This window comes from Lepisosteus platostomus, unplaced genomic scaffold (genome assembly GCF_059453375.1).
Source record: "Lepisosteus platostomus isolate fLepPlt1 unplaced genomic scaffold, fLepPlt1.hap1 Scaffold_29_H1, whole genome shotgun sequence".
In the NCBI taxonomy this organism is placed as follows: domain Eukaryota; kingdom Metazoa; phylum Chordata; class Actinopteri; order Semionotiformes; family Lepisosteidae; genus Lepisosteus; species Lepisosteus platostomus.
This window is the reverse complement of record NW_028291657.1, coordinates 1,636,158-1,708,246: the sequence shown is the minus strand read 5'-3', so window position 1 is coordinate 1,708,246 and position 72,089 is coordinate 1,636,158. Positions and strand designations below refer to the sequence as shown.

Here is a 72,089-nt window from a genome sequence, read left to right as displayed (position 1 = left end):
TTCAAACACAGCACGATGTAGCCAATGTAGGGGAGAAGATCACAGAGAGCTCTTCTCAGATTGCTCAGAGTCAGCCCCAGGACCCTTTCCTGACTGAAGCAGACAAAGTTGTCAAACAGGTAGGTAGAAATGAGTAAGGAACAGAGAGTATGGTTATTCTTGCATTGTTTTGTTCGTCTGTCAAAGAAAAGAGTGCTTCTGACTTTTGTCAATGTTCATCTTTATTTTAGGAGAAGAACAAACGGTGGTATCACACTTTGCTCAAGTGTATGATGCCATGTGTGTACAGCAGACATCACCAAAGGAACAGGAGACACCTGAGTAGAGAACAAGAATATGAAAAGACTGATGAAAAAAAGCACCAGGAGAAATCCATTGAATATGCACAATCTCGTCCAGTATTTCAATGAAAAGTTTCAGTGTTGTTTTTAGTGTCGTCGTATTGCATACATTTAAAACAATGTGTCTTGTTTAATGAACAATTTCATTTACTTTAGTAAAAAGTGTTGTTTACTGTAGTCCTACACTCCACAGACATTCACAACAGCGACATATCATAAACACTTGAATTACTTATCTAGTCTCTCGAAACAAAATTTCGAGAAAAAACACATTGCCCAACGTTAGAAAGCACCTTGCATTACATTGCTTGAAAAACAATTTTATTTCGAAGGAATTATGGATCGGGAATTCTTCGAGGAAGTCGTGGTCACACAGCATGCCGCCCCATATATCAGGGAGCACATTGGATCAAGGCACCGTCTCTTTCAAGACAACGATCCGAAACACAAAGCAGCAAGGGCGAGGCTTACAGAAGAACGAGTGAACTGGGTGAAAACTCCAGCCGAATCTCCAGATTTAAATCCAAGAGAGATGGTATGGCATTCGCTGAAAGACTATGTTTGGAAAACTGCTAAACCCAGCACAAAGCAAGAACTGATACTGATACAATGTCTTTTGATACTGATACTGTATGAGTAGGGCTGTTTCGCCACTCCTTTTTTTTTGTTGCATGCAGCAGTACTTCTTATGGTAGTACTTAAGTACAGTACAGTAGGTACTTACATTAGTACTTCTCGCGTTAAAAAAGTTAGGTGTTAGCATAAACTATTAGTAATAAATAATATTAAACTTAGCACTGTAATAAATTATGCTAATATTAAATTCGATTCTGCTCTGAGAATGTAGGGGGAAGAAAAATGCCAGTGGTCTTTTCACTGATGAACTTGTGCCTGATGAACACCACTGCGTCACACCACACAGCTGCGAGTGCACCTCACTGTGCCCGGCCACCACTGCATCACACAACTGCCAGCGCACCTCACCGTACCAGGCCACCACTGCGTCACACAGCTGCAAGCACACCTCACCGTGCCAGGCCACCACTGCGTCACACCACGCAGCTGGCAGCGCACCTCACCGTTCCAGGCCACCAATGCGTCACCCAGCTACCAGCGAAACTCACCCTGCCCGGCCACAACTGCATCACACCACACAGCTGCAAGTGCACCTCACCGTACCCGCCACCTCTTCATCATACAGCTGCCAGCGCACCTGACCATGCAAGGCCACCACTGCGTCACACAGATGCCAGCGCACCTCACCGTGCCCGGCCACCACTGCGTCACACCACACAGATCCCAGCGCACCTCACAGTGCTAGACCACCACTGCGTCACACAGCTGCCATCGCACCTCACCATGCCAGATAACCACTGCGTCACACAACACAGCTGCAAGCGTACTTCACCGTGCCAGGCCACCACTGCGTCACACAGCTGCCAGCGCACCTCACCATACCAGGCCACCACTGCGTCACACCACACAGCTGCCAGCGCACCTCACCGTGCCAAGCCACCACTGCGTCACACAGCTGCCAGCACAACTCACCGTACCAGACCACAACTGCGTCACACAGCTGCCAGCGCACCTCACCGTACCAGACCACAACTGCGTCACACAGCTGCCAGCGCACCTCACCGTGCCCAGCCACCACTGCATCACACAGCTGCCACCACTGCGTCAGACCACACACGAAGTAGGTCATCGGGCCAACAGTATACAAACATTACAGCTCAAGTGCTTTTGTATCTGAACGCTTTTAGGTAAGTAATTTAGCAGCTGCGGTATTAATAATGATTTTAATGGCAAATTCAATTGCAGGTAAAATAAAAATGGCGGATAACTTTCTTTCTAGCTTCGTGAAGCGGTCGCGCCATATTATACATATATACCATAATAAGAAACATAATATGTACAGTAGAATTTTTCACTTTAAGCTGGCATTATCCAGAACCGGGTCAGGGCCCGGACCCGGACCGTGCAGTGTGGTCCGTCGGCCTTCTAAAGATGTTTAGGAGATCGAGGCGCCCTTGGATTTGATTAGAAACTTGCATAATTTCTTAACTTGACCCCATTATCTTAAAAAAAACGGCCAGGCCCAGACCAAAGCATGAAGGCTGAGAGGATCAGGGGACTCTCATTTTTGGTCACAGCGTACAGTAGTAGATCAGTAACCTCTGTTTATCGTGATAACCTTTAATTATTTTCCAGTACTTTTTCAATGATAAAACACATTGTTTCGCCAGTTTTGCTAAAGATACGGTTTTAGTGTTTACGCGTAAATTTGTAAGCCGTAGGTTTAAATCTCGTGGTCTTACTTTCTGCATTTTCATCGTAAGGGAAGACGCTAGTTTGCGATTTACGCGCTGAACATTGTAAGCAGAGGAGCCTTAAGGCACAGCCTCGCCTTAACACCATCGTTTGCATTGTCATTGTCATCCAGAAAAGCAGTCGTAAGAAAATGAATCTGTGGCGGCTCCGAACATTAAAAAAACTATATCTAGACTGCAAATACATCCCAATCTTACTATCAACACGTTTAAAGAGCCCTCTCCTTTCCACCGGTATACAAGCTAAGAGAGAAATATTGGAAATCCCATCTGAAGTAGCCCTCGTCTCACCTTCGGAGCTGTGAGCGATGGGGATCATAATTAAAAGGGGTACAGTTACTTTGAAAATGTGTATGTGATACTTAAATTTAAATAAAATAAAAAGATAAATTATATAACACATACTGTGCTATCTACGTCCATGTGTTTAAGACGTATGAATCGGTTTTAAAACAGGCACACCCCTTCTCACAAATCCGACTGGAGTCTCAGTCCGTCATCGCGATGAAATAGGAGCTCAGATGTAGGCTAAGTGATTGCAATTTACTTATTTAAAAGAACCACTTCAAATCAAAAGGGAGACATTTTGTAATGGTAGTTATCGTATTATACAGTATACGTAATTGTAGATATACAGTACATAAAGGGTATGAATAGGTGTGAGCTTTTACTGTATATTTAATATTTTATCTGACCCATTTGTAGAAACCGCCTACTCAGATTTAGTTAAGTGGTCTGCCACCATAAAGACAGAAAAATATAATGACACCCTGTTACATTAACTGTAAAATAAACGCCGTAACTGCGGCCATATGAAAATTTGGATAAAGATTATACAAACATCCTAAGGAGCTCTATGACATATGAGCGTCGAAATAATGGTTGGTGACCTGACGTAACATTGCTCCCTGAATTACGTGATCTGTATATACCCAAATACAGATATATCACATAGGGAGATGCAGTCAAACATTGCATTGCTATCGTCGTGGTGAACGATTTCTCCGCTGTTTAAAACTTGTTTGGTAAGTGTCATCAAATATGCTTGTCAATTTGTAGCGAAATCGATATACTGTATCATAATCCTTCAGCTATCTATAATGTAGTGAAACGGCTAATTAATATTGATAAATTCCCTTATTCACAGTGACTTTTGCTCAAACCCCTGTTGCATAATGGGTTAATTTTATATAAAAAACATTTATATCATAGATACAGTGCCTTGCGAAAGTATTCGGCCCCCTTGAACTTTTCAACCTTTTGCCACATTTCAGGCTTCAAACATAAAGATATAAATTTTTTATTTTATGTGAAGAATCACCAACAAGTGGGACACAATTGTGAAGTGGAACGAAATCTATTGGATTTTTGAAACTTTTTTAACTAATAAAAAAATGAAAAGTGGGGCGTGCAAAATTATTCGGCCCCCTTGCGTTAATACTTTGTAGAGCCACCTTTTGCTGCGATTACAGCTGCAAGTCCCTTGGGGTATGTCTCTATCAGTTTTGCACATCGAGAGACTGAAATTCTTGCCCATTCTTCCTTGCAAAACAGCTCGAGCTCAGTGAGGTTGGATGGAGAGCGTTTGTGAACAGCAGTTTTCAGCTCTTTCCACAGATTCTCGATTGGATTCAGGTCTGGACTTTGACTTGGCCATTCAAACACCTGGATACGTTTATTTGTGAACCATTCCTTTGTAGATTTTGCTGTATGTTTGGGATCATTGTCTTGTTGGAAGATAAATCTCCGTCCCAGTTTCAGGTCTTTTGCAGACTCCAACAGGTTTTCATCCAGAATGGTCCTGTATTTGGCTGCATCCATCTTCCCCTCAATTTTAACCATCTTCCCTGTCCCTGCTGAAGAAAAGCAGGCCCAAACCATGATGCTGCCACCACCATGTTTGACAGTGGGGATGGTGTGTTGAGGGTGATGAGCTGTGTTGCTTTTACGCCAAACATATCGTTTTGCATTGTGGCCAAAAAGTTCGATTTTGGTTTCATCTGACCAGAGCACCTTCTTCCACATGTTTGGGGTGTCTCCCAGGTGGCTTGTGGCAAACTTTAGACGAGACTTTTTATGGATATCTTTGAGAAATGGCTTTCTTCTTGCCACTCTTCCATAAAGGCCAGATTTGTGCAGTGTAAGACTGATTGTTGTCCTATGGACAGACTCTCCCACCTCAGCTGTAGTTCTCTGCAGTTCATCCAGAGTGATCATGGGCCTCTTGGCTGCATCTCTGATCAGTCTTCTCCTTGTCTGAGCTGAAAGTTTAGAGGGACGGCCAGGTCTTGGTAGATTTGCAGTGGTCTGATACTCCTTCCATTTCAAGATGATCACTTGCACAGTGCTCCTTGGGATGTTTGAAGCTTGGGAAATCTTTTTGTATCCAAATCCGGCTTTAAACTTCTCCACAACAGTATTACGGACCTGCCTGGTGTGTTCCTTGGTCTTCATGATGCTCTCTGCGCTTTCAACAGAACCTTGAGACTATCACAGAGCTGTTGCATTTATACAGAGACTTGATTACACACAGGTGGATTCTATTTATCACCATCAGTCATTTAGGACAACATTGGATCATTCAGAGATCCTCGCTGAACTTCTGGAGTGAGTTTGCTGCACTGAAAGTAAAGGGGCCGAATAATTTTGCACGCCCCACTTTTCATTTTTTTATTAGTTAAAAAAGTTTCAAAAATCCAATAGATTTCGTTCCACTTCACAATTGTGTCCCACTTGTTGGTGATTCTTCACATAAAATAAAAAATGTATATCTTTATGTTTGAAGCCTGAAATGTGGCAAAAGGTTGAAAAGTTCAAGGGGGCCGAATACTTTCGCAAGGCACTGTATAATACAAGCTTTGAAATGAAATAGTACATTTCCAGGTTTCAGTTAAACATTTTTAAAAAAGCTCATGACTTTAAGCATTCTGAACATTGAGAATGTTATTTGGGAAACAAATGTTTATTATAATGTTTATGTTTAGGATCTGTCTCCTACTGAGTCAGCATGCAGCATTCAACACCATTAGGTTTAATATTAAAACGTTGTGTATTTCCTGAATTGTTTTTTTTATTCTTTTCTATTAGACCATACTAGACTGTGCAGGATATCATTTATTTGCCATTTTTGCCTTTTCCTGATACCTGGGAAACAAAGCTCATATCTCATTTGCCAATGGAGCCCAGTCCTAAGCCTGGTGCTCTGTCCCCCTCCCCGAAGGACACAGACTCGAATCAACCCGCGCCCTTAAGGCGACAGGATCTGATCTCCACGTACTGCCCGCCTACCAAGATAAAACTTCTGAAGGACACCTTCCAAGAGAAACTGATGCAGGAAAAGGAGAAAAAAATGATCGCCATGTACAATCGGCGACAGGAGGCAGCTCTACAGAAGATGAGAAAATGTTTCCAATATGTCAAATACGTTGCGGAGAAGAAGACGGGGAACAGCTATCGCTTCCAAGCCCAACAGGGCCCCGAGAAGAACATTGTGGGGTATGATCGGTCTTACCCCCTGAAGCCTATGGGTAACAGGAAAGTCTCCGGCCCTGGTGAGGTTCGGGCTGTGGACCGCCCGGAAGCACAGAGTGATTCCTTGTTTGCCCCCACCCCGCCTCAGGATGGTCATGAGAGGCCCTGCGAGAGGCCGGGCAGGAGGGGCTCAAGAGTACGCAAACCTAAGGACAGGACTGTCCTCCCCATGGTGGCGACCCCTCCAGGGCAATGCCCTTCTCATGCCAATGGGAAGGAGCACTTTCAGTTGCAAGAGGAGCTACGAAAAGTGGCCGAGGCAGAGGCCGCGCTGAAGGAGGAGCATCGCCGGAGGGAGGCCAGTCTGCAGGATGAGATGCGCCGGAAGGAGGCCATGATGAAGGACGAGATTCGCCAGAGGGAGGCCATGATGCAGGCGAAGCTCTTCAGAGCTCAGGAGGAACTGAGGATGGTTTAGAGAGAGATGGAAGACTCCAGAGAGGTGGCCGGAAGGGAAAATAGAGGACTCCTGACCCGAAGGAAGACACTCCAGGCGAGGCAGAGCGAGCTTCGCCCCAGAGGACCGTGGGCCAACCACCGTTCTAAGGCCGTGCCTCTTCTGACCTGCAGAATGGAGAAGAAAAAAGCCTTCACTCCAAGGAAAGCCCTTCCTATCAGAGGAGGCAACCTTGATTATGGTTCTCCAATGGAAGACGGCGGATGCGCAGAATCGCACTTTCCCTCTGCGCTTTCCCATCAGGAGAGACGTCAAGTGAGCCCTTGCAGCCGTGGGCTAGAAGACGTCCCCTGTGGAAGGAGAAAGTATCTCAAGAAAGCAAGGCTCCCTGAAAGCGACGTGTCAGCGGCACAGGCCGCGCAAGCCCACTTCAGAAATAACACCTCATGTCTGGATGAACAAACTCTGTCAGTGGAAAACAGATATTTGTCCCCTACAAGTCTGATCTGCCCTACCGCTGAGCAATTTCCATATGAGAATGGCCAGAGTGGAAACCCTCAGCTGGTGCCCTGTGAACTGTGTCACAGGAAGTTTGCTGTAGAGAGGCTGGAGAAACACAGCAAGATCTGCAAAAAGCTTCAGAATTCAAAGAGGAAGGTTTTTGACTCTTTCAAGCACAGGGCCAAGGGAACAGAACTGGAGACATACATCCATAAGAAGAAGCAAAGGCACATTTGCCAGACAGAATAAATGGGTTTTAGTGACTTCTGAATTCTGTTGTAAAAATCTACATGAGATATCAAGCAAATAGCACTCACAGGAAACAAAACCATAACTAAATTGTACTCTCTACCCAATGACCTGAAAGGTAGCCCCAGAAAGCTAAGTTATTACTGTATTGATATTTTCTTGCCTTGTGAATGGTTTGTGACCAGACTGTGTACGCAGTGCTAGTTTGGAGTTTTTCTGGAAGCTGTTTTATTGGTTTCATTTCCTGTTCCCAGCTGAGAAAGAACAACTGGAGGCAGAAGCACAAGGATTTCATTCGGAGCATCAAACAGGCCAGGGAGGTGCAGCAGGTGATCACGCAAGGAGGGAAGGTTGTGAACCTGCCCCAGCCCCCCGCGAATCCAAACCCCGACTACGTGCCCTGCCCTCACTGCGGCCGACGCTTTTCCCCCAGGCCGGCACAGAGGCACATCCCCAAGTGTCAGCACATCAGGAGCCGCCCTCCTCCTCCTCCTCGCAGATGAAAACTGATGTGAAGAAGAGTAAAAGAGTCATGATCTTGGCTCACGAGTCACGTCCTGCTTTTTCTTTATAGAAATATATTTAGCACAGTTCATCCGTATGATGATAAAAAAATGTTACCTTGTTTTAATAAAATGATTTTTTTTTTGGTGGACTGGTGTTTGCGTAGCTGTGGTTATTTCAGTTTTTCTCTTATCATTCATACACCTTGACCTCCTAAAAATAATTTTTCAACCTGGAACGTACAATTAGCAGGCAATAGAACAGGTCACATTGGCCTTGGAACCATCAAAAAGTAGTATTCACACATTCTCTGCATCAATTTTCCTTAAAAACAACTGAAAAAGCATGGTAAAGAATGATTGATTTTTTTAATGAAAGTTATTTGATTTAATTTATTTAATTTTCATAATATTTGAAATATGTTGGAATTAATGTGACTCAATATTATCTGCAGCTCTTACACTCCAGGCACCTGATAAAGTGGAACGCAGTGTCTTTGCCTTACATGGCGCTCAGCTCTTCCTCAATCCCAGCAGAAGCAGCAGCCTCCGGGTCCTGCCTCATGCACAGCTTAAAATGCAACACCGAGTAATACAACAAACAACAGGGAAAACCATTCACGATCAGACACATCCGTTGATTGCTGGCTCTCAGTAAAGGGACATTGCTGTGGTCCACGCATGAATCTGTTTTCTAAGTGCCTTATCCAATACAGTGTTGAGGCCAGTTTTCCCAGAAGCCAATTAAAGGGGAACACACAATAACTTGTAAAACCTCCAATTTACATCACAAAATAGACTACATTTCAAGGTTAAAGAATTACCATGTTCTGCGATTCAGAACGAGGCAGCAAAACTTCCTGTAATCTGATGTGGCCCTATGACATTGTAAAGGAGCAGGCTTGTGAATACATCTCGTTCAATCCAATGGAAATATAACTCTCAACTTTTTTACGTTTTTGCCAATAAATAATACTACATTGTTAACTCTGCATAAAGAACCTTGGAATGGAACGTTTTTTGCAGTGAAATGTTTGCTGCATAACCTATACCCTTTCTCTCCTACATCACATTGCATTAGTCATTACAGTGATTAGTGAGCAGGAAGGGCTGCATCACATCGCAATTTGTGTGGAACTTGAATGCGAATTTGTTACAACATGGCGTAACTTACAGTACTTTCACAAAATTCATGATTTTGTGCTCAATTTTGAGTTTGTAAAGTTTTTCTATAATGTCAATGATTTTATTTTGTGACTGAAATTAAATACTTTTGTGTCTGCAAAATTGGGACTGTAGTTCCACCTTAACCTACTAGTACTGTATGTCTTTGGACTGTGGGAAGAAACTGGAGCACCTGGAAGAAATCCACACAAATGAAGGGAGAACATACAATTCCATCCAGACTGCACCCCAGGAATTGAACCCAGGACCCCAGCTCTGTGAACCACAGTGCCACCTCATTGCTATAGTCACTATAATTAATGTCAAAACTCATTTGCAAATGAGCAGCCTGGGATCCAAAAGGATCAAGACAAGGATCCAAACAAAGCACTATCCCAAAGCTTGGCTTTGTACAGTATATCATACAGGGCTTGATGCAGAAGGCAGATAATCTAAGTCCATGCAATAATTGCTAAGGGAAAGTGACTTTGTGTTTTTGGAGGGAAGTCACTCAACATGGAGCTGTGTTAGTGAAATGATTGTTCTGATGTACGGCTGATGTCCAAACACTGAAAACATGATTGTGTATGCAATCACACTCCCGAGCTCCATTGGGTATGGTTAAAATAACTTTTTATAGTTCATCACATTCAAAGTGTGTGTACTTGATGAAAGTGTAACACGCATTTGGAGGCGTTATTCAGGATTTTCTTTCATTCAACTATTTCAAGACCCATTATTTTCAGATGTTGTAGTATACGTGAATAATGAAAGGCCTTCATATTACACAATGAAGGAATGACTTTGCAGGTGTGAAGAATAAAAGATTAATTCAGCTCACTTTGGGGAGTTTCACAATGGCCCTCCTTATAGAAATGTGGGTTTGATTAAAGGAGTGAAGAAAAAGCACTGAATAATATTTGCTTCTGTAAACGTAATCATCTCAAAATATGGTTGAAGAAATGAAAGAAATTGAAGAAGGTTAAACATAATCCAAAACGTATAAGGTCAATTTAAGTACAACCAGAATTCTAGTGTTTATGCAATGCATCTGTGGGTTGATATGAAATACGGCCGTACTTAAACTAAACGAGGTTATCGAGAGCATATTCCGAGTACGGCTGTGGCCAGTTGTACTGTGAACTGCGAGGACCGTATCTTATCCTGAACTGGCTGTGCGAATACCGTCCTCTGCTGGCAGAAGGAATAGATTACAACGGCACTGTATTGGCGATTAGTCCTATTGCTAGAATATTGAAACAACAAGGAGTCCGCGGAGTCAAGCAATGCTGAATAAACAAGTACCTGAAATTCAATAGGATTTTGTGTATTGATTACAAATAGGTGTGGAATTCTCATGTACAGTGGTATTCATGGATTCCTTACACAAGCAGCCGTTGTTATGATACTTTCGTAATCTGAATGTTATCTACTTAAAACTGTAATTATTGAATAGATTAATGTCTTTAAAATGCTTCATTAACTGGGCAGTTTCCATGTTTGGAAATGTTTTTATTTTGATTGCTGATTGCTAGATACTGTATGTTTAATAGGCATGCTGTTAATATTTTCTACAAGAGCCAAATAAGACAGTTATGCTGTAGTGAGTTCTATATAAGTTATATAACATAAGTTATATTTTGTTCTGAGGTCAATTTGAATCTCATACTAAATTACTGGTGTCCTTTTATCTGAGAAACACTACCTGATTGATCACCTGATGCCTAGAAATTAGCATGCACAGTAGCCCAGCGTTTAGCATTGCTAGCTCACAGTGCTGAGGCCCTGGGTACACTTCTGGACCTGGGGTGCTATCTGTATGGAGCTTGTATGTTCTCCCCATGTTTGCATGAGTTTGCTTTGGGTGCTCCGGCTTCCTCCCACAGTTCAAAGAACTACTGGTAGGTTAATTGGCTTCTGGGATAATTGGTGAGTGTCTGTGTCTTCCCTGCATTGGACTACCATCCAGTCCCAGGTATCACCTGCTTATTACTTTCTGAGGCTCTGGCTCCCCCGTGCCCCGCGACCCCCTGACCCCCTGACCCTGAATTGGATGAAGCGGTTAGAAAATGGGTGGTTTCTGTTATGCTCTGGTCATGCTCTGCCATAGCAACAACTTGTAAAAAATGCAGATTCTAGGATTTAACTCAAAGAAGGAGCTCAGAGCGCTGTGTTGGCATCACTGTACAGGTGTCCGGTTTGTTTTAGAACATGTGCTAAAATCTTATTTACTAACTTCTAGACTTTTTACCCCCCATATCAGTCTGCAGGTGCACAGTGGTCTGTGGACACCCTCCTTGCTCTGTCGTAAAACAGGAAATAAAAAGCAACCGGTTTTGACTTTAATGCACTGAGACTGTGGAACTCACAGAACTCTCTTGTCAGAAAGGCAGCTTCTAACAGCTTTTAAGTGAAGACTAAGAACACTTTTCTATTTTATTAAAATAGATTATATATGTTTTGTTTAAATATATGTTATAAATGTTAAAATGACAGCTCGTATAAGCTTGTATTTTTACCTTTCGATCATTTTTATAATTGCTTTGAGTTGCTTTTACCATGATCAACAGTACAAAATATGAGGTGTTGAACTTGTCTAAAGTTTTAAAGCGCTTTATGATGTAAAGTGTGATGACAGTCCTTGGCGGTCTATGTAACAATTCTTCTTGAAGTAGGTCATCGGGCCAACAGTATATAAACATTACAGCTCAAGTGCTTTTGTATCTGAACGCTTTTAGATAAGTAATTTAGCAGCTGCGGTATTAATAATGATTTTAATGGCAAATTCAATTGCAGGTAAAATAAAAATGGCGGATAACTTTCTTTCTAGCTTCGTGAAGAGGTCGCGCCATATTATACATATATACCATAATAAGAAACATAATATGTACAGTAGAATTTTTCACTTTAAGCTGGCATTATCCAGAACCGGGTCAGGGCCCGGACCCGGACCGTGCAGTGTGGTCCGTCGGCCTTCTAAAGATGTTTAGGAGATCGAGGCGCCCTTGGATTTGATTAGAAACTTGCATAATTTCTTAACTTGACCCCATTATCTTAAAAAAAAAACGGCCAGGCCCAGACCAAAGCATGAAGGCTGCGAGGATCGGGGTACTCTCATTTTTGGTCACAGCATACAGTAGTAGATCAGTAACCTCTGTTTATCGTGATAACCTTTAATTATTTTCCAGTACTTTTTCAAATGATAAAACACATTGTCTCGCCAGTTTTGCTAAACATACGGTTTTAGTGTTTACGCATAAATTTGTAAGCCGTAGGCTTAAATCTCGTGTTCTCATTTTCTGCATTTTCATCGTATGGGAAGGCGCTCGTTTGCGATTTACGCGCTGAACATTGTAAGCAGAGGAGCCTTAAGGCACAGCCTTCCTTAACACCATCGTTTGCATTGTCATTGTCATCCAGAAAAGCAGTCGTAAGAAAATGAATCTGTGGCGGCTCCGAACATTAAAAAAACTATATCTAGACTGCAAATACATCCCAATCTTACTATCAACACGTTTTAAGAGCCCTCTCCTTTCCACCGGTATACAAGCTAAGAGAAATATTGGAAATCCCATCTGAAGTAGCCCTCGTGTCACCTTCGGAGCTGTGAGCGATGGGGATCATAATTAAAAGGGGTACAGTTACTTTGAAAATGTGTATGTGATACTTAAATTTAAATAAAATAAAAAGATAAATTATATAACACAGACTGCTATCTACGTCCATGTGTTTAAGACGTATGAATCGGTTTTAAAACAGGCACACCCCTTTACTTCTCACAAATCCAACTGGAGTCTCAGTCCGTCGTCGCGATGAATTAGGAGCTCAGATGTAGGCTAAGTGATTGCAATTTACTTATTTAAAAGAACCACTTCAAATCAAAAGGGAGACATTTTGTAATGGTAGTTATCGTATTATACAGTATACGTAATTGTAGATATACAGTACATAAAGGGTATGAATAGGTGTGAGCTTTTACTGTATATTTAATATTTTATCTGACCCATTTGTAGAAACCGCCTACTCAGATTTAGTTAAGTGGTCTGCCACCATAAAGACAGAAAAATATAATGACACCCTGTTACATTAACTGTAAAATAAACGCCGTAACTGCGGCCATATGAAAATTTGGATAAAGATTATACAAACATCCTAAGGAGCTGTATGACATATGAGCGTCGTAATAATGGTTGGTGACCTGATGTAACAGTGCTCCCTGAATTACGTGATCTGTATATACACAAATACAGATATATCACATAGGGAGATGCAGTCAAACATTGCATTGCTATCGTCGTGGTGAACGATTTCTCCGCTGTTTAAAACTTGTTTGGTAAGTGTCATCAAATATGCTTGTCAATTTGTAGCGAAATCGATATACTGTATCATAATCCTTCAGCTATCTATAATGTAGTGAAACGGCTAATTAATATTGATAAATTCCCTTATTCACAGTGACTTTTGCTCAAACCCCTGTTGCATAATGGATTAATTTTATATAAAAAAAACATTTATATCATAGATATAATACAAGCTTTGAAATGAAATAGTACATTTCCAAGTTTCAGTTAAACATTTTTAAAAAAGCTCGTGACTTTAAGCATTCTGAACATTGAGAATGTTATTTGGGAAACAAATGTTTATTATAATGTTTATGTTTAGGATCTGTCTCCTACTGAGTCAGCATGCAGCATTCAACACCATTAGGTTTAATATGAAAAAGTTGTGTATTTCCTGAATTGTTTTTTTTATTCTTTTCTATTAGACCATACTAGACTGTGCAGCATATAATTTATTTGCCATTTTTGCCTTTTCCAGATACCTGGGAAACAAAGCTCATATCTCATTTGCCAATGGAGCCCAGTCCTAAGCCTGGTGCTCTGTCCCCCTCCCCGAAGGACACAGACTCGAATCGACCCGCGCCCTTAAGGCAAAAGGATCTGATCTCCACGTACTGCCCGCCTCCCAAGATACAGCTTCTGAAGGACACCTTCCAAGAGAAACTGATGCAGGAAAAGGAGAAAAAAATGATCGCCATATACAATCGGCGGCAGGAGGCAGCTCTACAGAAGATGAGAAAATCTTTCCAATATGTCAAATACGCTGCGGAGAAGAAGACGGGGAACAGCTATCACTTCCAAGCCCAACAGGGCCCCGAGAAGAACATTGTGGGGTATGATCGGTCTTACCCCCTGAAGCCTATGGGTAACAGGAAAGTCTCTGACCCTGGTGAGGTTCGGGCTGTGGACCGCCCGGAAGCACAGAGTGATTCCTTTTTTGCCCCCACCCCGCCTCAGGATGGTCATGAGAGGCCCTGCGAGAGGCTGGGCAGGAGGGGCTCAAGAGTATGCAAACCTAAGGACAGGACTGTCCTCCCCATGGTGGCGACCCCTCCAGGGCAATGCCCTTCTCATGCCAATGGGAAGGAGCACTTTCATTTGCAAGAGGAGCTACGATAAGTGGCCGAGGCAGAGGCCGCGCTGAAGGAGGAGCATCGCCGGAGGGAGGTCAGTCTGCAGGATGAGATGTGCCGGAAGGAGGCCATGATGAAGGATGAGATTCGCCAGAAGGAGGCCATGATGCAGGCGAAGCTCTTCAGAGCTCAGGAGGAGCTGAGGATGGTTCAGAGAGAGATGGAAGACTCCAGAGAGGTGGCCGGAAGGGAAAATAGAGGACTCCTGACCCGAAGGAAGACACTCCAGGCGAGGCAGAGCGAGCTTCGCCCCAGAGGACCGTGGGCCAACCACCGCTCTAAGGCCGTGCCTCTTCTGACCTGCAGAATGGAGAAGCAAAAAGCCTTCACTCCAAGGAAAGCCCTTCCTTTCAAAGGAGACAACCTTGATTATGGTTCTCCAATGGAAGACGGCGGATGCGCAGAATCGCACTTTCCCTCTGCGCTTTCCCATCAGGAGAGACGTCAAGTGAGCCCTTGCAGCCGTGGGCTAGAAGACGTCCCCTGTGGAAGGAGAAAGTACCTCAAGAAAGCAAGGCTCCCTGAAAGTGACGTGTCAGCGGCACAGGCCGCGCAGGCCCACTTCAGAAATAACACCGCATGTCTGGATGAACAAACTCTGTCAGTGGAAAACAGATATTTGTCCCCTACAAGTCTGATGTGCCCTATCGCTGAGCAATTTCCATATGAGAATAGCCAGAGTGGAAACCCTCAGCTGGTGCCCTGTGAACTGTGTCACAGGAAGTTTGCTGTAGAGAGGTTGGAGAAACACAGCAAGATCTTCAAGAAGCTTCAGAATTCAAAGAGGAAGGTTTTTGACTCTTTCAAGCACAGGGCCAAGGGAACAGAACTGGAGACATACATCCATAAGAAGAAGGTTAAACCGCCAATCGTGGTAAGGGCTATCCTTAAACTCTTTCCAAGCTTCCCTTGTTTTCTCCTAGAGTCAGACTTAGCTTATAAATCAATGTAAACAATAAATAAGTGTTTTGTGAAGTACTCCTCTGAAAAACTGCCGCAAAGGCACATTTGCCAGACAGAATAAATGGGTCTTAGTGACTTCTGAATTCTGTTGTAAAAATTTACATGAGATATCAAGCAAATAGCACTCACGGGAAAAAAACCATAACTAAATTGTACTCTCTACCCAATGACCTGAAAGGTAGCCCCAGAAAGCTAAGTTATTACTGTATTGATATTTTCTTGTCTTGTGAATGGTTTGTGACCAGACTGTACGCAGTGGTAGTCTGGACTTTTTCTGGAAGCTGTTTTATTGGTTTCATTTCCTGTTCCCAGCTGAGAAAGATCAACTGGAGGCAGATGTCACGACCACCAGCCAGCTGAGATCAACACGTAAGCGAGCCAATCAGCACCAGCAGCGGATTACTACTAACAAGCGCCGCCGCACGAGTTATCACACCTGCAATTGCTCTACCGTGCGGCACGCCGGGTTATTTATACCTTTCTTACCTGATTCCCGTTGTTCGGTATTGAGTTCTCTACTTGTTGCTCAGCCTAGCGTTCTTACCCCTCTTTTGCCTTCCTGGAATTCTGCCTGCACCTTTTGCCTTCGGACTTCGGATCTCGTCTCGCCCCTTGGATTGTTTGCCATCATTGGCTGTTTTGGATTTGACGCTGTAGCTCTCTTTTCGACCACGATTCTGTCTCACGTTTTGGATTGTTCGCCATCAGTGCCTTTACCGGATCTCGACCTACCTTCGCCTTCGGACTACGACTCAGCTCCTGGATTTGCTCGGTACGTTTACTTACCTCCCTGCGACTCCTGCATCTGCATCGGATCCTTTTCACCTCTACAGAGCAGCGTTACAGAATACCGAGCCTGATTATGGATCCCGCAGACGCACAGACCCTTCGTTCCCTTCTCCCGCAGCATTCCCAAACCATCGCCCAGCTTCAATCTTCTCTCCAACTGCTCACTAACCAGGTCGCCTGGCTTTTTTCTTCCCCTGTTTCGCCGGCTCCCGCACCGATTCCTGCAACGCCTTTTTTACAAACACCTGCTCCAACACCTGCGGCCCCGCCCACCACTCCCTCAACTTTACCATTTGTACTCCCGGAGAAGTATGACGGCAATCCTGCAGGCTGCAGGGGCTTTATTGCCCAGTGCTCCCTGGCTTTTCAGCTGCAGCCTGAGCGTTTTTCTACTTCTCGAGAGAGGATCGGATTCGCACTTTCCTTGCTCACAGGCAAAGCATTGGATTGGGCTGCAGTATTGCTTGCTAGAGGAGATCAGCTGTTCTCTGACTTTCAGCTTTTTGCTGACCGTCTCCAGGCGCGTTTTTCTCAAAGCAACCCGGATTTGACTTGCCTTCGGCTTTCCTCTCTTCGCCAGGGCGACAGACCACTGCAAGATTATGTGGCTGAATTCCAAGCCCTCGCCACGGAGTCTGCCTGGAACCCTGAAGCTTTGGTTTGCCTCTTCACTAAGGGTCTCTCGGAGGATCTAAAGGACCACCTGGTGCTCATGTCTTTACCCACCTGGTCTCTAGAGGCGGCTATCGCTGCGGTAGTTGAATTGGACACTCGCATTCGGCTGCGGAGAGCGGAGAGACACCCAGGAAGCAGACCTGTGCGCCCCATGGGTCCTCCCCTCGTGGCGCCCACCCTGCCACATGCACCCCTGTCCTTGGAGGAAAAGGAAAGGCGCCGTCAGGAGGGGCTGTGTCTGTACTGCTCTGCGTCGGGTCACCTGCTCGCTACTTGTCCTTTGAGACCCCCACATCCACCTCGAGCTCCCCCACTGCCTACTGTTAGTGTCAGTAGTGCTGTTTTTTCACAATCCTCTTCAGGGCCTTTATTCCCAGCTGAGATTTCCTGGATGGACACGCACCTTCCCCTTTCGGTTTTGGTGGATTCAGGGGCAGCTGGGAATTTTATGGATTCCTCTTTTGCTAAGAAGTGGGATATTTTGGACCTTACACTAATCAGTGACTTTCACATGGACTATCCTAATCGGCCGTCTCGGGCGTCGGGAGCCGCCCGTGAAGGGGGGGGTACTGTCACGACCACCAGCCAGCTGAGATCAACACGTAAGCGAGCCAATCAGCACCAGCAGCGGATTACTACTAACAAGCGCCGCCGCACGAGTTAACACACCTGCAATTGCTCTACCGTGCGGCACGCCGGGTTATTTATACCATTCTTACCTGATTCCTGTTGCTCGGTATTGAGTTCTCTACTTGTTGCTCAGCCTTGCGTTCTTACCCCTCTTTTGCCTTCCTGGAATTCTGCCTGCACCTTTTACCTTCGGACTTCGGATCTCGTCTCGCCCCTTGGATTGTTTGCTATCATTGCCTGTTTTGGACTTGACCCTGTAGCTCTCTTTTCGACCACGATTCTGTCTCACGTTTTGGATTGTTCGCCATCAGTGCCTTTACCGGATTTCGACCTACCTTCGCCTTCAGACTACGACTCAGCTCCTGGATTTGCTCGGTACGTTTACTTACCTCCCTGCGACTCCTGCATCTGCATCGGATCCTTTTCACCTCTACAGAGCAGCGTTACAGCAGAAGCACGAGGATTTCATTCCGAGCATCAAACAGGCCAGGAAGGTGCAGCAGGTGATCACGCAAGGAGGGAAGGTTGTGAACCTTCCCCAGCCCCCCGCGAATCCAAACCCCGACTACGTGCCCTGCCCTCACTGCGGCCGGCGCTTTGCCCCCAGGCCGGCACAGAGGCACATCCCCAAGTGTCAGCACATCAGGAGCCGCCCTCCTCCTCCTCCTCCTCGCAGATGAAAACTGATGTGAAGAAGAGCAAAAGAGTAATGATCTTGGCTCACGACTCACGTCCTGCTTTTTCTTTTTAGAAATATATTTAGCACAGTTCATCCGTATGATGATAAAAAAAATGTTACCTTGTTTTAATAAAATGATTTTTTTTTGGTGGACTGGTGTTTGCGTAACTGTGGTTATTTCAGTTTTTTTCCCTTGCGAAAATGTGTGTCGACCGTGAAAATAAATTTCAAGCTGTTCTTATCATTCATACACCTTGACCTCCTAAAAATAATTTTTCAACCTGCAACGTACAATTAGCAGGCAATAGAACAGGTCACATTGGCCTTGGAACCATCAAAAAGTAGTATTCACACATTCTCGGCATCAATTTTCCTTAAAAACAACTGAAAAAGCAAGGTAAAGAGTGATTGATTTTTTTTAATGAAAGTTATTTGATTTAATTTATTTAATTTTCATAATATTTGAAATATGTTGGGATTAATGTGACTCAATATTATCTGCAGCTCTTACACTCCAGGCACCTGATAAAGTGGAACGCAGTGTCTTTGCCTTACATGGCGCTCAGCTCTTCCTCAATCCCAGCAGAAGCAGCAGCCTCCGGGTCCTGCCTCATGCACAGCTTAAAATGCAACACCGAGTAATACAACAAACAACAGGGAAAACCATTCATGATCAGACACATCCGTTGATTGCTGGCTCTCAGTAAAGGGACATTGCTGTGGTCCACGCATGAATCTGTTTTCTAAGTGCCTTATCCAATACAGTGTTGGGGCCAGTTTTCCCAGAAGCCAATTAAAGGGGAACACACAATAACTTGTAAAACCTCCAATTTACATCACAAAATAGACTACATTTCAAGGTTAAAGAATTACCATGTTCTGCGATTCAGAAAGAGGCAGCAAAACTTCCTGTAATCTGATGTGGCCCTGTGACATTGTAAAGGAGCAGGCTTGTGAATACACCTCGTTTAATCCAATGGAAATATTACTCTAAACTTTTTTACGTTTTTGCCAATAAATAATACTACATTGTTAACTCTGCATAAAGAACCTTGGAATGGAATGTTTTTTGCTGTGAAATGTTTGCTGCATAACCTATACCTTTTCTCTCCTACATCACATTGCATTAGTCATTACAGTGATTAGTGAGCAGGAAGGGCTGCATCACATCGCAATTTGTGTGGAACTTGAATGCGAATTTGTTACAACATGGCGTAACTTACAGTACTTTCACAAAGTTCATGATTTTGTGCTCAATTTTGAGTTTGTAAAGTTTTTCTATAATGTCAATGATTTTATTTTGTGACTGAAATTAAATAATTTTGTGTCTGCAAAATTCGGACTGTAGTTCCACCTTAACCTACTAGTACTGTATGTCTTTGGACTGTGGGAAGAAACTGGAGCACCTGGAAGAAATCCACACAAATGAAGGGAGAACATACAATTCCATCCAGACTGCACCCCAGGAATTGAACCCAGGACCCCAGCTCTGTGAACCACAGTGCCACCTCATTGCTATAGTCACTATAATTAAAGTAAAAACTTATTTGCAAATGAGCAGCCTGGGATCCAAAAGGATCAAGACAAGGATCCAAACAAAGCACTATCCCAAAGCTTGGCTTTGTACAGTATATCATACAGGGCTTGATGCAGAAGGCAGATAATCTAAGTCCATGCAATAATTGCTAAGGGAAAGTGACTTTGTGTTTTTGGAGGGAAGTCACTCAACATGGAGCTGTGTTAGTGAAATGATTGTTCTGATGTACAGCTGATGTCCAAACACTGAAAACATGATTGTGTATGCAATCGCACTCCTGAGCTCCATTGGGTATGGTTAAAATAACTTTTTATAGTTCATCACATTCAAAGTGTGTGTACTTGATGAAAGTGTAACACGCATTTGGAGGAGTTATTCAGGATTTTCTTTCATTCAACTATTTCAAGACCCATTATTTTCAGATGTTGTAGTATACGTGAATAATGAAAGGCCTTCATATTACACAATGAAGGAATGACTTCACAGGTGTGAAGAATAAAAGATTAATTCAGCTCACTTTGGGGAGTTTCACAATGGCCCTCCTTATAGAAATGTGGGTTTGATTAAAGGAGTGAAGAAAAAGCACTGAATAATATTTGCTTCTGTAAACGTAATCATCTCAAAATATGGTTGAAGAAATGAAAGAAATTGAAGAAGGTTAAACATAATCCAAAACGTATAAGGTCAATTTAAGTACAACCAGAATTCTAGTGTTTATGCAATGCATCTGTGGGTTGATATGAAATACGGCCGTACTTAAACTAAATGAGGTTATCGAGAGCATATTCCGAGTACGACTGTGGCCAGTTGTACTGTGAACTGCGAGGACAGTATCTTATCCTGAACTGGCTGTGCGAATACCGTCCTCTGCTGGCAGAAGGAATAGATTACAACGGCACTGTATTGGCGATTAGTCCTATTGCTAGAATATTGAAACAACAAGGAGTCCGCGGAGTCAAGCAATGCTGAATAAACAAGTACCTGAAATTCAATAGGATTTTGTGTATTGATTACAAATAGGTGTGGAATTCTCATGTACAGTGGTATTCATGGATTCCTTACACAAGCAGCCGTTGTTATGATACTTTCGTAATCTGAATATAAATCTGTTATCTACTTGAAACTGTAATTATTGAATAGATTAATGTCTTTGAAATGCTTCATTAACTGGGCAGTTTCCATGTTTGGAAATGTTTTTATTTTGATTGCTGATTGCTAGATACTGTATGTTTAATAGGCATGCTGTTAATATTTTCTACAAGAGCCAAATAAGACAGTTATGCTGTAGTAAGCGATATATAAGTTATATAACATAAGTTATATTTTGTTCTGAGGTCAATTTCAATCTCATACTAAATTACTGGTGTCCTTTTATCTGAGAAACACTACCTGATTGATCACCTGATGCCTAGAAATTAGCATGCACAGTAGATCAGCGTTTAGCATTGCTAGCTCACCTGGGGTGCTATCTGTATGGAGCTTGTATGTTCTCCCCATGTTTGCATGAGTTTGCTTTGGGTGCTCCGGCTTCCTCCCACACTTCAAAGAACTACTGGTAGGTTAATTGGCTTCTGGGATAATTGGTGAGTGTCTGTGTCTTCCCTGCATTGGACTACCATCCAGTCCCAGGTATCTCCTGCTTATTGCTTTCTGAGGCTCTGGTTCCCCCGTGCCCCGCGACCCCCTGACCCCCTGACCCTGAATTGGATGAAGCGGTTAGAAAATGGGTGGTTTCTGTTATGCTCTGGTCATGCTCTGCCATAGCAACAACTTGTAAAAAATGCAGATGCTAGGATTTAACTCAAAGAAGGAGCTCAGAGCACTGTGTTGGCATCACTGTACAGGTGTCCAGTTTGTTTTAGAACATGTGCTAAAATCTTATTTACTAACTTCTAGACTTTTTACCCCCCATATCAGCCTGCAGGTGCACAGTGGTCTGTGGACACCCTCCTTGCTCTGTCGTAAAACAGGAAATAAAAAGCAACTGGTTTTGACTTTAATGCACTGAGACTGTGGAACTCACAGAACTCTCTTGTCAGAAAGGCAGCTTCTAACAGCTTTTAAGTGAAGACTAAGAACACTTTTCTATTTTATTAAAATAGATTATATATGTTTTGTTTAAATATATGTTATAAATGTTAAAATGACAGCTCGTATAAGCTTGTATTTTTACCTTTCGATCATTTTTATAATTGCTTTGAGTTGCTTTTACCATGATAAACAGTACAAAATATGAGGTGTTGAACTTGTCTAAAGTTTTAAAGCGCTTTATAATGTAAAGTGTGATGACAGTCCTTGGCGGTCTATGTAACAATTTTTCTTGAAGTAGGTCATCGGGCCAACAGTATATAAACATTACAGCTCAAGTGCTTTTGTATCTGAACGCTTTTAGGTAAGTATTTTAGCAGCTGCGGTATTAATAATGATTTTAATGGCAAATTCAATTGCAGGTAAAATAAAAATGGCGGATAACTTTCTTTCTAGCTTCGTGAAGCGGTCGCGCCATATTATACATATATACCATAATAAGAAACATAATATGTACAGTAGAATTTTTCACTTTAAGCTGGCGTTATCCAGAACCGGGTCAGGGCCCGGACCCGGACCGTGCAGTGTGGTCCGTCGGCCTTCTAAAGATGTTTAGGAGATCGGGGCGCCCTTGGATTTGATTAGAAACTTGCATAATTTCTTAACTTGACCCCATTATCTTAAAAAAAAAACGGCCAGGCCCAGACCAAAGTATGAAGGCTGCGAGGATCGGGGGACTCTCATTTTTGGTCACAGCATACAGTAGTAGATCAGTAACCTCTGTTTATCGTGATAACCTTTAATTATTTTCCAGTACTTTTTCAAATGATAAAACACATTATCTCGCCAGTTTTGCTAAACATACGGTTTTAGTGTTTACGCATAAATTTGTAAGCCGTAGGCTTAAATCTCGTGTTCTTATTTTCTGCATTTTCATCGTAAGGGAAGGTGCTCGTTTGCGATTTACGCGCTGAATATTGTAAGCAGAGGAGCCTCAAGGCACAGCCTCGTCTTAACACCATCGTTTGCATTGTTATTGTCATCCAGAAAAGCAGTCGTAAGAAAATGAATCTGTGCCGGCTCCGAACATTAAAAATACTATGTCTAGACTGCAAATACATCCCAATCTTACTATCAACACATTTTAAGAGCCCTCTCCTTTCCACCGGTATACAAGCTAAGAGAGAAATATTGGAAATCCCATCTGAAGTAGCCCTCGTCTCACCTTCGGAGCTGTGAGCGATGGGGATCATAATTAAAAGGGGTACAGTTACTTTGAAAATGTGTATGTGATACTTAAATTTAAATAAAATAAAAAGATAAATTATATAACACAGACTGCTATCTATGTCCATGTGTTTAAGACGTATGAATCGGTTTTTAAACAGGCACACCCCTTTACTTCTCACAAATCCAACTGGAGTCTCAGTCTGTCGTCGCGATGAATTAGGAGCTCAGATGTAGGCTAAGTGAGTGCAATTTACTTATTTAAAAGAACCACTTCAAATCAAAAGGGAGACATTTTGTAATGGTAGTTATCGTATTATACAGTATACGTAATTGTAGATATACAGTACATAAAGGGTATGAATAGGTGTGAGCTTTTACTGTATATTTAATATTTTATCTGACCCATTTGTAGAAACCGCCTACTCAGATTTAGTTAAGTGGTCTGCCACCATAAAGACAGAAAAATATAATGACACCCTGTTACATTAACTGTAAAATAAACGCCGTAACTGCGGCCATATGAAAATTTGGATAAAGATTATACAAACATCCTAAGGAGCTCTATGACATATGAGCGTCGTAATAATGGTTGGTGACCTGACGTAACAGTGCTCCCTGAATTACGTGATCTGTATATACCCAAATACAGATATATCACATAGGGAGATGCAGTTAAACATTGCATTGCTATCGTCGTGGTGAACTATTTCTCCGCTGTTTGAGACTTGTTTGGTAAGTGTCATCAAATATGCTTGTCAATTTGTAGCGAAATCGATATATTGTATCATAATCCTTCAGCTATCTATAATGTAGTGAAACGGCTAATTAATATTGATAAATTCCCTTATTCACAGTGACTTTTGCTCAAACCCCTGTTGCATAATGGGTTAATTTTATATAAAAAAAACATTTATATCATAGATATAATACAAGCTTTGAAATGAAATAGTACATTTCCAGGTTTCAGTTAAACATATTTAAAAAAGCTCGTGACTTTAAGCATTCTGAACATTGAGAATGTTATTTGGGAAACAAATGTTTATTATAATGTTTATGTTTAGGATCTGTCTCCTACTGAGTCAGCATGCAGCATTCAACACCATTAGGTTTAATATTAAAAAGTTGTGTGTTTCCTGAATTGTTTTTTTTATTCTTTTCTATTAGACCATACTAGACTGTGCAGGATATCATTTATTTGCCATTTTTGCCTTTTCCAGATACCTGGGAAACAAAGCTCATATCTCATTTGCCAATGGAGCCCAGTCCTAAGCCTGGTGCTCTGTCCCCCTCCCCGAAGGACACAGACTCGAATCAACCCGCGCCCTTAAGGCGACAGGATCTGATCTCCACGTACTGCCCGCCTCCCAAGATACAGCTTCTGAAGGACACCTTCCAAGAGAAACTGATGCAGGAAAAGGAGAAAAAAATGATCGCCATATACAATCGGCGGCAGGAGGCAGCTCTACAGAAGATGAGAAAATCTTTCCAATATGTCAAATACGCTGCGGAGAAGAAGATGGGGAACAGCTATCGCTTCCAAGCCCAACAGGGCCCCGAGAAGAACATTGTGGGGTATGATCGGTCTTACCCCCTGAAGCCTATGGGTAACAAGAAAGTCTCCGGCCCTGGTGAGGTTCGGGCTGTGGACCGCCCGGAAGCACAGAGTGATTCCTTGTTTGCCCCCACCCCGCCTCAGGATGGTCATGAGAGGCCCTGCGAGAGGCCGGGCAGGAGGGGCTCAAGAGTACGCAAACCTAAGGACAGGACTGTCCTCCCCATGGTGGCGACCCCTCCAGGGCAATGCCCTTCTCATGCCAATGGGAAGGAGCACTTTCAGTTGCAAGAGGAGCTACGAAAAGTGGCCGAGGCAGAGGCCGCGCTGAAGGAGGAGCATCGCCGGAGGGAGGCCAGCCTGCAGGATGAGATGCGCCGGAAGGAGGCCATGATGAAGGACGAGATTCGCCAGAAGGAGGCCATGATGCAGGCGAAGCTCTTCAGAGCTCAGGAGGAGCTGAGGATGGTTCCGAGAGAGATGGAAGACTCCAGAGAGGTGGCCGGAAGGGAAAATAGAGGCGAGGCAGAGCGAGCTTTGCCCCAGAGGACCATGGGCCAACCACCGCTCTAAGGCCGTGCCTCTTCTGACCTGCAGAATGGAGAAGCAAAAAGCCTTCACTCCAAGGAAAGCCCTTCCTATCAGAGGAGACAACCTTGATTATGGTTCTCCAATGGAAGATGGCGGATGCGCAGAATCGCACTTTCCCTCTGCGCTTTCCCATCAGGAGAGACGTCAAGTGAGCCCTTGCAGCCGTGGGCTAGAAGACGTCCCCTGTGGAAGGAGAAAGTATCTCAAGAAAGCAAGGCTCCCTGAAAGCGACGTGTCAGCGGCACAGGCCGCGCAGGGCCACTTCAGAAATAACACCACATGTCTGGATGAACAAACTCTGTCAGTGGAAAACAGATATTTGTCCCCTACAAGTCTGATGTGCCCTACCGCTGAGCAATTTCCATATGAGAATAGCCAGAGTGGAAACCCTCAGCTGGTGCCCTGTGAACTGTGTCACTGGAAGTTTGCTGTAGAGAGGCTGGAGAAACACAGCAAGATCTGCAAGAAGCTTCAGAATTCAAAGAGGAAGGTTTTTGACTCTTTCAAGCACAGGGCCAAGGGAACAGAACTGGAGACATACATCCATAAGAAGAAGGTTAAACCGCCAATCGTGGTAAGGGCTATCCTTAAACTCTTTCCAAGCTTCCCTTTTTTTCTCCTAGAGTCAGACTCAGCTTATAAATCAATGTAAACAATAAATAAGTGTTTTATGAAGTACTCTTCTGAAAAACTGCCGCAAAGGCACATTTGCCAGACAGAATAAATGTGTCTTAGTGACTTCTGAATTCTGTTGTAAAAATCTACATATCAAGCAAATAGCACTCACAGGAAACAAAACCATAACTACGTAAATTGTACTCTCTACCCAATGACCTGAAAGGTAGCCCCAGAAAGCTACGTTATTACTGTATTGATATTTTCTTGCCTTGTGAATGGTTTGCGACCAGACTGTGTACGCAGTGCTAGTCTGGACTTTTTCTGGAAGCTGTTTTATTGGTTTCATTTCCTGTTCCCAGCTGAGAAAGAACAACTGGAGGCAGAAGCACGAGGATTTCATTCGGAGCATCAAACAGGCCAGGGAGGTGCAGCAGGTGATCACGCAAGGAGGGAAAGTTGTGAACCTGCCCCAGCCCCCCGCGAATCCAAACCCCGACTACGTGCCCTGCCCTCACTGCGGCCGGCGCTTTGCCCCCAGGCCAGCACAGAGGCACTTCCCCAAGTGTCAGCACATCAGGAGCCGCCCTCCTCCTCCTCCTCGCAGATGAAAACTGATGTGAAGAAGAGCAAGAGAGTCATGATCTTGGCTCACGACTCACGTCCTGCTTTTTCTTTTTAGAAACACATTTAGCACAGTTCATCCGTATGATGATGAAAAAAAAATGTTACCTTATTTTAATTAAATGATTTTTTTTTGGTGGACTGGTGTTTGCGTAGCTGTGGTAATTTCAGTTTTTCTCTTATCATTCATACACCTTGACCTCCTAAAAATAATTTTTCAACCTGGAACGTACAATTAGCAGGCAATAGAACAGGTCACATTGGTCTTGGAACCATCAAAAAGCAGTATTCACACATTCTCGGCATCAATTTTCCTTAAAAACAACTGAAAAAGCAAGGTAAAGAGTGATTGATTTTTTTAATGAAAGTTATTTGATTTAATTTATTTAATTTTCATAATATTTGAAATATGTTGGGATTAATGTGACTCAATATTATCTGCAGCTCTTACACTCCAGGCACCTGATAAAGTGGAACGCAGTGTCTTTGCCTTACATGGCGCTCAGCTCTTCCTCAATCCCAGCAGAAGCAGCAGCCTCCGGGTCCTGCCTCATGCACAGCTTAAAATGCAACACCAAGTAATACAACAAACAACAGGGAAAACCATTCACGATCAGACACATCCGTTGATTGCTGGCTCTCAGTAAAGGGACATTGCATCATTACATCACAAAATAGACTACATTTCAAGGTTAAAGAATTACCATGTTCTGCGATTCAGAACGAGGCAGCAAAACTTCCTATAATCTGTTGTGGCCCTATGACATTGTAAAGGAGCAGGCTTGTGAATACATCTCGTTTAATCCAATGGAAATATAACTCTCAACTTTTTTACGTTTTTGCCAATAAATAATACTACATTGTTAACTCTGCATAAAGAACCTTGGAATGGAACGTTTTTTGCAGTGAAATGTTTGCTGCATAACCTATACCCTTTCTCTCCTACATCACATTGCATTAGTCATTACAGTGATTAGTGAGCAGGAAGGGCTGCATCACATCGCAATTTGTGTGGAACTTGAATGCGAATTTGTTACAACATGGCGTAACTTACAGTCCTTTCACAAAATTCATGATTTTGTGCTCAATTTTGAGTTTGTAAAGTTTTTCTATAATGTCAATGATTTTATTTTGTGACTGAAATTAAATACTTTTGTGTCTGCAAAATTGGGACTGTAGTTCCACCTTAACCTACTAGTACTGTATGTCTTTGGACTGTGGGAAGAAACTGGAGCACCTGGAAGAAATCCACACAAATGAAGGGAGAACATACAATTCCATCCAGACTGCACCCCAGGAATTGAACCCAGGACCCCAGCTCTGTGAACCACAGTGCCACCTCATTGCTATAGTCACTATAATTAATGTCAAAACTCATTTGCAAATGAGCAGCCTGGGATCCAAAAGGATCAAGACAAGGATCCAAACAAAGCACTATCCCAAAGCTTGGCTTTGTACCGTATATAATACAGGGCTTGATGCAGAAGGCAGATAATCAAAGTCCATGCAATAATTGCTAAGGGAAAGTGACTTTGTGTTCTTGGAGGGAAGTCATTCAACACGGAGCTGTGTTAGTGAAATGATTGTTCTGATGTACGGCTGATGTCCAAACACTGAAAACATGATTGTGTATGCAATCGCACTCCTGAGCTCCATTGGGTATGGTTAAAATAACTTTTTATAGTTCATCACATTCAAAGTGTGTGTACTTGATGAAAGTGTAACACGCATTTGGAGGAGTTATTCAGGATTTTCTTTCATTCAACTATTTCAAGACCCATTATTTTCAGATGTTGTAGTATACGTGAATAATGAAAGGCCTTCATATTACACAATGAAGGAATGACTTCGCAGGTGTGAAGAATAAAAGATTAATTCAGCTCACTTTGGGGAGTTTCACAATGGCCCTCCTTATAGAAATGTGGGTTTGATTAAAGGAGTGAAGAAAAAGCACTGAATAATATTTGCTTCTGTAAACGTAATCATCTCAAAATATGGTTGAAGAAATTGAAGAAGGTTAAACATAATCCAAAACGTATAAGGTCAATTTAAGTACAACCAGAATTCTAGTGTTTATGCAATGCATCTGTGGGTTGATATGAAATATGGCCGTACTTAAACTAAACGAGGTTATCGAGAGCATATTCCGAATACGGCTTTGGCCAGTTGTGCTGTGAACTGCGAGGACCGTATCTTATCCTGAACTGGCTGTGCGAATACCGTCCTCTGCTGGCAGAAGGAATAGATTACAACGGCACTGTATTGGCGATTAGTCCTATTGCTAGAATATTGAAACAACAAGGAGTCCGCGGAGTCAAGCAATGCTGAATAAACAAGTACCTGAAATTCAATAGGATTTTGTGTATTGATTACAAATAGGTGTGGAATTCTCATGTACAGTGGTATTCATGGATTCCTTACACAAGCAGCAGTTGTTATGATGCTTTCGTAATCTGAATATAAATCTGTTATCTACTTAAAACTGTAATTATTGAATAGATTAATGTCTTTGAAATGCTTCATTAACTGGGCAGTTTCCATGTTTGGAAATGTTTTTATTTTGATTGCTGATTGCTAGATACTGTATGTTTAATAGGCATGCTGTTAATATTTTCTACAAGAGCCAAATAAGACAGTTATGCTGTAGTAAGTTCTATATAAGTTATATAACATAAGTTATATTTTGTTCTGAGGTCAATTTGAATCTCATACTAAATAACTGGTGTCCTTTTATCTGAGAAACACTACCTGATTGATCACCTGATGCCTAGAAATTAGCATGCACAGTAGCCCAGCGTTTAGCATTGCTAGCTCACAGTGCTGAGGCCCTGGGTACACTTCTGGACCTGGGGTGCTATCTGTATGGAGCTTGTATGTTCTCCCCATGTTTGCATGAGTTTGCTTTGGGTGCTCCGGCTTCCTCCCACAGTTCAAAGAACTACTGGTAGGTTAATTGGCTTCTGGGATAATTGGTGAGTGTCTGTGTCTTCCCTGCATTGGACTACCATCCAGTCCCAGGTATCTCCTGCTTATTACTTTCTGAGGCTCTGGCTCCCCCGTGCCCCCCGACCCCCTGACCCCCTGACCCTGAATTGGATGAAGCGGTTAGAAAATGGGTGGTTTCTGTTATGCTCTGGTCATGCTCTGCCATAGCAACAACTTGTAAAAAATGCAGAGGCTAGGATTTAACTCAAAGAAGGAGCTCAGATCACTGTGTTGGCATCACTGTACAGGTGTCCGGTGTGTTTTAGAACATATGTTAAAATCTTATTTACTAACTTCTAGACTTTTTACCCCCCATATCAGTCTGCAGGTGCACAGTGGTCTGTGGACACCCTCCTTGCTCTGTCGTAAAAGAGGAAATAAAAAGCAACTGGTTTTGACTTTAATGCACTGAGAGTGTGGAACTCACAGAACTCTCTTGTCAGAAAGGCAGCTTCTAACAGCTTTTAAGTGAAGACTAAGAACACTTTTCTATTTTATTAAAATAGATTATATATGTTTTGTTTAAATATATGTTATAAATGTTAAAACGACAGCTCGTATAAGCTTGTATTTTTACCTTTCGATCATTTTTAGAATTGCTTTGAGTTGCTTTTACCATGATAAACAGTACAAAATATGAGGTGTTGAACTTGTCTAAAGTTTTAAAGCGCTTAATGACGTAAAGTGTGATGACAGTCCTTGGCGGTCTATGTAACAATTCTTCTTGAAGTAGGTCATCGGGCCAACAGTATACAAACATTACAGCTCAAGTGCTTTTGTATCTGAACGCTTTTAGGTAAGTAATTTAGCAGCTGCGGTATTAATAATGATTTTAATGGCAAATTCAATTGCAGGTAAAATAAAAATGGCGGATAACTTTCTTTCTAGCTTCGTGAAGCGGTCGCGCTATATTATACATATATACCATAATAAGAAACATAATATGTACAGTAGAATTTTTCACTTTAAGCTGGCATTATCCAGAACCGGGTCAGGGCCCGGACCCGGACCGTGCAGTGTGGTCCGCCGGCCTTCTAAAGATGTTTAGGAGATCGAGGCGCCCTTGGATTTGATTAGAAACTTGCATAATTTCTTAACTTGACCCCATTATCTTAAAAAAAACGGCCAGGCCAAGACCAAAGCATGAAGGCTGCGAGGATCGGGGGACTCTCATTTTTGGTCACAGCGTACAGTAGTAGATCAGTAACCTCTGTTTATCGTGATAACCTTTAATTATTTTCCAGTACTTTTTTAAATGATAAAACACATTGTCTCGCCAGTTTTGCTAAAGATACGGTTTTAGTGTTTACGCATAAATTTGTAAGCCGTAGGTTTAAATCTCGTGGTCTTATTTTCTGCATTTTCATCGTAAGGGAAGGCGCTCGTTTGCGATTTACGCGCTGAATATTGTAAGCAGAGGAGCCTTAAGGCACAGCCTCGCCTTAACACCATCGTTTGCATTGTCATTGTCATCCAGAAAAGCAATCGTAAGAAAATGAATCTGTGGCGGCTCCGAACATTAAAAAAACTATATCTAGACTGCAAATACATCCCAATCTTACTATCAACACGTTTTAAGACCCCTCTCCTTTCCACCGGTATACAAGCTAAGAGAGAAATATTGGAAATCCCATCTGAAGTAGCCCTCGTCTCACCTTCGGAGCTGTGAGCGATGGGGATCATAATTAAAAGGGGTACAGTTACTTTGAAAATGTGTATGTGATACTTAAATTTAAATAAAATAAAAAGATAAATTATATAACACAGACTGCTATCTATGTCCATGTGTTTAAGACGTATGAATCGGTTTTAAAACAGGCACACCCCTTCTCACAAATCCGACTGGAGTCTCAGTCCGTCGTCGCGATGAATTAGGAGCTCAGATGTAGGCTAAGTGATTGCAATTTACTTATTTAAAAGAACCACTTCAAATCAAAAGGGAGACATTTTGTAATGGTAGTTATCGTATTATAGTATACGATAACTGTATACGTAGTATACGTAATTGTAGATATACAGTACATAAAGGGTATGAATAGGTGTGAGCTTTTACTGTATATTTAATATTTTATCTGACCCACTTGTAGAAACCGCCTACTCAGATTTATTTAAGTGGTCTGCCACCATAAAGACAGAAAAATATAATGACACCCTGTTACATTAACTGTAAAATAAACGCCGTAACTGCGGCCATATGAAAATTTGGATAAAGATTATACAAACATCCTAAGGAGCTCTATGACATATGAGCGTCGTAATAATGGTTGGTGACCTGACGTAACAGTGCTCCCTGAATTACGTGATCTGTATATACCCAAATACAGATATATCACATAGGGAGATGCAGTCAAACATTGCATTGCTATCGTCGTGGTGAACTATTTCTCCGCTGTTTGAGACTTGTTTGGTAAGTGTCATCAAATATGCTTGTCAATTTGTAGCGAAATCGATATATTGTATCATAATCCTTCAGCTATCTATAATGTAGTGAAACGGCTAATTAATATTGATAAATTCCCTTATTCACAGTGACTTTTGCTCAAACCCCTGTTGCATAATGGGTTAATTTTATATAAAAAAAACATTTATATCATAGATATAATACAAGCTTTGAAATGAAATAGTACATTTCCAGGTTTCAGTTAAACATATTTAAAAAAGCTCGTGACTTTAAGCATTCTGAACATTGAGAATGTTATTTGGGAAACAAATGTTTATTATAATGTTTATGTTTAGGATCTGTCTCCTACTGAGTCAGCATGCAGCATTCAACACCATTAGGTTTAATATTAAAAAGTTGTGTGTTTCCTGAATTGTTTTTTTTATTCTTTTCTATTAGACCATACTAGACTGTGCAGGATATCATTTATTTGCCATTTTTGCCTTTTCCAGATACCTGGGAAACAAAGCTCATATCTCATTTGCCAATGGAGCCCAGTCCTAAGCCTGGTGCCCTGTCCCCCTCCCCGAAGGACACAGACTCGAATCGACCCGCGCCCTTAAGGCAACAGGATCTGATCTCCACGTACTGCCCGCCTCCCAAGATACAGCTTCTGAAGGACACCTTCCAAGAGAAACTGATGCAGGAAAAGGAGAAAAAAATGATCGCCATGTACAATCGGCGGCAGGAGGCAGCTCTACAGAAGATGAGAAAATGTTTCCAATATGTCAAATACGCTGCGGAGAAGAAGATGGGGAACAGCTATCGCTTCCAAGCCCAACAGGGCCCCGAGAAGAACATTGTGGGGTATGATCGGTCTTACCCCCTGAAGCCTATGGGTAACAGGAAAGTCTCCGGCCCTGGTGAGGTTCGGGCTGTGGACCGCCCGGACGCACAGAGTGATTCCTTGTTTGCCCCCACCCCGCCTCAGGATGGTCATGAGAGGCCCTGCGAGAGGCCGGGCAGGAGGGGCTCAAGAGTACGCAAACCTCAGGACAGGACTGTCCTCCCCATGGTGGCGACCCCTCCAGGGAAATGCCCTTCTCATGCCAATGGGAAGGAGCACTTTCAGTTGCAAGAGGAGCTACGAAAAGTGGCCGAGGCAGAGGCCGCGCTGAAGGAGGAGCATCGCCGGAGGGAGGCCAGCCTGCAGGATGAGATGCGCCGGAAGGAGGCCATGATGCAGGCGAAGCTCTTCAGAGCTCAGGAGGAGCTGAGGATGGTTCCGAGAGAGATGGAAGACTCCAGAGAGGTGGCCGGAAGGGAAAATAGAGGCGAGGCAGAGCGAGCTTTGCCCCAGAGGACCATGGGCCAACCACCGCTCTAAGGCCGTGCCTCTTCTGACCTGCAGAATGGAGAAGCAAAAAGCCTTCACTCCAAGGAAAGCCCTTCCTTCCTATCAGAGGAGACAACCTTGATTATGGTTCTCCAATGGAAGATGGCGGATGCGCAGAATCGCACTTTCCCTCTGCGCTTTCCCATCAGGAGAGACGTCAAGTGAGCCCTTGCAGCCGTGGGCTAGAAGACGTCCCCTGTGGAAGGAGAAAGTATCTCAAGAAAGCAAGGCTCCCTGAAAGCGACGTGTCAGCGGCACAGGCCGCGCAGGGCCACTTCAGAAATAACACCACATGTCTGGATGAACAAACTCTGTCAGTGGAAAACAGATATTTGTCCCCTACAAGTCTGATGTGCCCTACCGCTGAGCAATTTCCATATGAGAATAGCCAGAGTGGAAACCCTCAGCTGGTGCCCTGTGAACTGTGTCACGGGAAGTTTGCTGTAGAGAGGCTGGAGAAACACAGCAAGATCTGCAAGAAGCTTCAGAATTCAAAGAGGAAGGTTTTTGACTCTTTCAAGCACAGGGCCAAGGGAACAGAACTGGAGACATACATCCATAAGAAGAAGGTTAAACCGCCAATCGTGGTAAGGGCTATCCTTAAACTCTTTCCAAGCTTCCCTTTTTTTCTCCTAGAGTCAGACTCAGCTTATAAATCAATGTAAACAATAAATAAGTGTTTTATGAAGTACTCTTCTGAAAAACTGCCGCAAAGGCACATTTGCCAGACAGAATAAATGTGTCTTAGTGACTTCTGAATTCTGTTGTAAAAATCTACATATCAAGCAAATAGCACTCACAGGAAACAAAACCATAACTACGTAAATTGTACTCTCTACCCAATGACCTGAAAGGTGGCCCCAGAAAGCTACGTTATTACTGTATTGATATTTTCTTGCCTTGTGAATGGTTTGCGACCAGACTGTGTACGCAGTGCTAGTCTGGACTTTTTCTGGAAGCTGTTTTATTGGTTTCATTTCCTGTTCCCAGCTGAGAAAGAACAACTGGAGGCAGAAGCACGAGGATTTCATTCGGAGCATCAAACAGGCCAGGGAGGTGCAGCAGGTGATCACGCAAGGAGGGAAAGTTGTGAACCTGCCCCAGCCCCCCGCGAATCCAAACCCCGACTACGTGCCCTGCCCTCACTGCGGCCGGCGCTTTGCCCCCAGGCCGGCACAGAGGCACATCCCCAAGTGTCAGCACATCAGGAGCCGCCCTCCTCCTCCTCCTCGCAGATGAAAACTGATGTGAAGAAGAGCAAAAGAGTCATGATCTTGGCTCACGACTCACGTCCTGCTTTTTCTTTTTAGAAACACATTTAGCACAGTTCATCCGTATGATGATGAAAAAAAAATGTTACCTTATTTTAATTAAATGATTTTTTTTTGGTGGACTGGTGTTTGCGTAGCTGTGGTTATTTCAGTTTTTCTCTTATCATTCATACACCTTGACCTCCTAAAAATAATTTTTCAACCTGGAACGTACAATTAGCAGGCAATAGAACAGGTCACATTGGTCTTGGAACCATCAAAAAGCAGTATTCACACATTCTCGGCATCAATTTTCCTTAAAAACAACTGAAAAAGCAAGGTAAAGAGTGATTGATTTTTTTAATGAAAGTTATTTGATTTAATTTATTTAATTTTCATAATATTTGAAATATGTTGGGATTAATGTGACTCAATATTATCTGCAGCTCTTACACTCCAGGCACCTGATAAAGTGGAACGCAGTGTCTTTGCCTTACATGGCGCTCAGCTCTTCCTCAATCCCAGCAGAAGCACCAGCAGAAGCAGCAGCCTCCGGGTCCTGCCTCATGCACAGCTTAAAATGCAACACCAAGTAATACAACAAACAACAGGGAAAACCATTCACGATCAGACACATCCGTTGATTGCTGGCTCTCAGTAAAGGGACATTGCATCATTACATCACAAAATAGACTACATTTCAAGGTTAAAGAATTACCATGTTCTGCGATTCAGAACGAGGCAGCAAAACTTCCTATAATCTGTTGTGGCCCTATGACATTGTAAAGGAGCAGGCTTGTGAATACATCTCGTTTAATCCAATGGAAATATAACTCTCAACTTTTTTACGTTTTTGCCAATAAATAATACTACATTGTTAACTCTGCATAAAGAACCTTGGAATGGAACGTTTTTTGCAGTGAAATGTTTGCTGCATAACCTATACCCTTTCTCTCCTACATCACATTGCATTAGTCATTACAGTGATTAGTGAGCAGGAAGGGCTGCATCACATCGCAATTTGTGTGGAACTTGAATGCGAATTTGTTACAACATGGCGTAACTTACAGTCCTTTCACAAAATTCATGATTTTGTGCTCAATTTTGAGTTTGTAAAGTTTTTCTATAATGTCAATGATTTTATTTTGTGACTGAAATTAAATACTTTTGTGTCTGCAAAATTGGGACTGTAGTTCCACCTTAACCTACTAGTACTGTATGTCTTTGGACTATGGGAAGAAACTGGAGCACCTGGAAGAAATCCACACAAATGAAGGGAGAACATACAATTCCATCCAGACTGCACCCCAGGAATTGAACCCAGGACCCCAGCTCTGTGAACCACAGTGCCACCTCATTGCTATAGTCACTATAATTAATGTCAAAACTCATTTGCAAATGAGCAGCCTGGGATCCAAAAGGATCAAGACAAGGATCCAAACAAAGCACTATCCCAAAGCTTGGCTTTGTACAGTATATCATACAGGGCTTGATGCAGAAGGCAGATAATTTAAGTCCATGCAATAATTGCTAAGGGAAAGTGACTTTGTGTTTTTGGAGGGAAGTCACTCAACATGGAGCTGTGTTAGTGAAATGATTGTTCTGATGTACGGCTGATGTCCAAACACTGAAAACATGATTGTGTATGCAATCGCACTCCCGAGCTCCATTGGGTATGGTTAAAATAACTTTTTATAGTTCATCACATTCAAAGTGTGTGTACCTGATGAAAGTGTAACACGCATTTGGAGGAGTTATTCAGGATTTTCTTTCATTCAACTATTTCAAGACCCATTATTTTCAGATGTTGTAGTATACGTGAATAATGAAAGGCCTTCATATTACACAATGAAGGAATGACTTCGCAGGTGTGAAGAATAAAAGATTAATTCAGCTCACTTTGGGGAGTTTCACAATGGCCCTCCTTAAAGAAATGTGGGTTTGATTAAAGGAGTGAAGAAAAAGCACTGAATAATATTTGCTTCTGTAAACGTAATCATCTCAAAATATGGTTAAAGAAATTGAAGAAGGTTAAACATAATCCAAAACGTATAAGGTCAATTTAAATACAACCAGAATTCTAGTGTTTATGCAATGCATCTGTGGGTTGATATGAAATACGGCCGTTCTTAAACTAAACGAGGTTATCGAGAGCATATTCCGAGTACGGCTGTGGCCAGTTGTACTGTGAACTGCGAGGACCGTATCTTATCCTGAACTGACTGTGCGAATACCGTCCTCTGCTGGCAGAAGGAATAGATTACAACGGCACTGTATTGGCGATTAGTCCTATTGCTAGAATATTGAAACAACAAGGAGTCCGCGGAGTCAAGCAATGCTGAATAAACAAGTACCTGAAATTCAATAGGATTTTGTGTATTGATTACAAATAGGTGTGAAATTCTCATGTACAGTGGTATTCATGGATTCCTTACACAAGCAGCCGTTGTTATGATACTTTCGTAATCTGAATATAAATCTGTTATCTACTTGAAACTGTAATTACTGAATAGATTAATGTCTTTGAAATGCTTCATTAACTGGGCAGTTTCCATGTTTGGAAATGTTTTTATTTTGATTGCTGATTGCTAGATACTGTATGTTTAATAGGCATGCTGTTAATATTTTCTACAAATAAGACAGTTATGCTGTAGTAAGTTCTATATAAGTTATATAACATAAGTTATATTTTGTTCTGAGGTCAATTTGAATCTCATACTAAATTACTGGTGTCCTTTTATCTGAGAAACACTACCTGATTGATCACCTGATGCCTAGAAATTAGCATGCACAGTAGCCCAGCGTTTAGCATTGCTAGCTCACAGTGCTGAGGCCCTGGGTACACTTCTGGACCTGGGGTGCTATCTGTATGGAGCTTGTATGTTCTCCCCATGTTTGCATGAGTTTGCTTTGGGTGCTCCGGCTTCCTCCCACAGTTCAAAGAACTACTGGTAGGTTAATTGGCTTCTGGGATAATTGGTGAGTGTCTGTGTCTTCCCTGCATTGGACTACCATCCAGTCCCAGGTATCTCCTGCTTATTACTTTCTGAGGCTCTGGCTCCCCCGTGCCCCGCGACCCCCTGACCCCCTGACCCTGAATTGGATGAAGCGGTTAGAAAATGGGTGGTTTCTGTTATGCTCTGGTCATGCTCTGCCATAGCAACAACTTGTAAAAAATGCAGATGCTAGGATTTAACTCAAAGAAGGAGCTCAGATCACTGTGTTGGCATCACTGTACAGGTGTCCGGTGTGTTTTAGAACATATGTTAAAATCTTATTTACTAACTTCTAGACTTTTTACCCCCCATATCAGTCTGCAGGTGCACAGTGGTCTGTGGACACCCTCCTTGCTCTGTCGTAAAACAGGAAATAAAAAGCAACTGGTTTTGACTTTAATGCACTGAGAGTGTGGAACTCACAGAACTCTCTTGTCAGAAAGGCAGCTTCTAACAGCTTTTAAGTGAAGACTAAGAACACTTTTCTATTTTATTAAAATAGATTATATATGTTTTGTTTAAATATATGTTATAAATGTTAAAACGACAGCTCGTATAAGCTTGTATTTTTACCTTTCGATCATTTTTAGAATTGCTTTGAGTTGCTTTTACCATGATAAACAGTACAAAATATGAGGTGTTGAACTTGTCAAAAGTTTTAAAGCGCTTTATGACGTAAAGTGTGATGACAGTCCTTGGCGGTCTATGTAACAATTCTTCTTGAAGTAGGTCATCGGGCCAACAGTATATAAACATTACAGCTCAAGTGCTTTTGTATCTGAACGCTTTTAGGTAAGTAATTTAGCAGCTGCGGTATTAATCGTGATTTTAATGGCAAATTCAATTGCAGGTAAAATAAAAATGGCGGATAACTTTCTTTCTAGCTTCGTGAAGCGGTCGCGCCACATTATACATATATACCATAATAAGAAACATAATATGTACAGTAGAATTTTTCACTTTAAGCTGGCATTATCCAGAACCGGGTCAGGGCCCGGACCCGGACCGTGCAGTGTGGTCCGTCGGCCTTCTAAAGATGTTTAGGAGATCGGGGCGCCCTTGGATTTGATTAGAAACTTGCATAATTTCTTAACTTGACCCCATTATCTTAAAAAAAACGGCCAGGCCAAGACCAAAGCATGAAGGCTGCGAGGATCGGGGGACTCTCATTTTTGGTCACAGCGTACAGTAGTAGATCAGTAACCTCTGTTTATCGTGATAACCTTTAATTATTTTCCAGTACTTTTTTAAATGATAAAACACATTGTCTCGCCAGTTTTGCTAAAGATACGGTTTTAGTGTTTACGCATAAATTTGTAAGCCGTAGGTTTAAATCTCGTGGTCTTATTTTCTGCATTTTCATCGTAAGAGAGGCGCTCGTTTGCGATTTACGCGCTGAACATTGTAAGCAGAAGAGCCTTAAGGCACAGCCTCGCCTTAACACCATCGTTTGCATTGTCATTGTCATCCAGAAAAGCAGTCGTAAGAAAATGAATCTGTGGCGGCTCCGAACATTAAAAAAACTATATCTAGACTGCAAATACATCCCAATCTTACTATCAACACGTTTTAAGACCCCTCTCCTTTCCACCGGTATACAAGCTAAGAGAGAAATATTGGAAATCCCATCTGAAGTAGCCCTCGTCTCACCTTCGGAGCTGTGAGCGATGGGGATCATAATTAAAAGGGGTACAGTTACTTTGAAAATGTGTATGTGATACTTAAATTTAAATAAAATAAAAAGATAAATTATATAACACAGACTGCTATCTATGTCCATGTGTTTAAGACGTATGAATCGGTTTTAAAACAGGCACACCCCTTTACTTCTCACAAATCCAACTGGAGTCTCAGTCCGTCGTCGCGATGAATTAGGAGCTCAGATGTAGGCTAAGTGATTGCAATTTACTTATTTAAAAGAACCACTTCAAATCAAAAGGGAGACATTTTGTAATGGTAGTTATCGTATTATAGTATACGATAACTGTATACGTAGTATACGTAATTGTAGATATACAGTACATAAAGGGTATGAATAGGTGTGAGCTTTTACTGTATATTTAATATTTTATCTGACCCACTTGTAGAAACCGCCTACTCAGATTTATTTAAGTGGTCTGCCACCATAAAGACAGAAAAATATAATGACACCCTGTTACATTAACTGTAAAATAAACGCCGTAACTGCGGCCATATGAAAATTTGGATAAAGATTATACAAACATCCTAAGGAGCTCTATGACATATGAGCGTCGTAATAATGGTTGGTGACCTGACGTAACAGTGCTCCCTGAATTACGTGATCTGTATATACCCAAATACAGATATATCACATAGGGAGATGCAGTCAAACATTGCATTGCTATCGTCGTGGTGAACTATTTCTCCGCTGTTTAAAACTTGTTTGGTAAGTGTCATCAAATATGCTTGTCAATTTGTAGCGAAATCGATATACTGTATCATAATCCTTCAGCTATCTATAATGTAGTGAAACGGCTAATTAATATTGATAAATTCCCTTATTCACAGTGACTTTTGCTCAAACCCCTGTTGCATAATGGGTTAATTTTATATAAAAAAACATTTATATCATAGATATAATACAAGCTTTGAAATGAAATAGCACATTTCCAGGTTTCAGTTAAACATTTTTAAAAAAGCTCATGACTTTAAGCATTCTGAACATTGAGAATGTTATTTGGGAAACAAATGTTTATTATAATGTTTATGTTTAGGATCTGTCTCCTACTGAGTCAGCATGCAGCATTCAACACCATTAGGTTTAATATTAAAAAGTTGTGTATTTCCTGAATTGTTTTTTTTTATTCTTTTCTATTAGACCATACTAGACTGTGCAGGATATCATTTATTTGCCATTTTTGCCTTTTCCAGATACCTGGGAAACAAAGCTCATATCTCATTTGCCAATGGAGCCCAGTCCTAAGCCTGGTGCTCTGTCCCCCTCCCCGAAGGACACAGACTCGAATCGACCCGCGCCCTTAAGGCAACAGGATCTGATCTCCACATACTGCCCGCCTCCCAAGATACAGCTTCTGAAGGACACCTTCCAAGAGAAACTGATGCAGGAAAAGGAGAAAAAAATGATCGCCATGTACAATCGGCGGCAGGAGGCAGCTCTACAGAAGATGAGAAAATGTTTCCAATATGTCAAATACGCTGCGGAGAAGAAGATGGGGAACAGCTATCGCTTCCAAGCCCAACAGGGCCCCGAGAAGAACATTGTGGGGTATGATCGGTCTTACCCCCTGAAGCCTATGGGTAACAGGAAAGTCTCCGGCCCTGGTGAGGTTCGGGCTGTGGACCGCCCGGACGCACAGAGTGATTCCTTGTTTGCCCCCACCCCGCCTCAGGATGGTCATGAGAGGCCCTGCGAGAGGCCGGGCAGGAGGGGCTCAAGAGTACGCAAACCTCAGGACAGGACTGTCCTCCCCATGGTGGCGACCCCTCCAGGGCAATGCCCTTCTCATGCCAATGGGAAGGAGCACTTTCAGTTGCAAGAGGAGCTACGAAAAGTGGCCGAGGCAGAGGCCGCGCTGAAGGAGGAGCATCGCCGGAGGGAGGCCAGTCTGCAGGATGTGATGCGCCGGAAGGAGGCCATGATGAAGGACGAGATTCGCCAGAAGGAGGCCATGATGCAGGCGAAGCTCTTTAGAGCTCAGGAGGAGCTGAGGATGGGTCAGAGAGAGATGGAAGACTCCAGAGAGGTGGCCGGAAGGGAAAATAGAGGACTCCTGACCCGAAGGAAGACACTCCAGGCGAGGCAGAGCGAGCTTCGCCCCAGAGGACCGTGGGCCAAGCACCGCTCTAAGGCCGTGCCTCTTCTGACCTGCAGAATGGAGAAGCAAAAAGCCTTCACTCCAAGGAAAGCCCTTCCTTTCAAAGGAGACAACCTTGATTATGGTTCTCCAATGGAAGACGGCGGATGCGCAGAATCGCACTTTCCCTCTGCGCTTTCCCATCAGGAGAGACGTCAAGTGAGCCCTTGCAGCCATGGGCTAGAAGACGTCCCCTGTGGAAGGAGAAAGTACCTCAAGAAAGCAAGGCTCCCTGAAAGTGACGTGTCAGCGGCACAGGCCGCGCAGGCCCACTTCAGAAATAACACCGCATGTCTGGATGAACAAACTCTGTCAGTGGAAAACAGATATTTGTCCCCTACAAGTCTGATGTGCCCTACCGCTGAGCAATTTCCATATGAGAATAGCCAGAGTGGAAACCCTCAGCTGGTGCCCTGTGAACTGTGTCACAGGAAGTTTGCTGTAGAAAGGTTGGAGAAACACAGCAAGATCTGCAAGAAGCTTCAGAATTCAAAGAGGAAGGTTTTTGACTCTTTCAAGCACAGGGCCAAGGGAACAGAACTGGAGACATACATCCATAAGAAGAAGGTTAGACCGCCAATCGTGGTAAGGGCTATCCTTAAACTCTTTCCAAGCTTCCCTTGTTTTCTCCTAGAGTCAGACTCAGCTTATAAATCGATGTAAACAATAAATAAGTGTTTTATGAAGTACTCTTCTGAAAAACTGCCGCAAAGGCACATTTGCCAGACAGAATAAATGGGTCTTAGTCACTTCTGAATTCTGTTGTAAAAATCTACATGAGATATCAAGCAAATAGCACTCACGGGAAACAAAACCATAACTAAATTGTACTCTCTACCCAATGACATGAAAGGTAGGCCCAGAAAGCTACATTATTACTGTATTGATATTTTCTTGCCTTGTGAATGGTTTGCGACCAGACTGTGTACGCAGTGCTAGTCTGGACTTTTTCTGGAAGCTGTTTCATTGGTTTCATTTCCTGTTCCCAGCTGAGAAAGAACAACTGGAGGCAGAAGCACGAGGATTTCATTCGGAGCATCAAACAGGCCAGGGAGGTGCAGCAGGTGATCACGCAAGGAGGGAAGGTTGTGAACCTGCCCCAGCCCCCCGCGAATCCAAACCCCGACTACGTGCCCTGCCCTCGCTGCGGCCGGCGCTTTGCCCCCAGGCCGGCACAGAGGCACATCCCCAAGTGTCAGCACATCAGGAGCCGCCCTCCTCCTCCTCCTCACAGATGAAAACTGATGTGAAGAAGAGTAAAAGAGTCATGATCTTGGCTCACGACTCACGTCCTGCTTTTTCTTTTTAGAAATATATTTAGCACAGTTCATCCGTATGATGATAAAAAAAATGTTACCTTGTTTTAATAAAATGATTTTTTTTTGGTGGACTGGTGTTTGCGTAACTGTGGTTATTTCAGTTTTTTTCCTTTGCGAAAATGTGTGTCGACCGTGAAAATAAATTTCAAGCTGTTCTTATCATTCATACACCTTGACCTCCTAAAAATGATTGTTCAACCTGGAACGTACAATTAGCAGGCAATAGAACAGGTCACATTGGCCTTGGAACCATCAAAAAGTAGTATTCACACATTCTCTGCATCAATTTTCCTTTAAAACAACTGAAAAAGCAAGGTAAAGTGTGATTGATTTTTTTAATGAAAGTTATTTGATTTAATTTATTTAATTTTCATAATATTTGAAATATGTTGGGATTAATGTGACTCAATATTATCTGCAGCTCTTACACTCCAGGCACCTGATAAAGTGGAACGCAGTGTCTTTGCCTTACATGGCGCTCAGCTCTTCCTCAATCCCAGCAGAAGCAGCAGCCTCCGGGTCCTGCCTCATGCACAGCTTAAAATGCAACACCGAGTAATACAACAAACAACAGGGAAAACCATTCACGATCAGACACATCCGTTGATTGCTGGCTCTCAGTAACGGGACATTGCTGTGGTCCACGCATGAATCTGTTTTCTAAGTGCCTTATCCAATACAGTGTTGAGGCCAGTTTTCCCAGAAGCGGTGTGCTTATCGCGGTGTAACACAAGTTACCATATTAATACCGTGTATTCTCGCATAGTACCTCATAATACCACATGTTCTAATGAATGACCTTGGACAAGCTGTAAACTCAAAGTATTGCCCTGGTCCACATTCTTTTTTTCATTGACCGTCTTTGTAAAAGTAACACCACAGCATTTCGTTGATCCAATCAAGCATTTGTTTCCAATCATGCAAAGTACAGTCATTTTTGAGAATCTCCAATTCACCATGCCTTTTGCATGCTCATAAGAGATATTGATTTAAGAACATAAACATATTACTGTATGCAAACTGTACTGTATACAGTATGTATATGTATATTTAATGTCTTTACTGTGCCTGTTTAAGTATTAAATATTTATATGGAATTTTACCACTGAAGGGAAATCTTAGTAGCTGAGCATAAAAAGAATAGGAGCATAACGCGTGTGAAGGCCATAAATGATATTAATTTTGGAACATAAATATACAGTATTACAGTATGTAAACTGTATATGGCTGGTCTCGGTACAAAAATACACACCAGTATTCCATTTCTCCCTAAACAATATTAAGCATCGAAGTCTTAAACTAACATGTGAAATAACGTGTGTATAAAAAGTGGTAATTTTAAGCTTTTCTGCAAATACGCTCAATACAGGAGCAAACAAGCATACTTTTAGAATTTGATTAATAGGGAATATAATATGGAATCGCATATCTAAAGAAATTAATAATGATATAATTCTATTCATGTGCTGAACTTGTAAGCGAGAGGTTGGCTGTTCAAATCCAGCCTGTGCCATGACTTTTCTTTTAACAAGCATTTCTTTGAAAAAATAAAATAGCAATATTATGGACAATTAATTGACTTTTTATATTTCTAAATATCACAACATGTTCGAATCTAAGTCATTTTTTAATAACAATGAATAGTCACCACGCATGCTTACACAGCTCCCTGGGTAAAGTATCACAAAGTCTTAGAGAACTTAACATTTTTATTATCAACAAATTGTAAATACGCTGTTTACATTGGGGTTATTAATATTTCACTTGAGTGTATGGGGGATTGTCAGCAGACCCCCCCCCCTCTTAGACTGCGCAAACAATTGTTTTAATTTTTAGAAAGAAATGGCGGCTGTATGCTTTACAATATAAACATTTACTGTCAAACTTTAAATCAACAATTGATTTAAAGATGATCTGTCAAAGTGCAATGGAAAACAATATTGTTTTTGTTTTTGTTGTTTTTATCCCATAAGGCGCTTTGAGAAGCCACCTTTAAAGGCGCTATATAAAGGCACTGATTCCTATGGAATGTGTATTCTTTCTTCTTTTTTTCAGCATGGAATAAACCTATTACGTGATTTTAAGGTTTGTGTGAGAAGCCAGGGTTACAGCTTGTTCTCCCCACCGCCTCTCTCTGTGTACAGTAGAGCCTCCTGTCCTGACTGGTGGAGCTCATACAGCTGTGTCTGGAGGGGATCCAGGGTATCAGCGTCAACCCCACGGCTGGGCAGCTTGTTCCCCCCTCCCGCACCTCTCTCTGTACAGTTGAGGCTCCTGTCCTGACTGGTGGAGCTCATACAACTGTGTCTGGAGAGGATCCATGGTATCAGGGTCAACCCCATGGCTATGCAGCTTGTTTCCCCCCCTGCACCTCTCTGTGTACAGTAGAGCCTCCTGTCTTGACTGGTGGAGCTCATTCAGCTGTATCTGGAGAGGATCAAGCGGGGTATCAGCTTCAAACCCACGGCTGGGCAGCTTGTTCCCCCCTCCTGCCCCCCTCTGTGTACAGTAGAGCATTCCTTCATGACTGGTGGAGCTCATACAGCTGTGTCTCGAGAGGATCCAGGGTATCAGCTTCAACCCCATGGCTGGGTAGCTTGTTCCCCCCTCCCGCCCCTCTCTGTGTACAGTAGAGCCTCCTGTCCTGACTGGTGGAGCTCATACAGCTGTGTCTGGAGAGGATCCAGGGTATCAGCTTCAACCCCACGGCTTGCAACTTGTTCCCCTCTACCACCCCTCTGTGCGTTCAGTGGAGCCTCTTGTCCTGACTGGTGGAGCTCATACAGCTGTATCTGGAGAGGGAGGGAGAGAGGGGTGCGGAACCAGGGAACTATTTACATGGAAAACGGGCAATCTCCCCAGCCCGTATGCCCCTTTCACTGTGTGGCAGCTGCAATAGTCAGCGGCCTACCTAAACCCCGCCCTGACCACTCCTGTCCTGCCCCTCACCGCGCACCCCAGCCGGGTGTTCTTCAGCCGCCCCCCAGGGCGAAAGCGCTACAATGCTAAAAATAAGATACACTCTGCAGACATTCACAACAGCGACTGTCAGAAGATAGGACACAGCAACTCAGACACCCATTGAATGGAAAGGGACACTTTAATGTTCTGTGCGGGTGGTACAGCACCCCACCGCGCCCGCGCGCCAGCAAAGAGAGAGATACACACCAGTTTTCATTGTCAAAAAGTAATTGTTTTTTACTTTTGTACAATTTGTTTTACATTCCTCTTGTTTAACAGGAATGTTTTGTTTCTGGACAGACTGTTAAACTAGGGGAAAGAGTGCCTATGAAAGACGGGTTCCTTTCGCGAAGTCTGGAGACATTAGAAGCTTGCCACACCCGGACTGTTACACCAACGCATTAGCAAGTTAAAGCTATCCCATTGAGGAGCTGGGCGCAATAATTGTTTTGTTCCTTGATTTTCTGATCTGCAAGGCCATTTGAATTCTGTCTGGCATTGCCAGATTGTGAAAAAATAAAAGTATTTAAATCATAAGATACAATCTACAGACATTCACAACATATACATATCTTAAAACATTTACATATCTTGTTAAATTATTACTTTAAATATGTACTTTAAGTTACTGAAACAGCCAGTTAATAAAATCGTTGCAATTTTGTTCTTGTTTGGAGGTGGGGATATTCTGACAACAATTGATTTAAAGACAATCGGTCAAAGTGAAATGAAATACAATATTACGCTGGGTAAACGTTCCGAGGTCAAATTCTTCCGTGATGGGGGTACCTTTAAAGGTCTAAGCCGGAAACCATCATTATGTCTCATTTTTGATTCTCTCTTCCAAACGAGAACAAAATTGCGACAATTTTATTAGCGGGCTGTTTCAGTAACTCAAAGTATTCATTTAAAGTAATAATTTAACAATAAATCCCGCACCCAGCAGAAGAATCCTACTCCGTTGGACTGCTGAGCAAGGCCCTTAACCCCAACTGCTCCAGGGGCGCTGTACAATGGCTGACCCTGTACTCTGACCACAGGCTCTCTCCCTATCTCTTTCATCTGTGTGTCTGTGTATCTCATGGAGAGCAAGCTGGGGTATGCGAAAAGATAATTACTAATGCAAGAAATTGTAAAGGTTTAATAAAATAATGTTGTTGTATATCTAAGCAAGTGTTCCTGCATCCCTCTTCTGCACTATAGGCATGGCTTTTATTCTGTTTGCTCCATTTCTAAAACTTTTTGCTCATGTGCATTTTTGTATTTTTTTACACCTCTAGCACTTTAACGTCCTGAATTTTCATTTGCCTTAATTTGTAGAATGAATTTGAGTTCTAGCCTTAAAAATCTTAAGTTTTCACTATCTTTTGTTTCTTGTCCTACAACTGTTATTATTGATCACCACGACTTCATTCAGCCTTTCCTGAACGTCTATGACAGGCAGAGAGAGTGCTGTTTCTGGGGCGATCTTTTGCAGCTGACATTTCACTGTTTTAAACGAACAAGAAATTAGATTGCTCATAAATCACTTATTCTATATAAATACAGCGTAATTGCCCTCCGAAAATCCTCTTTTTCTTGTTCGTTTTAGAGACCTTGATCGAAACTGATTTTAGATGTCAGAAAGGATTTATTTTCTCTGTATTTCCTACATTGCTTTGTCGAGATTTTAACTTTATATTTAGGCTCAGATTTCAACTATAAATCGTACACTAATTAATAGCAGTAAATACTGATGTTTTGCTCCCTCTTACCACAAAAATATATATGTTTTGTAGCTGGGATGAACTTTATTTCGTACGCGTAGCTACTGCGATTTGGACACGAAGCGGTTAAAGATGGCGGCAAATCAGACACCCGGTGGGGGCGTCTTCTCGCCTCCATAACTAAAATGCCAAATAGGAGTGGCTTAAGCGACATACACAGTCGTGTAACTGACAGTTTGAGGTAGCCTATCGTGTAAATTTCGCTTTGTTGCTGATAAGTTAAGCTTTCGAAACTCTGCTCCAAAGTCATGTGACTGATTTTTCGCCCTGTTTCGTTGGTTAAACGCAATGATCACAAGCACCACCATGGTAACTGGGATGTGTAGTTTTTAATTCCGTTTGAATTATAACTGTACGTACTGTCTTCATGTTTGGCCAGGGCTTTAAAGAGAAGGCGCGCCAAAAAATTTCGGTGCCGTCGTCTCCGCTTTAAAGGTACAACCGTGCTGGAAGAATTTGACCTCGGAAGTTTGCCCAGCGCACTTCAAGTACTGCACCTTCTCACACGTGTAGCCAGCTGCGTTGAGCCGTGGTTATATGATGTCATCTTTTATTTTATTTTATTTTGTGAACTTCCCCCAGATGAGTTCCGTTTTTCTGTATGGAGTTGGCTTTGCGACAGCCCTTGGGGTTTGTGAAGGTGCCCCTGGGGTCACAGGCGGCTCGTTTCTCTGGGGAGCCCTCAGACGCGCTGTGGCCGCCAGTCGGGTGAGACGCCAGCGGCATTTTTAATTTTATTTTCATTACAGATTCGTGTGGCGACATTATATATATTATTTCTGTAGTAGTACAGTTGTGTGCCAGATGAATCGCGGTAATGCACGAAGGTGATGTTTAATGCCTCACACGGTGTTGACCCACATGTTGTGTTTTGCTGAGCAGGAGAGAGAGAGACATTCAGCGTGTGTGACGCCAACGGGTTTTCTGTTCTAGAGGCTCTGTCATCCGTTGTGTTATAATTGTTTTCTTTCTTATTTAGTATTTCAGGTGTGTCGATTTTATTAACCAAATGTTAACGTACAACACGGGAAAAGGTGCATTGTAGAGTAAGATAACGGATATCGGCTTGTATCGTGGAGAGGACGTATAATGTGCTGAAAGATGGGAAGAGAAAGGGGCGATTTCTGCGCGCATTCTAATCATTGTGATTGATTTGATATTGATCTGATATGTGTGGTCATGTGAATGTACATAGATGGTGGGTATGGTGTTAATAATATATGATATGATATAATCACTTGTATATATCATATATCATTCTTTCTATTTTTATATATGGTAATCCTTCTAGATATTATGATTCTGTTTCCCGAAAGCATCGTAGCGCTAAGAACATCGTAAACTCGCTCTTAAGCTCGATCGTTAATTGACGAGTGTTTCCCAAAACCCATCGTAACTGAAGTAGCACGTTAAATCCTTCGTCATCTACGTGCTCCCCGACCCGCTCGTTCATCACTAAGTGCTTCTTAAACTGGCCTCCTCCTGCCCACCCTGAGCGCCAGAGATCGCCAGACAGAGCACAGTCACTTCACGGCAGGGGCATCCTCTGGGAATACAGGACACTAAGAGTTTATATGAAGGACTTTGATATTGTGTTGTACTGTGTCAGGAAATTCGAAAAAAGAACATTTATTTATACAGTGATGAATTTATGAGTCATCTTGGGTATATTTCATATTCATTTTTATACTTGACTAGATGATATTATTTTCAGTATGAAGTGCAGCAATGCATTATTTTAGTGAAATCATTGGGCCTAACATGTATTTATAATGTAGCGCCACGCAGGGCGCTTTAGTCCTGCGCACGCAAGGCGGGCTGAGAACAGCACCTGGGTTCTACCGGACTGTATAGCGGGACGGAGGCTGGGATACAGTCTCTTCCCTTCAGGTGTGTGTGTGTTAGTGAAGGTGCAGCGCTGTAACCCCTGTCCCTGTGTGTGTACCTTTCCCGATTCGAGTTAATAAATGTGTTGTTCAGCCCCAGTCCTGAGTCCCACGCCTGCTCCATTCCGTACCCAAACCCGCGGTCGATACCGCGTAGTTCCAACACCGTTTGATGTTCTGTCGTGATTGTTGACGGTAAAGCTTAGATCTACTTGTTTTTAAATTTGATTATACAGTAGGTGCTGTATTTGTTGAGTGACACATGCCAAGCTTAGTAGTTAATGTTTCCATTGAGTTTCAGTACACCCAATAACTCTAAATAACAGTTTTTTCTCATGAAATATTGATTCTTAACTATGGCAGCGCGCCAAAAAATATTGCTTTAAATCAAGGACGTCGTGCGGGACGCATACACTGTCCACGCAGTTAATCTTGGTTTTCTTTTACGGCATGTCAGTCATTTCTTTTCTTTGCTCTTAGAAACAATAAGGTCCCTTTTTGTGCCTATCTATATGCTTTTGCTTAAACTATGATGTCAAGTTTACTTCATATTCCTTTTCACAACTTTATTTCATCCCACTGAAGGACCAAAACCGACACCATATGATGAAAGAATTGTCAATCGATTGTTTACATACGTACATACGTACATCGTAAAGTTGCTTGAAAGTCTCTAAGATTATTTGTTTTCGGGAAACTCACCCCTGTTCTTTATCCTTCTGCTCTCACTGTGTTTATTACCACTATCTACTGTCTCCTCTAACTGTGTATTGTCATCATGCATATCTTGTGTATTATTTATTGTTGTTGGTTTTGTCATTCTATTAAGACGCCACCTTTCAAGGCGCTATATAAATTAATGTTTATTATTATTATTATTATTATTATTTATTTTTTTAAAGTTGTACATTCTGACGCCATGAGATTTTTAGATTTTGAGATTCTCATATTTTTGGCTTCTACAACAAACAGTAACAATGCGCTTGAATGGTTCTGCAAAAGTTTAGCTGTATCTTTAAAGCCATCCTCATCTTTATCAGGTACAAAGAAAAGAAGGTAGGCCGGCTTCTGTTTGGAATGTTTTAGTTAGTTTTAATTTTTTAAACCCCAAGTAAACATATTTTGTGCCTTTCTCTGAACTTTTTTGCATTTCAGTTCAGTTGTTTTTAAGCTTATTTTACAGTTGCTAGGTTCTTGAACTGTGCAGTATTTCTTTTGGGTTTTGTGCAAATCATATTCTAACGGTTGGGGGGAAAAAGCACAGGTGCCATCCCACCATTAAACCCTGAAACTTACCTTAGCCGATTCTTCAACTAAACCAGACATGTTAACTAAGTGTTACAGTATGTTCTTCGAATGTGTGTCAGCCAATCAGATTTCAGGACTGGAATTATTGGTTTTGTAATAGGGAATATAGTATGGAATCACGTATCTAAAGAAATGAATAATGATATTAATTTAAGGATCTGAATATCTAAAAATATGTATCTATATAGCAGGTAGTATTACTGTATTCCACTTTCTTTGTAAATACGGAATAACAGATTCACAACGCGAAGCTGTGTCACTCTTCTGGGTAAAAAAAACGTTTTGAACACCCTGTTTTTAGTAAGCTGCTGAGTAAAGAACAGGAATGTTCCTGCTGTCAGTCTTTACCGAAGATATCCCTAATAGTATTAATAATGAATGACCTTGGACAAGCTGTAAACTCAAAGTATTACCCTGGTCCACATTCTTTGTAATCGTCTTTGTAAACAAAAAAACTTTATTTTGTGTGACGATATAAAGTTTTCACGAAACCTCCTCGAGTTGTGAGACCACGTGCTTTGTGTATACAGCACATTGTGAATGTTTTCACAGCCTTCATTTTGTCGTTTTTATGGCATTTTTTGACCACGCACGAATATTCTTATGTCCATATCTTCGCAGGGGAATCAGTGCGAATTGTAATACTAATTAAATGACCGCGGGCACTTTCCACCCCCTCTACATTCTCCGAGTAGAATAGGCTAACCTTCTAATGAAAGACAGTCCACCCTCCCCCACGGAAAGGAAAAGTGCCCGCAGGCAGGCAGTATGGTCAGTAACAGTGAACAGTTTTAACTGCACTGCATCCCAGAGAATACCAGGGCGCATTTTTTCTACTCCCTGGCGGAAACGGGCTTCCATAAGAATCAGTATAGCTTCTGGGAAATCCATTTTTCCTGCATTAAAGTTGAACTCGTTCAGAGCGCCGTACATTGCAAACTCCAAGTGTTTCATTATGAGCTGAAGACCCTCACAGCTGAAGAAGAATTCACAGCCGAAATAATATTATTAGAGTTCATAAAGCCTGTATTACGTACTATGCCTATGTCTGCAATACACCTTTGCTAGTTAATGCTACAGTACTTCACTTTCTCGGGCGTTTTTTTTAGGTAAAATCCAGGCTAGCAGGCTTGTTTTGTGATCTTCCTAAGATTGTTGAGCGCGGTGTCAAAATGTTTCCATTTGAAAGGCAGTGACGTCACCATCCTGAGGTGTGTGTAGTAGATCTGTGATGTGGTTGAGCGTGAATTGTGGTGAGCCTCTGATTGGGGGAAAAAAAGACCATGTTCAAAAAATCCTAAAAAGAGAATTAAAGTTTCACATAACAAGGCATGAGGTGTGCTTGCAGCTGTGGGATGCAGTGGTGGCCTGGCACGCTGAGGTGGGCTTTCAGCTGTGTGTGGTCTGACGCAGTGGTGGCCTGGCACGGTGAGGTGCGCTGGCAGCTGTGTGGTGTGACGCAGTGGTGGCTGGCATGGTGAGGTGCGCTGGCAGCTGTGTGACGCAGTGGTGGCCTGGTACGGTGAGGTATGCTGGCAGCAGTGTGATGCAGTGGTGGCTTGGCACGGTGAGGTGCGCTTTCAGCTGTGTGTGGTCTGACGCAGTGGTGGCCTGGCACGGTGAGGTGCGCTGGCAGCTGTGTGGTGTGACGCAGTGGTGGCCTGGCACGGTGAGGTGTGCTGGCAGCTGTTTGACGCAGTGGTGGCTTGGCACGGTGAGGTGCGCTTTCAGCTGTGTGTGGTCTGACGCAGTGGTGGCCTGGCACGGTGAGGTGCGCTGGCAGCTGTGTGGTGTGACGCAGTGGTGGCCTGGCACTGTGAGGTGCGCTGGCAGCTGTGTGACGCAGTGGTGGCCTTGCACGGTCAGGTGTTCTGGCAGGTGTGTGATGCAGTGGTGGCCTTGCACGGTGAGGTGCACTGGCAGCTGTGTGGTGTGACACAGTGGTGGCTTGGCACGGGGAGGTGCGCTGGTGGCTGTGTGGTGTGACGCAGTGGCGGCCTGACACGCTGAGGTGCACTGGTAGCTGTGTGGTGTGACGCAGTGGTGGCCTGGCACGGTGAGGTGCACTGGCAGCTGTGTGGTGTGACACAGTGGTGTCCTGGCACGGTGAGTTGTGCTTTCAGCTGTGTGATGCAGTGGCTGCTGGGCACAGTGAGGTGCACTGGCACCTGTGTGGTTTGACGTAGTGGTGGCCTGCTATGCTGAGGTGCGCTGGCAGCTGTGTGATGCAGTGGTGGCCGGGCACGGTGAGGTCTACTGGCAGCTGTGTGACGCACTTGTGGCTTGGCACGGTGAGGTGCTATTTCAGCTGTGTGACGCAGTGGTGGCCTGGCACAGTGAGGTGCGCTGGCAACTATGTGACGCAGTGGTGGCCTGGCACGGTGAGGTGCGCTGGCAGCTGTGTGGTGTGACGCAGTGGTGGCCTGGCACGGTGAGGTGCGCTGGCAGCTATGTGACGCAGTGGTGGCCTGGAACGGTGAGGTGCGCTGGCAGCTGTGTGGTGTGACGCAGTGGTGGCCTGGCACGGTGAGGTGCGCTGGCAGCTGTATGACGCAGCTGTGGCAGGGTACGGTGAGGTGCGCTGGGAGCTGTGTGATGCAGCTGTGGCCGGGCTCGGTGAGGTGTGCTGGCATCTGTGTGACACAGTTGTGGCCTGGTACGGTGAGGTGTGCTGGCAGCTGTGTGATGCAGTGGTGGCTTGGCACGGTGAGGTGCGCTTTCAGCTGTGTGACGCAGTGGTGGCCTGGCACAGTGAGGTGCGCTGGCGGCTGTTTGGTGTGACTCAGTGGTGGCCTGGCACGGTGAGGTGCACTGGCGGCTGTGTGGTTTGATGTAGTGGTGACCTGTTATGGTGAGGTGCGCTGGCAGCTGTGTGACGCAGTGGTGGCTGGGCACTTTGAGGTGCACTGTCGGCTGTGTGGTTTGACGTAGTGGTGGCCTGGCACGGTGAGGTGCGTTGGCAGATGTGTGACGCAGTGGTGGTCTGGCACGGTGAGGTGCGCTGGTGGCTGTGTGGCGTGACTCAGTGCTGGCCTGGCACGGTGAGGTGCACTGGCGGCTGTGTGGTTTGACGTAGTGGTGGCCTGTTGTGGTGAGGTGGACTGGTGGCTGTGTGGCGTGACTCAGTGCTGGCCTGGCACGGTGAGGTGTGCTGGTGGCTGTGTGGTGTGACTCAGTGGTGGCCTGGCACGGTGACGTGCGCTGGTGGCAGTGTGGTGTGACGCAGTGGTGGCCTGACACGGTGAGGTGCGCCTGTGGCTGTGTGGCGTGACTCAGTGCTGGCCTGGCACGGTGAGGTGCGCTGGTGGCTGTGTGGCGTGACTCAGTGGTGGCCTGGCATGGTGAGGTGCGCTGGTGGCTGTGTGGTGTGACTCAGTGGCGGCCTGGCACGCTGAGGTGTGCTGGCAGATGTGTGGTGTGACTCTGTGGGTGCCTGGCATGGTGAGGTGTGCTGGCAGCTGTGTGGTGTGACACAGTGGTGTCCTGGCATGGTGAGGTGCGCTGCCAGCTGTGTGGTGTGACACAGTGGTGTCCTGGCACGGTGAGTTGTGCTTTCAGCTGTGTGATGCAGTGGCTGCTAGGCACAGTGAGGTGCACTGGCACCTGTGTGGTTTGACGCAGTGGTGGCCTGGCACTGTGAGGTGTGCTGGCAGCTGTGTGACGCAGTGGTGGCCTGGCACGGTGAGGTGCGCTGGCAGCTGTGTGACGCCGTGGTGGCCTGGCACGGTGAGGTGTGCTTGCAGCTGTGTGTTGTGACGCCGTGGTGGCCTGGCACGATGAGGTGTGCTTGCAGCTGCGTGACGCAGTGGTGGCCTGGTACGGTGAGGTGCGCTGGCAGTTGTGTGATGCAGTGGTGGCCGGGCACAGTGAGGTGCACTCGCAGCTGTGTGGTGTGACGCAGTGGTGTTCATCAGGCACAAGTTCATCAGTGAAAAGACCACTGGCATTTTTCCTTCCCCTACATTCTCAGAGCAGAATCGAATTTAATATTAGCATAATTTATTACAGTGCTAAGTTTAATATTTTTTATTTACTGATAGTTTATGCTAACACCTAACTTTTTTAACGTGAGAAGTACTAATGTAAGTACCTACTGTACTGTACTTAAGTACTACCATAAGAAGTACTGCTGTATGCAACAAAAAAAAAGGAGTGGTGAAACAGCCCTACTCATACAGTATCAGTATCAACAGACATTGTATCAGTATCAGTTCTTGCTTTGTGCTGGGTTTAGGAGTTTTCCAAACATAGTCTTTCAGCTAATGCCATACCATCCTTATTGGATTTAAATCTGGAGATTCGGCTGGAGTTTTCACCCAGTTCACTCGTTCTGCTATAAGCCTCACCCTTGCTGCTGTGTGTTTCGGATCGTTGTCTTGAAAGAGACTGTGCCTTGATCCAATGTGCTCCCTGATATATGGGGCGGCATGCTGTGTGACCCCGACTTCCTTGAAGAATTCCCGATCCATAATTCCTTCGAAATAAAATTGTTTTTCAAGCAATGTAATGCAAGGTGCTTTCTAACGTTGGGCAATGTGTTTTTTCTCGAAATTTTGTTTCGAGAGACTAGATAAGTAATTCAAGTGTTTATGATATGTCACTGTTGTGAATGTCTGTGGAGTGTATCTTATTAGCCTGTCCTGACTGGTGGAGCTCATCCAGCTGTGTCTGGATATCTTGGTCAAATATTCGGGTAGTATGTTTTGTCTGTTTAGGGTTCTGTAGCATTCCACACGGCTGGGCAGCTTGTTCCCCCCTCCCTCCCCTCTCTGTGTACAGTAGAGCCTCCTGTCCTGGCTGGTAGAGCTCATCCAGCTGTGTCTGGCTAATATTAAAGCCAGTACTTTAATATTGTTTTCTGTATGTTTATCAATAGTGGGTACTGCCCTAATTCGGTCCTGCACCCGTTGTTAGGTGTTTTTTAGGTGTTTTTAGGGCTTCTACCAAATATGAACACATGGCTTTAAAATGTATACAATTGTAATATTTCCTTTTTTCCCATTGAAAGTATAACATATGTGGTGTGAGAAAGAGGTCCTCATTTAATTGCATGAAACTCTGGCACTGGCGCAACAAACTGAACAAAGTTCAAGGGGGTATACGCTTTCTGTAGACACTTTATTTCCTCTTTTTCCATACTCTAAGAAATGATTTGGGAAACCTGTGGGACACTGGAGGTCATTATACATGAGCCTCTTTCTGCACCTTTTAAGCCATTGAAACCTAGTTGCCTTGTTACAAGGTCTAATATTACAGTAGGTGTGGTTTCCGTCTCCTAATTTCTGAGAATGATCAAATTGGGGAATAAGTTGTAGGGAATACCACTCTTGCACTTCTAAGAAAAGACTATCTCAAATGAAACTCGCTATAGAAAGACATCTTGTTGAAAAATTCTTTATTTTTTGTAATTTCTAAAGAAAAAACATTCATCAAGCCCTTCACAAATGTTTTGTTTGTGACTTTCTCTGTTCTTCCCTTTCACACTCAACTGAACTATGTGTTATGTCTTGTAAACGTAATCAAACATTTCACTTAGGTGTGTGGGTTAACACAAACCCATATTATATGAAACATTCAGTTTTTCATTCACGTTTTTTCTAACAATTGCATCCATGCTAGGACTACAGTAAACAACACTTTTTACTAAAGTAAATGAAATTGTTCATTAAACAAGACACATTGTTTTAAATGTATGCAATACGACGACACTAAAAACAACACTGAAACTTTTCATTGAAATACTGGACGAGATTGTGCATATTCAATGGATTTCTCCTGGTGCCTTTTTTCATCAGTCTTTTCATATTCTTGTTCTCTACTCAGGTGTCTCCTGTTCCTTTGGTGATGTCTGCTGTACACACATGGTATCATACACTTGAGCAAAGTGTGATACCACCGTTTGTTCTTCTCCTAAAATAAAGATGAACATTGACAAAAGTCAGAAGCACTCTTTTCTTTGACAGACGAACAAAACAATGCAAGAATAACCATACTCTCTGTTCCTTACTCATTTCTACCTACCTGTTTGACCACTTTGTCTGCTTCAGTCAGGACAGGGTGCTGGGGCTGACTCTGAGCAATCTGAGAAGAGCTCTCTGTGATCTTCTCCCCTACAGTGGCTACATTGTACTCTGTTTGAAATCCAGGTATCGCCTCCGTTAAGTTCCTCGGTCCTTTTTGGGACTTGAAAGGGTAGAATCATTTTGTGACTACATTTCATTGTCATGCACTGATATGTTCTGGTTTGTGTTCGATTACTGCAGGGGTTCAAGTACTTTCTTTTTGTTCTAGACTGGCAGTGTTTGAGATGGTAGGAACTTGTCATATTCTCAACTTATTTTCTCTATGAGACTCTGAATGCTCTGTAAACATACTATTTTAGCAATTCTTAGAAATCTGAAAGCAGTGTTACCTGTATCATTTTTTGTCTTGGTAGTAGTATTGCAGCTCCAACATCAGCACTTAAATAATGGTTTGTGATGTTACTTGTCCTTGGAGTTAGTATACTCCTGAGAAGTCAAGAGAAATCTTACGTAAGCATTAATTATGTTTCACTTTTGAAAGCAAAGTACGTGTCAAGTACTTTGAAGGCATTTGTTGATACTTTTAAGCACTTTCGTTGATTATTATGATCCTTCAATTAGTTATTACAAGTCCAACATTCCCTACATGATCTCACTCCATATTCAGTGTAGCTCCACTCTACGAAGATGAATTTGCTAATTAATCAGTCAGGGACACAGCTTATACTTCAGTAGTCTTAGATCATTTAATGATGATTATTGTACTTTATAACTAGCAAAATCCCCATATCCTGTTCATTGCCCCATTTCCGGTCATGTGGATTGACTTATGCCTGAAGTGGTTAATTCTCACCTTGACATCTCGTAGAACAACTGAATCTCTACCAAGGGTGAATGTGTCCTTCCTCTTAATGTCTAAAAGAAAAGGTTAAAATTCATTGAAGCAAAATGCAACAACCCAAAATGTTGGGGAGGTCGTTTCCACAGTTATTTCATAAGACAGTGCTTGGAGTGAAACTACATGACCATGGTGAAGAAGTAAAAACACTTTACCTTGTTCCTCCTGACTGATGTCCTTATGCGTGTTTTGCACAGTTGAGCGTTTTGTGTCTTGTCGTCTGTGTAGGCAACAGCCCTCTTCCCTGGGATAGAACTAGATGATATTTAGACACGTTAATTTGACTTCTCCATTGCTCACATTGATGTGGATATGATTATAATGCTCTGTTTTGTGGGCTTCCCAAGAAAACAATAAATCCCTTACTACTTGTTCGAAATGCAGTAGCACAGATCCTAACAAATACAAGAAAGAGAATATCATTCCTGTTTTGAAAAAACTTCACTGGTCACCTGTATTATCTAGGATAAATTTGAAAGTTCTTTTACTTGTTTTTAAAGCTTTAAGCGACCTAGCACGTCTGTACCTTACTGAATGTCTGTCTTCATATGTTCCTATACGTGACCTGAGATCTGCACATACTGGCCTACTGCAAATACCACATGTGAAATGCAGAAAGAGTGGAGAGGCTGCTTTTTGTTTTTATGCTTCTAAATTATGAAACTCACTTCCACTTTTTATTAGGCAGTCAAGCTCGGTACATTGTTTTAAAAAACATTTGAAAATGTTGCTTTTAGTTAAAGTGGTTCTTTGTTCTTTCTATTTCTGTTTCTTTTTTTAGTTCTCTTTAATTGTTCTTATTTTATTACGACTTTCCTAATTTTTATTTATTTAATTGACATGTATGTTGCTTTACTGTATTGCTGTATTTTCCTTGACAACTGAAAGTATATCTCTCAATTTTAATATTTTATTTTTACGCTTGCTTTTTAAAGCACCAAAGCACTATTTGTATGAAAGGTGCTCTAAAAATAAAGTTTATTATTATTATTTTTAATATTATTATTATACTTTGTTACATTTTTGGTTAGGACAAAGATTCTAGTAGAGGTGGCCTCTTTTACCCCGTTCCAAAAAATTGGAAAACTACCTTCAGGATACACTGACAATGACCATCTACTGTCTCCTCTAACTGTGTATTGTCATCATGCATATCTTGTGTATTATTTATTGTAGTTGGTTTTGTCATTCTGTAAAGAAGCCACCTTTCAAGGCACTATATAAAATAATGTTTGTTATTATTATTTACATTTTTCATCGTAAAATCTGGCGAAGAGTCTTAAGAGAATATCAAAGAACACGTTGCTCTTACCTTTCCATTCCAAGAAATACCCTCAGCTCGGATTGCAGAGATTGACCTCTCTGTCTCAAATTCTGAGAAACATAGACTCGATTGAAAAATGACCATTTCCTAAGATTCACATAACATCACCAGTCAACATTTGCCACTTGACATCAATAGAAACCATAGAGTACATGACATTTCCAATCAGTTTTCTTTCAAGGTACAATACCAATCGCCTTGCCAGAAGAGTTATACTGCGGTAGATAAATATTACAAATGTCAGATGCACGCAGAGTTGTTTGGATTACTATGAAAAGATTGGCAAATATATTTATGTTCATTATATTTCTTGGAGTGACAGAGCTAAAGAGAAAAAAATACTTACCTTTATCTCTGCAGACAGGATCGCAAGGGATTCCCTTATACTGGGTTCCTATATAACAAATAATACATTATTCAAAAAACATGATATTTCTCTGTCCATTGGCAGCATGATTGTTTATCATTACAGTTTTAGTTAGCTTTAATTTTGTAAACCCCAAGTAAACATAGTTTGTTTCTTTCTCTGAACTTTTTGGCATTTCAATTCAGTTGTTTGTAAGCTTATTTTACAGTTGCTAGGTTGATGAAGTTCCTGAACTGTGCAGTATTTCTTTTGCGTTTGGTGCGAATCATATTCTAGCGGTTGGGGGAAAAAAGCACAGGTGCCATCCCACCATTAAACCCTGAAACTTACCTTAGCCGATTCTTCAACTAAACCAGACATGTTAACTAAGTGTTACAGTATGTTTCAAAGTGTGTATTTTAGCAAACACAACTGTAGTTCTGTTGTCTCCTTGGAGACACCTGGAACTGGTGTGATGCTGGTTCTATGACATCATTCGTTCTTAATGTAAATGCAGGTATTGGCACAACATAGTAAATTGATGTAAAGTTATGGATCCATTTATGATTTTCACTCAGTTTGAAAGAGTTCCTGTCGTGTGGTTAAAGTTTGTGTTACAGAGGGTTAACTGGGGTTCTGGCTACTAGTTAGGCTTGGTCATTCAGTCATCTGGTTCATGAAATAGGAAGCTAAGAGATCTGTGTTTTTGTTTTACTGTTTGTTTTTGTTCCATAGAATAAGAAATGTTTCATTAATATTAGTAATAGAGTAGCTGTTTCTCTAAACAGTGTGTGTCAGTTTGCACTGCAGGTGTGCCAGGTAGAGACCATTTAAGAACCCAAAAATATGCTGTCATTTACTGCCGTGGCTAATTTCTGTTAACCTTGTCTCTCACTCACTTTGATGAGCAAAATGTTCATACATAAAGCATACATTTCTGATTGGTCAGAAGAAGCTTCTTAACATATAAGGTATAAACAAAGTCAGAAAGTTAGGCACTTAGGTCAGCCTTAGGCAGTTAACCAAGACCATAATCCGATAAGAAGCTATTCCCTTTCATGTTGCTAAATCACATGTAGGATACATGAGTTACACCTCCACTTAAGAGACCTTAAAGAGACCTTGGCCAGCCAGGAGTGTAGAAAACCGTAAAACAGTTCTTGAGGACCTAATTGTTAACTCTTAACAGGCAAAGGTTCCTTCAGTCCTATGAGAAATATTTTAGAATTGAACTAAAGTGTGTTTCCGATACAGGAGCATATGTCTGTCAGGGCCTGTTGGAGAGGCCCTGCATGAGAACCCCTGGCTGCAGTTCCACATCCCCCTGAAAATAATTAGAGCCATAAGCACGGAGCTAAGGACACTGCTCCAGGACATGCTGGCTGTCGATCCTGACCAGCGACCAGAAGCCATCCAGCTGAAGAAGCAAGTCAGGCAAGCCATGGCACGAGAGAAAACATCTTTGTAATGACTGATAGCAAGATGTCCGTGACCAAGGGCAATTCGTCTGAGTAAAGTCTGATTTCATTTTTATGTCCCGAAAGGCCACTGCCTTTGTGCTGTAGATTTCTGATTTAGACGGGCATTTCTATGGACAACTTTGACTTTTCTGTGGGTCCAATGAAAATAAGTTTTTTAACTTAATCTTTGTTACAGTTTTCGAAAGTTTAAAGACATTCACTGAGTTGACGATAAAGGAAAAGTTTCATCTTTCACCTCTTGGAAGGTAGGCCGGTCAGAGGTACAATATATGTCTTCATGTCTTCATCCTCCATGTTTGTAACTACAGGTTTCACAGTGTTGAGCTAAGACACAAAAACACCTACAAATGGCCGTTCCAAATGTATAAACCTGGGCTGAAAAAGTGTGTACAGTATATACTCTGTGTAGGTCTGATAAAAGTATTCGAGTCAAAGTGTCATATGGATACAAATTCTCATGATTTTGTATTGTGTGTTTTTTCTCTGTTCTGCTTTATTGAAAGAAATCAGATGCTCTTCCTGAAACTTACCTTAGCTGATTCTTCAGCTAAACCAGACAGACTTCTGAAATTCTCAAATATTATCAAATCTTGTTGGTGCAGAGGTGGTGGAGCCCATTACCAACAGACTCACAGCTGAAATTGCTGTGAAAAGGGCTTCTACCAAATATTAACATGTGGGTGAAAATGTATACAATTGTAATATTTCCTTTTTTCCCATTGAAAGTATAACATATGTGGTGTGAGAAAGAGGTCCTCATTTAATTGCATGAAACTCTGGCACTGGCGCAACAAACTGAACAAAGTTCAAGGGGGTATACGCTTTCTGTAGACACTTTATTTCCTCTTTTTCCATACTCTAAGAAATGATTTGGGAAACCTGTGGGACACTGGAGGTCATTATACATGAGCCTCTTTCTGCAACTTTTAAGCCATTGAAACCTAGTTGCCTTGTTACAAGGTCTAATATTATAGTAGGTGTGGTTTCCGTCTCCTAATTTCTGAGAATGATCAAATTGGGGAATAAGTTGTAGGGAATACCACTCTTGCACTTCTAAGAAAAGACTATCTCAAATGAAACTCGCTATAGAAAGACATCTTGTTGAAAAAGTCTTTATTTTTTGTCATTTCTAAAGAAAAAACATTCATCAAGTCCTTCACAAATGTTTTGTTTGTGACTTTCTCTGTTGTTCCCTTTCACACTCAACTGAACTATGTGTTATGTCTTGTAAACGTAATCAAACATTTCACTTAGGTGTGTGGGTTAACACAAACCCATATTATATGAAACATTCAGTTTTTCATTCACATTTTTTCTAACAATTGCATCCATGCTAGGACTACAGTAAACAACACTTTTTACTAAAGTAAATGAAATTGTTCATTAAACAAGACACATTGTTTTAAATGTATGCAATACGACGACACTAAAAACAACACTGAAACTTTTCATTGAAATACTGGACGAGATTGTGCATATTCAATGGATTTCTCCTGGTGCCTTTTTTCATCAGTCTTTTCATATTCTTGTTCTCTACTCAGGTGTCTCCTGTTCCTTTGGTGATGTCTGCTGTACACACATGGTATCGTACACTTGAGCAAAGTGTGATACCACCGTTTGTTCTTCTCCTAAAATAAAGATGAACATTGACAAAAGTCAGAAGCACTCTTTTCTTTGACAGACGAACAAAACAATGCAAGAATAACCATACTCTCTGTTCCTTACTCATTTCTACCTACCTGTTTGACCACTTTGTCTGCTTCAGTCAGGACAGGGTGCTGGGGCTGACTCTGAGCAATCTGAGAAGAGCTCTCTGTGATCTTCTCCCCTACAGTGGCTACATTGTACTCTGTTTGAAATCCAGGTATCGCCTCCGGTAAGTTCCTCGGTCCTTTTTGGGACTTGAAAGGGTAGAATCATTTTGTGACTACATTTCATTGTCATGCACTGATATGTTCTGGTTTGTGTTCGATTACTGCAGGCGTTCAAGTACTATCTTTTTGTTCTAGATTGGCAGTGTTTGAGATGGTAGGAACTTGTCATATTCTCAACTTATTTTCTCTATGAGACTCTGAATGCTCTGTAAACATACTATTTTAGCAATTCTTAGAAATCTGAAAGCAGTGTTACCTGTATCATTTTTTGTCTTGGTAGTAGTATTGCAGCTCCAACATCAGCACTTAAATAATGGTTTGTGATGTTACTTGTCCTTGGAGTTAGTATACTCCTGAGAAGTCAAGAGAAATCTTACGTAAGCATTAATTATGTTTCACTTTTGAAAGCAAAGTACGTGTCAAGTACTTTGAAGGCATTTGTTGATACTTTTAAGCACTTTCGTTGATTATTATTATCCTTCAATTAGTTATTACAAGTCCAACATTCTCTACATGATCTCACTCCATATTCAGAATGTTGGAATACAATTGTTTTAAGGAAATGCCACTGAATAGATAGTAGCTGCACTCTACAAAGATGAATTTGCTAATTAATCAGTCAGGGACACAGCTTATACTTCAGTAGTCTTAGATCATGTAATGATGATTATTGTACTTTATAACTAGCAAAATCCCCATATCCTGTTCATTGCCCCATTTCCGGTCATGTGGATTGACGTATGCCTGAAGTGGTTAATTCTCACCTTGACATCTCGTAGAACAACTGAATCTCTACCAAGGGTGAATGTGTCCTTCCTCTTAATGTCTAAAAGAAAAGGTTAAAATTCATTGAAGCAAAATGCAACAACCCAAAATGTTGGGGAGGTCGTTTCCACAGTTATTTCATAAGACAGTGCTTGGAGTGAAACTACATGACCATGGTGAAGAAGTAAAAACACTTTACCTTGTTCCTCCTGACTGATGTCCTTATGCGTGTTTTGCACAGTTGAGCGTTTTGTGTCTTGTCGTCTGTGTAGGCAACAGCCCTCTTCCCTGGGATAGAACTAGATGATATTTAGACACGTTAATTTGACTTCTCCATTGCTCACATTGATGTGGATATGATTATAATGCTCTGTTTTGTGGGCTTCCCAAGAAAACAATAAATCCCTTACTACTTGTTCGAAATGCAGTAGCACAGATCCTAACAAATACAAGAAAGAGAATATCATTCCTGTTTTGAAAAAACTTCACTGGTCACCTGTATTATCTAGGATAAATTTGAAAGTTCTTTTACTTGTTTTTAAAGCTTTAAGCGACCTAGCACGTCTGTACCTTACTGAATGTCTGTCTTCATATGTTCCTATACGTGACCTGAGATCTGCACATACTGGCCTACTGCAAATACCACATGTGAAATGCAGAAAGAGTGGAGAGGCTGCTTTTTGTTTTTATGCTTCTAAATTATGAAACTCACTTCCACTTTTTATTAGGCAGTCAAGCTCGGTACATTGTTTTAAAAAACATTTGAAAATGTTGCTTTTAGTTAAAGTGGTTCTTTGTTCTTTCTATTTCTGTTTCTTTTTTTAGTTCTCTTTAATTGTTCTTATTTTATTACGACTTTCCTAATTTTTATTTATTTAATTGACATGTATGTTGCTTTACTGTATTGCTGTATTTTCCTTGACAACTGAAAGTATATCTCTCAATTTTAATATTTTATTTTTACGCTTGCTTTTTAAAGCACCAAAGCACTATTTGTATGAAAGGTGCTCTATAAATAAAGTTTATTATTATTATTTTTAATATTATTATTATACTTTGTTACATTTTTGGTTAGGACAAAGATTCTAGTAGAGGTGGCCTCTTTTACCCCGTTCCAAAAAATTGGAAAACTACCTTCAGGATACACTGACAATGACCATCTACTGTCTCCTCTAACTGTGTATTGTCATCATGCATATCTTGTGTATTATTTATTGTAGTTGATTTTGTCATTCTGTAAAGAAGCCACCTTTCAAGGCACTATATAAAATAATGTTTGTTATTATTATTTACATTTTTCATCGTCAAATCTGGCAAAGAGTCTTAAGAGAATATCAAAGAACACGTTGCTCTTACCTTTCCATTCCAAGAAATACCCTCAGCTCGGATTGCAGAGATTGACCTCTCTGTCTCAAATTCTGAGAAACATAGACTCGATTGAAAAATGACCATTTCCTAAGATTCACATAACATCACCAGTCAACATTTGCCACTTGACATCAATAGAAACCATAGAGTACATGACATTTCCAATCAGTTTTCTTTCAAGGTACAATACCAATCGCCTTGCCAGAAGAGTTATACTGCGGTAGATAAATATTACAAATGTCAGATGCACGCAGTTGTTTGGATTACTATGAAAAGATTGGCAAATATATTTATGTTCATTATATTTCTTGGAGTGACAGAGCTAAAGAGAAAAAAATACTTACCTTTATCTCTGCAGACAGGATCGCAAGGGATTCCCTTATACTGGGTTCCTATATAACAAATAATACATTATTCAAAAAACATGATATTTCTCTGTCCATTGGCAGCATGATTGTTTATCATTACAGTTTTAGTTAGCTTTAATTTTGTAAACCCCAAGTAAACATAGTTTGTTTCTTTCTCTGAACTTTTTGGCATTTCAATTCAGTTGTTTGTAAGCTTATTTTACAGTTGCTAGGTTGATGAAGTTCCTGAACTGTGCAGTATTTCTTTTGGGTTTGGTGCGAATCATATTCTAGCGGTTGGGGGAAAAAAGCACAGGTGCCATCCCACCATTAAACCCTGAAACTTACCTTAGCCGATTCTTCAACTAAACCAGACATGTTAACTAAGTGTTACAGTATGTTTCAAAGTGTGTATTTTAGCAAACACAACTGAAGTTCTGTTGTCTCCTTGGAGACACCTGGAACTGGTGTGATGCTGGTTCTATGACATCATTCGTTCTAAATGTAAATGCAGGTATTGGCACAACATAGTAAATTGATGTAAAGTTATGGATCCATTCATGATTTTCACTCAGTTTGAAAGAGTTCCTGTCGTGTGGTTAAACTTTGTGTTACGGAGGGTTAACTGGGGTTCTGGCTACTAGTTAGGCTTGGTCATTCAGTCATCTGGTTCATGAAATAGGAAGCTAAGAGATCTGTGTTTTAGTTTTACTGTTTGTTTTTGTTCCATAGAATAAGAAATGTTTCATTAATATTAGTAATAGAGTAGCTGTTTCTCTAAACAGTGTGTGTCAGTTTGCACTGCAGGTGTGCCAGGTAGAGACCATTTAAGAACCCAAAAATATGCTGTCATTTACTGCCGTGGCTAATTTCTGTTAACCTTGTCTCTCACTCACTTTGATGAGCAAAATGTTCATACATAAAGCATACATTTCTGATTGGTCAGAAGAAGCTTCTTAACATATAAGGTATAAAGAAAGTCAGAAAGTTAGGCACTTAGGTCAGCCTTAGGCAGTTAACCAAGACCATAATCCGATAAGAAGCTATTCCCTTTCATGTTGCTAAATGGCATGTAGGATACATGAGTTACACCTCCACTTAAGAGACTTTAAAGAGACCTTGGCCAGCCAGGAGTGTAGAAAACCGTAAAACAGTTCTTGAGGACCTAATTGTTAACTCTTAACAGGCAAAGGTTCCTTCAGTCCTATGAGAAATATTTTAGAATTGAACTAAAGTGTGTTTCCGATACAGGAGCATATGTCTGTCAGGGCCTGTTGGAGAGGCCCTGCATGAGAACCCCTGGCTGCAGTTCCACATCCCCCTGAAAGTAAATAGAGCCATAAGCACGGAGCTAAGGACACTGCTCCAGGACATGCTGGCTGTCGATCCTGACCAGCGACCAGAAGCCATCCAGCAGAAGAAGCAAGTCAGGCAAGCCATGGCACGAGAGAAAACATCTTTGTAGTGACTGATAGCAAGATGTCCGTGACCAAGGGCAATTCGTCTGAGTAAAGTCTGATTTCATTTTTATGTCCCGAAAGGCCACTGCCTTTGTGCTGTAGATTTCTGATTTAGACGGGCATTTCTATGGACAACTTTGACTTTTCTGTGTGTCCAATGAAAATAAGTTTTTTAACTTATTTTTTGTTACAGTTTTCGAAAGTTTAAAGACATTCACTGAGTTGACGATAAAGGAAAAGTTTCATCTTTCACCTCTTGGAAGGTAAGCCGGTCAGAGGTACAATATATGTCTTCATGTCTTCATCCTCCATGTTTGTAACTACAGGTTTCACAGTGTTGAGCTAAGACACAAAAACACCTACAAATGGCAGTTCCAAATGTATCAAATGTATAAACCTGGGCTGAAAAAGTGTATACAGTATATACTCTGTGTAGGTCTGATAAAAGTATTCGAGTCAAAGTGTCATATGGATACAAATTCTCATGATTTTGTATTGTGTGTTTTTTCTCTGTTCTGCTTTATTGAAAGAAATCAGATGCTCTTCCTGAAACTTACCTTAGCTGATTCTTCAGCTAAACCAGACAGACTTCTGAAATTCTCAAATATTATCAAATCTTGTTGGTGCAGAGGTGGTGGAGCCCATTACCAACAGACTCACAGCTGAAATTACTGTGAAAAGGGCTTCTACCAAATATTAACATGTGGGTGAAAATGTATACAATTGTAATATTTCCTTTTTTCCCATTGAAAGTATAACATATGTGGTGTGAGAAAGAGGTCCTCATTTATTTGCATGAAACTCTGGCACTGGCGCAACAAACTGAACAAAGTTCAAGGGGGTATACGCTTTCTGTAGATACTTTATTTCCTCTTTTTCCATACTCTAAGAAATGATTTGGGAAACCTGTGGGACACTGGAGGTCATTATACATGAGCCTCTTTCTGCACCTTTTAAGCCATTGAAACCTAGTTGCCTTGTTACAAGGTCTTATATTACAGTAGGTGTGGTTTCCGTCTCCTAATTTCTGAGAATGATCAAATTTGGGAATAAGTTGTAGGGAATACCACTCTTGCACTTCTAAGAAAAGACTATCTCAAATGAAACTCGCTATAGAAAGACATCTTGTTGAAAAATTCTTTATTTTTTGTCATTTCTAAAGAAAAAACATTCATCAAGTCCTTCACAAATGTTTTGTTTGTGACTTTCTCTGTTGTTCCCTTTCACACTCAACTGAACTATGTGTTATGTCTTGTAAACGTAATCAAACATTTCACTTAGGTGTGTGGGTTAACACAAACCCATATTATATGAAACATTCAGTTTTTCATTCACGTTTTTTCTAACAATTGCATCCATGCTAGGACTACAGTAAACAACACTTTTTACTAAAGTAAATGAAATTGTTCATTAAACAAGACACATTGTTTTAAATGTATGCAATACGACGACACTAAAAACAACACTGAAACTTTTCATTGAAATACTGGACGAGATTGTGCATATTCAATGGATTTCTCCTGGTGCCTTTTTTCATCAGTCTTTTCATATTCTTGTTCTCTACTCAGGTGTCTCCTGTTCCTTTGGTGATGTCTGCTGTACACACATGGTATCGTACACTTGAGCAAAGTGTGATACCACCGTTTGTTCTTCTCCTAAAATAAAGATGAACATTGACAAAAGTCAGAAGCACTCTTTTCTTTGACAGACGAACAAAACAATGCAAGAATAACCATACTCTCTGTTCCTTACTCATTTCTACCTACCTGTTTGACCACTTTGTCTGCTTCAGTCAGGACAGGGTGCTGGGGCTGACTCTGAGCAATCTGAGAAGAGCTCTCTGTGATCTTCTCCCCTACAGTGGCTACATTGTACTCTGTTTGAAATCCAGGTATCGCCTCCGGTAAGTTCCTCGGTCCTTTTTGGGACTTGAAAGGGTAGAATCATTTTGTGACTACATTTCATTGTCATGCACTGATATGTTCTGGTTTGTGTTCGATTACTGCAGGCGTTCAAGTACTTTCTTTTTGTTCTAGATTGGCAGTGTTTGAGATGGTAGGAACTTGTCATATTCTCAACTCTGAATGCTCTGTAAACATACTATTTTAGCAATTCTTAGAAATCTGAAAGCAGTGTTACCTGTATCATTTTTTGTCTTGGTAGTAGTATTGCAGCTCCAACATCAGCACTTAAATAATGGTTTGTGATGTTACTTGTCCTTGGAGTTAGTATACTCCTGAGAAGTCAAGAGAAATCTTACGTAAGCATTAATTATGTTTCACTTTTGAAAGCAAAGTACGTGTCAAGTACTTTGAAGGCATTTGTTGATACTTTTAAGCACTTTCGTTGATTATTATTATCCTTCAATTAGTTATTACAAGTCCAACATTCCCTACATGATCTCACTCCATATTCAGTGTAGCTCCACTCTACGAAGATGAATTTGCTAATTAATCAGTCAGGGACACAGCTTATACTTCAGTAGTCTTAGATCATTTAATGATGATTATTGTACTTTATAACTAGTGTTGTAACAGAAGAAATAAGGTTCTTGATCCCGAGATGAAGTAAAACATATGAGTTTATTGCATGCAAGGAACAATAAAGCCGAAGTCTTGTTTCCCGCAAGAAACAACAAAACCGAAGTATTGTTCAACGTACTGTTACAATCTTTTGGGTTATATACAGTTTTCTTCTCCGTTTCTGACGTCACTCGGTCTGATGGTAAAGAGGGGGGTTCATGGTATTTGGCCAGTTTATGATGTTCTGGGCAAATGGTCAGTTTAACATTACACCCAGGGGGGTTCCTAGCTTGCATCTGCAGTCCTTATCAGTTAACCCCCTTTCCTGCCATAAACCCCTGCTTGTGACTTGGAAGTCTAAACCCCCTACAGAAAAGATTAAATTCAAACCCCCGTCTTCACATCTTTCTTCATTCCCCCCTTATAAAATATGGCATACGTCAGTGTAGCCTATTTTTATACATACAATGTCAGGGCAGATCTTTCCTTTCTTGGCGAACAGGTATGTATTGCCATGACATTGTACGTTCCACGGTTATGGCAAGATGTGATACATGTTTTTGTGCACGTGATGATTACAATTATACATATAAACAATACTATTCCTACAAATAAACACTGTAAAAAAGTTCCGCCCCAGGCCCCAAACACAGACTTTACCCAAGATCCAATTCCCCAATTTTCAGTATAATAGTCCTGATATTTCTGTCCCTCATTGTAAATGTGTTGGGCCAGATCTGAGATGTGCTCAGAATTATCAGGGATATATGTGCAGCATTCAGTGCCAATTACTGCACAAGTTCCTCCTTGGGCCGCCAGTACATAATCTAAAGCTAGTCGGTTCTGCATGGCCACTGTTCTGAGGGCTACCATCTCATCATTAACAGCCTTCAGACTAGATGAGGTAGAATTTGCTAATTCTTCTAAAGTCGAGGCCATTTGAATTAACTCTCGACTCAGAAAGTTCATGCCGGCTTGTGGAAATATTATACCTAAATAATATTCCCAATCAGCCAATTTTCTTTGTGGTCTGTGGTTAGGTCCGAAGGGGGTGTGGGTTTGAACACGGATATGAGGAACCACATATCCTAAATAACATGAGCCAGACCACTGGGCTGGCAACCATGGGTAGGCTCGTTTTCCACAAATGAAATATGTTCCGTTTGGCGCTCCCCATGCCTCTGAAAATAAGAAACTTATACCGAATTGTGGGGTGTGCCGATCCCATCCTGGAATTTGGAAGGTAGAGGTGGATATATTTGCAGCGATGGTAAGGTTGCAACGACTCCATCCAACCAAGTGCAGACCATTAGTGTGCTGAAAACATATGTTTCCCTCACGTTCCTTATTTAGAGTCAGGTATGGTGGTGTATGGCTTCTGTTATATTTAGGAGCGTAAGAGCCTGTGAAACTCGTGGGCTCTAAGCCTCGCTCCTGTAGATATTGTAATGTTGTGCAGGTTAAAGTCGTGTTATGGCAACCCCCATAGTTTGTCATATTAAAATCTCCTAAATTATCCCTCCAAATGATCATGCCTATGACTTCCTCGAGACGCCAAGGAATGGCCCCCATAGGAAGTCCTCCCTGTACATATTTGGGTAATGCGGCACACACCCAGCAGGCACTTTGGTTGGTTTTCTTAGCTGTCAGATAGGAGAGGCCTAAAAAGGAATTAATTCCATGTTCTCCTTTGTGGGAGAGATGATCATTAATCCCTGCGGAACATAGTTCTACAGCAACAATTATCATTATTGACAGAAATGATTTCATTCTGGGTCCGGGGATGAGGCTCGTCGGCAGTGTGACGCGTGGATCCAGCGATCTTTTCCTTCCACTCGTACCGCAGACTCGGTTGTCAACAGGATCTGGTAGGGTCCGTCCCACCTGGGCTGGAGAACCTGTGAAGGAAATTTCCTGATCCACACCCACTCTCCTGGGATGAGGTCGTGCCCTCCTTCAGGTGGTGGTCCCCACGCCTCCAGGACCTGCTCACGGGCTCCTTGGGTGGCCTCTGTCAGCAACTTGCAATACTGTAACAGAGAATCAGTTAGTATACTCAAGCCTACTCTGTCATGTCCTGGAGAGTCACTCAGTCTCATGGGACGCCCCGTGATCACCTCAAACGGGCTCAGCCCCACTATTCGATTTGTCCCAGCCCGGATGCTGCACAGTACGGCGGGCAATGCATCCACCCAGGGGATCCCTCCCAGGTGGTACTTTGTCAATTTAGCCTTCAAAGTCCGGTTCACCATGCCGGAGGACTGCGGGTGATGAGGGCAATGCAGGTCCCATTTGATCCCCAGTAGGTCTGCCACCACCTGACACACTTTTCCAGTAAAATGTGTGCCCTGGTCTGAGTCTATGCGACACGGGAGTCCCCATCGGGGAATTACTTCTGTCACGAGATATTTGGCAGTTGTCTGCGCAGTCTCTCGTTTGACAGGGACAGCCTCCACCCATCTAGAAAACTGGTCCACCATCACTAGGAGGCCTGTTTTCCCTTTACAGGGTGGCAGTGAACAATAGTCTATTTGCCAGTGTCTAAAGGGCCCCTCGGGTGCAGGACGTCGAAGATTAGGAGCCCGAACCGGCGGTGCTCCAGAGGCTTTTTGGCACTCTCCACAGCGTTGTACCACATCAGCTGCGAAGGGTGTGAAGCCTGTGCCCACCCAGCTCTGAGCAAAGCGTCGAGTCATTTGGCTAACACCTGGGTGCCCTGTGGAGTGTATTTGCTGTGCCAGGTAGGGCATTAGTTGCTTGGGACAGGCGGGTCTGCCTGTACGCTGGCACCTCCAGATCCCATCCTTCTGCAGCCCCACATTGCGTTCCATCCAGGTCCATTTCTCAATCCTTGGAGCCTGGGCCTGGAGCTCGCTGAGCTGTTCCGTCCGGAGTGCCTGTATGTTCACTGTGCAAACTGAAATAATCTGAAGAGGTTTTTCTATAGCCCACTCCTCCCATTGCCCCAGGGCAGCTTGACGTGCTGTCCAGTCTGCTAGCTTATTGCCCCTGGCCTCGGGAGTGTCCTCTCAGCTGTGGCCCTTACATTTGACTACAGCTACCTGCTTTGGGAGTTGGAGAGCCGCAAGCAGCTCAGACACCAGATCTGCATTCTTTACCAGAGTGCCAGCAGAGGTTAAAAAATCCCTATTACTCCATAACCTTCCAAAATCATGGCATACTCCAAATGCGTATC

At 42.3% G+C, this 72,089-nt stretch overlaps 1 protein-coding gene and 1 long non-coding RNA gene across 2 annotated transcripts; both read left to right on the top strand.

Moving 5' to 3' along the window:
* The first annotated feature begins 24,606 nt into the window (after positions 1–24,606).
* On the top strand, positions 24,607–26,541 carry LOC148635286 (uncharacterized). Its single transcript, XM_088623620.1, has 2 exons — positions 24,607–25,737; positions 26,141–26,541. The coding sequence occupies exon 1, from the start codon at positions 24,621–24,623 to the stop codon at positions 25,143–25,145; it is 525 nt and encodes a 174-aa protein (XP_088479746.1). The 5' UTR covers positions 24,607–24,620; the 3' UTR covers positions 25,146–25,737; positions 26,141–26,541.
* Positions 26,542–33,225: 6,684 nt separating this feature from the next.
* On the top strand, positions 33,226–34,556 carry LOC148635285 (uncharacterized). Its single transcript, XR_015933271.1, has 2 exons — positions 33,226–33,750; positions 34,154–34,556. It is a non-coding gene; the product is annotated as an uncharacterized LOC148635285 (long non-coding RNA).
* The last annotated feature ends 37,533 nt before the right edge of the window (positions 34,557–72,089 follow it).

Excerpts from the sequence above, each read along its gene's own strand:
- LOC148635286 (XM_088623620.1), top strand. The coding sequence starts at position 24,621 with ATGGGTAACAAGAAAGTCTCCGGCCCTGGTGAGGTTCGGGCTGTGGAC.